The 60948-nt window shown below is 38.8% G+C and overlaps 1 protein-coding gene across 1 annotated transcript; it reads right to left on the bottom strand.

The window, feature by feature from the left end:
• Positions 1-4656: 4656 nt before the first annotated feature.
• Positions 4657-35509, bottom strand: mRpL20 (mitochondrial ribosomal protein L20). The gene is made up of 4 exons (XM_067150062.2): positions 35205-35509; positions 34990-35100; positions 34757-34900; positions 4657-4892 (listed from the first exon to the last, which is right to left on the bottom strand). The coding sequence occupies exons 1-4, from the start codon at positions 35289-35291 to the stop codon at positions 4785-4787; spliced, it is 450 nt and encodes a 149-aa protein (XP_067006163.2). The 5' UTR covers positions 35292-35509; the 3' UTR covers positions 4657-4784.
• Positions 35510-60948: the final 25439 nt, after the last annotated feature.

Below are 60948 nucleotides of genomic sequence, written 5' to 3'. Positions count from 1 at the left end.
CCACTCGACTCCGCCATGAGGTTCGGAGGGAGTTGAGAAATTAATACATATAGTTACTCACAAGACTCCCACACCGCTCCCAAGGAAGCGAAGAAACTTGAACACCTTACCAACACCAAACCTACTCGCACACTATACCGATTAATACGCTAGCACCGATAGTCACGTCCACTCGCCACCGGGAACCAGCGCGAACTCAAATAGCTTAATATGATAATAGTGGAAACTCTCCTCACTTAGCACGCAGAGCAGCGGCGACAGCACGTAGTGCTGCCATCTAGCGGCTCGCAGGCAACACTAACATAACGCGCCATTCAAACACTACACATTTCGACTTCCAACCCAACGAAATACTGATTTTAAGACGTTTGCGTCGTTCTTGTAACATAATATAGGGAAGGAAAAAGGTGGATGTTGATCTGAATGAACCAGTGATAAGAATAAAACAAATTAAAGCATTAGACCGTCATGTTATGACTAGGGCCTACAGTCTTCAAGAGCAAATCACACATGCAATATCTTTTTAAACTTGGTATTTTTACAGGCAATATTTTTCACTGTTGAATCATAGGTTATATTCACATATGCCTTTATAAGGACTTTGAAATACTTGTCAGTCAGTAATTTTACACAGCTGTTACATAAGCCTACACTACATTCATTCAATGACAAAAACCTGTCATTTAATTTTCTTCTAATCCCATCTTTGCTTTCTAACAAAAACTAAAAAGAAACTATCTTCAAATGTTCTTGATATTTTAGCATCTAACTTTCCCCCACAAATATTCGGAAACATAATTTTAGAATTGTCATACTTTTTCATTTCTATGTGCAAGTTTCCCATGCTATAATCATTATCATCATCATCATCATCATCATCATCATCTGTTTACCCTCCAGGTTCGGTTTTTCCCTCGGACTCAGCGAGGGAACCCACCTCTACCGCCTCAAGGGCAGTGTCCTGGAGCTTCAGACTCGTGGTCGGGGGATACAACTGGGGAGTATGACCAGTATCTCGCCCAGGCGGCCTCACCTGCTATGGTGAACAGGCTGAGGGAAGGAAGCGGCCGTGGCCTTAAGTTAGGTACCATCCCGGCATTCGCCTGGAGGTTAAGTGGGAAACCACGGAAAACCACTTCGAGGATGGAATCGAACCCACCTCTACTCAGTTGACCTCCCGAGGCTGAGTGGACCCCGTTCCAGCCCTCGTACCACTTTTCAAATTTCGTGGCAGAGCCGGGAATCGAACCCGGACCTCCGGGGGTGGCAGCTAATCACGCTAACCACTACACCACAGAGGCGGCTATCATTATCATAAGATGACAATACATCCCTACACTCAGCATGGAGAAATTTGCTACATACCCAGCCCATGACATAATTGTCTGCATTTTTCCTGTATTATATCATAGTCATAATCAGTGATCACTTAACTCACACTGTCGAGTGACATTAGCATCAAACTTGCACTTTATCACATCATTAGGAGTCAGTAGAAAGTCTGCAACATCAGATTCACAATTGCTGTCATCAGAAGCACAGATCAATTGATTTATCATAACACTTCTTATGGCACTGCGAAATTTTGTTGCATCTGGAGTTACATTGTTACCTCCTCTTGCTCTGATGATGGAAAAAATGTTTTCAATGCAGTTCTGTGTGAGCCTCCTTGTTAGCAAATAATGAAAACCATAATCACTATATAATTCAGACCACAATAGTTTCAGTGCAGAAATATTGTCTATCCAACCCTGAATACAGAGAGGGTTGCCTTTGCGGTTATTCAAAACTTTGAGTTGTTCATCCAGCTTTTTCATATGCCCTGAGTCATTGTTTAAGGGTCTCCTGTACTCTTTGGGGCTACTGAGACTTCAATAATTAAAAATATCACACATTTCTATAAACTCTGCAGTGTTTGCAGCACTTATTGCAAAGAATTGAATGGCACATGAACTAGCATTCCAGAAGCTACAGAATGGCTGAGGACCCTGGTGGCTAAACATACCCTCATACCTTTCATCTAAATCTGTCCTTCTGCTCTTCACCCACTGAGTACACCTAAAAATCGATAAAATTCATAGGTTTAATCATAACAATATTTTAAAGAAAGTATGTTCTCATAAATAGAAAAAAATACCGGCACGTAAACATTTAACAGGTAGGCCTATACTCACAGCACTTTGTTGTTAGGAAATCTGTAAAACGGCTTGCGATCACTTTGTCTTCTGTAATGAAAACACCCATACACAGCACAAATAACTCCTCTTCCTGCCATTTCCAAAATCGTGATACATAACAAGCACAAAACTATCTGAAGTACAAAGAATTCGCTTCTGGCGTACACAGCTGACAGCAGTAGCAAGAGTAGTTAGCCTCTCGAACCGCTAGATGGCACGCAGAAGCGGTGTCGCCAGTTTTTCGCTGGAGTTTCCACTATTATCATATTAAGCTATTTGGTGACATCTACTGATGCATGTTGATCGAAAAGATCGTAAATTCTCTAACTTAGACATATAATACTGCCATCTGCTTAAATACTCTCGTAACTAATACATGAAGAAACACGATGTAACCACCAGAATGCGTGCATAGCTCGTTCTCGATTTTTATTGAATTGTCAAACCTTACTACGGGCTATGCCCGCAACGCGGCCTGAGCGTAATTTTGGGGGCTAAAGCTCGCAGTTAGACCGGAGAGTTAAGTTGCCCGTTGTTTCCAATCCCTTCTCGTTTCTATTTTCTCTTGGCCTTGAGGTACGCGGTGGTGCATGGCTGGCTGTAGGGGTGGTGTGAAGGCTGGTGCACTCCTTGTGCTTGAGACCCATTAGGAAACACTTTCTCCTAATTATTAGATTTCTGTATGGTATTCCTGCACATATCTCGCAAATACATGATCCATATACATAAATACTTCCCTTAGCTTTTCTTAATGCCTTTGCTGGCAATATGTAGTGTTTACAGTGCACTATGTCATCTGGTATGGGCTAGAATAAATTTGTTACTTTCACTGACCTGTCTCAATTCTCATCCTTGGCTTTGACTGAGGTACGAGTGATGCTAGTAATGCCTTTCCTTATACAGCCAGTCTCTGTTATGAATGGTGTGAAAATATTGCTCATAGGGTCGGTTGGTGCACGCATTTCAGTGGGCTTGGCAGACTGATGTGTAATAGCAACTTCTGGCTCAGTCAGGTAAACAACAGGAAACTACCGCATTTTCCTAGTATGCCTCTTCAGTGACGCCTAGGTTATTTATGACAACTATTGGCGGAGCTGTGGAGGATCAAACCAGCCTTCGGGCTGAATACCCAACATACACACACCCTTTCTTAGTCACAAACAACTGTTGGTCAGTTTAGCTGGCATTGAAAGATTTTTAGCAACTTCAACCATATGTAAGAAAAAGCTTTTTTTTTTTTCCCTTTTGCTATTTGCTTTACGTCGCACCGACACAGATAGGTCTTTTGACGATGATGGGACAAGACAGGCCTAGGAATGGGAAGGAAGTTACTGTGGCCTTAATTAAGGTACAGCCCCAGCATTTGCCTGGTGCAAAAATGGGAAACCACAGAGAACCAGGACTACCGACAGTGGGATTCGAACCCACTATCTCCCGGATGCGAGCTCACAGCTGCGCGCCTCCAACCGCACGGCTGTATGTTATTTTAATATTGCTACTTGTGGAATTTTATCGTCTGAAAAAGAATACATGCATGAATTTAAAAAAAATTAATGATCAAAAAATTATCCAAAATACTGCAAGTTAAAGTGAACTAATATTTCTGAAAAGATAATGGCAGATCATCTCAAATTGGCAAAAAAACATGCAATTATCTTTCGTTATATTGTTGAATGAATTCTATTCTAATGAGCAACGATCTAATGCAAAGGTGAAAAAAGATGACATTTCAACAACATCCGGCATCTACTAATAACCCTGCAACATTAAAAAGAAATTACTTCAACTGCAGCGAGAACTGAAATAAACTTCTTACATATTGTACCTATCTAATGCTGCAAATGCGATGCAATTTACTTTTAACATATAAACTTGACATGTAAGTTAAGAGATTTCTTTTCTGAGATAAGTGTTTTGACCCCAACAAATTTTCATCTTTTTTTCCTCTTTCCAACACCACATATAACAGTATTACCAACTCCATGTCTGAAGGTTACTTCCTACAAAACTATAAAGATTAACATATTTTGCAACATGCAGAATATATTGAAATGGTTACAACACCCGACAACAGGATGAGACTAACAAACTACTTTTAAAACTTGTTTCAACCTTTAGAGAAATTATGTATAAAAAAAGGCATTTCCACTATCTTTGTCTATATCAGATGTATAAGCACATTTCTTAACTTGACAGTCTCTCTTTCCGTCAAGTCGGAATCTTCCTGTGGATCTAAGAGAGAAGGAGAGATCTTGGGGAATGTGGGTGGGGGAAGAAGGAACACGACACCACCTAATTATTTGCTTTACAAATTTGGATCTATTTTAAATTCCATTACAGGAAAAAAAGAAGAAAAAAAAGATATTTAGTATATAAAATATTTGCTACAAGGGTTCATTTTCATTACAAGTCAGATTTTCAAGGTTTCATTTTAAAAGCAGAGAAGCAGGAAGAAAGTGCATTCATTAAAAAACATAACCTGCATACAAATATTAACTTTATTATCGTTTTAAATATGCTAAACACAGTTACTATACTTTGATAAAAACCTTCTCAGAAGGCAAATCAAATCTTACAAACAGTCAAAGTTAACACCAATCATGAAATTCATGTCAACATTCCTCGAGTAATGACACCGTCTGGCACATCTCCAAGTTCACTGACACCTGCCAAACCATCCTTTGATGCCCTGCTCCAAGCTAGCTTTGTCAGAGCCTGTGAAAGAGATACATTAAGTTCATAAACAAATTTGCAACTCAAAAGAAAGAATCTACAAAGGTTGAAATGAATAAAAGACCTTAGATTTTTTTTGTTTTGCTAGTTGCGTTACGTCGCACCGACACAGATAGGTCTTATGGCGACGAGGCCTTAGATTGGGCGAGAAATATGAACAGTATGTGTGTGTAGTAAAAAATACTTTTCTTCAGTTTATCCCAGCTATTGCTGGGGTTACTGGACCCACCCAGACTCATTCTGGCTTGGGCTGGATGCCCTTCCAGAAATAACATAAAATTTTAGATGAAAATCTCGACCCAGAACTGACCACGATTCAAACATCAGCCCTCCGAGTGGCAAGCCAGCAGCTAAGCCACAGAGCTAATCACGCCCCTCCCCCCGTGTGTGTATATACATACTGTACCCGTCTAAATGGTACCTCAGTTAATTTGAGAAAGCTGGGAATATTTATTACGGAGCATTGCTTACGAGTGCGCGTGTACCAGCTGTGACACAGTTGTGCGAGAGCGAGCCGGCCGAAACTAGGTCAACAGCTGATCGAGGGCGACCAGAGCGCAGTTACGTCATGACACCGGCAGACGACAAAGGGGAGGAGAAATGTTCTCATAAAATCCACTCGTAGCGGTCAAGGACGAGCTATGGCGCAGGTCGATTACCAGCCAATAGAAATTGAGGAAAGTGCTGGAAATATTAGGATTGTTCTGGAACTAAGTCGAAGGAAGTTCTTGGGTAAGAACGTCAGAACAGTTCAAGAAAAATTTTACGAGACGACGGCCAGAACAGTTTTTCAAGAGCACGTCGGACAGTTGTTTCTTACGAGAAGTCGAACCGTGTATTCTCTACGGGAAAGAAGAATATGTTCAGACGACGTGAATACTAGTGTAATCCTTGTAGGGCACGATCATTACATTACTTGAATGCCAGTGTAATTCATTGTTAGCTCAACGCAGTATCCAGCGAGCTTATTACAGTTGTACATTCTCCCGGGTGGAAAATGTTAAACCGCAGACAGTCAGCGTGCTCATTAAAGCCGATTCTTGCCATAGAAGCTTTAGGAATGTTCCATTGGACATTATGAAAGGAAATCACGATCTCAAGTGGATAGGCGAGAGGAAATCTAACCTTTATTTAATCATCATAATAGTCAGCCCTATTATTTGTCAGCCTAAGGCGTATCGTAACTTAATGAATGTGTTCAGAAGACGAAGCTTATAGTAATAATGGACCTAAAGTACATCGTTGCGCCAAGTTAAGTGTTGTACATAACTTAGTGAGTTATAGCTAGTGTGGATCCCTGTGCTAATAGAATATTTTAGTTTCAGCTATCTCCGAGGAAACCAAGTTGTCGACATGCGGCGATCAAGAGGGAAATCGAGAGATTTTCTGGGACTCTGCTGGAGTAAAAAGAAGACGCTGAATATAGCTACAGTCATGAGGAACTAAATTCCAGAGTGCACGCCAACGCGATGACTTTGTACATCCGTAAACCACCATAGATGAGGCAAGAGACGTTGTCGCCTGAAGCAGCATCCCGACGCCAAGGATTTTCACCGGAAATATGAGTACCCTTGTAAAATTTCTTCTCTTTTAGTAGATGACTAGATTGTATTCTTGCGTAGAGTAAAGTAGTTTCCTTAGTAATTTTGTATGTAATGGTGATGGGAGAGCATTCCTTACTTCGTTGATTTGTAATTTCAATATTGTTCTATCTTTGCATTTTCTTGGAATAATGATAATTTTATTTTTGGACGTGATGATGAATAATCCCAGTTGTTCTCGAGTTGACAAGAGTGAATGATTATGATCTTCGAAAGTGATTTAAGGGAGTAAGGTCTACTAACAATCATAATAATAATAATAATAATAATAATAATAAGAGTAAATTAAACTCATAAAAATAGTAAATGAAGATATGATTAAATGTAGGAGTAAACTATAATTAAATCGTAGTTTTAAAACCCTGTTAGTCATGTGTAGTGATTGATGGTAGAAGGGAAAGTGAACGACGAATGTTAGAAATATTCTTCGAGAGAACGATCTAGGAGCCATTATAGGATAATAGTAATAATAATAATGATCAAAATAGTAAAGGTCGGATAATGTAAGAGTTGTTGAGATTCAACTTGTATGGTCATTGTGATAATGGAGTTCGCCATTAATGGACGACATGGGACTACTAGGGTGCATGTCGGGCCTAAACGGTATTATGAGTCACAATGATTGTAATGAATGATTATGGCGATAATGATTTATGAGGATGTACGGATTTAGGGACTATAATAGGTCTATTTCTGGCTCAACCACTGATATGAATAATACACGACTTAATCGTTATTAGATGTTTTCGAGGCTCTTGAGCTCTTATCACTGATGATGGTGATGGTTATTCTTCGAGAGAGAAATTTGGCTTTCTGTATCATCATAACTATAGTCATGAGCGAGTTTTATTCTGGTCAGATGATTATAAGGATCTTCAATAAAACCCAAGAGGAAGACGAGATAAATGACTGGATAATAATAATAATAATAAATATTACAGATTCATTGTGTGATAAAAATGTACTTATAACCAGTTGGTAGAATTGGGTTATTTGGTGTCATTTACTTTTATCATTCCAAGGAAACTTATCTTGTATATTTTTTTTTGTGACTGTGATGCATTGTTGTTGTTGTTGTTGATTCCGTGTAGGATCACATGATGCTCTATCCATCCATGAAATGCTAGGTAATTTAGAAAGGTTAAATAGAGTAAGGAAAGAATACAGTCAAGCGTAGTCTACGAGAGAGAGGGAGTTATGCCAAAGAAATTGTAAAAATATTTCCAAACGCTAAAATGAAATTGTAAAGGAATTTTATGATGACAAAATGAGTTAGAGGATTTTTCACAGGTAGAGTGAAATGAATGTTCAAGGAATTTTCTTGAACAAGTAAATGCTGAGTTAATAGTAATTGTTCTTCAAAATGTATGAAATTATTTCACCTGTAAATGACTAAACATGAGTTATAACGGGAAATGACAGCTTTGCTAATTTAGTGATTCATTCGATGTTACAGAGTAAAATCTTAGGTGGAGTTTCATTGGAGAAGCAATGGAACCTAACTCCAGAAGCATGCGAGGACTTACAGTCGTATTCATTTATTCACAAGCCATTAAAGATTGAGATATTCCTTTTATTGCAAAAATCACATTGTATTTAATAATTTTTTTTTTCTTTCATGCATTTGTCCAGACTGAGTTTCCATTATGTTTTTAATAAACGTTGTTGTTATTTTGCCCTGATTTTCATTTATATTGTGTCACCTATCCAGTCACCAAGGGTCCTGAAAATATAAATTCTATGAAGTTGTCCCTTAATAGCATAATCGGCCCTGCGAACGGTCCACCCTTTTGGGACTCTCGCTCCGCCGACTGAGCGACCCCGGAGAAGGGGACATATTTCTGTGGCGCCCAACTTTCAGGGCCAACCCAAACCCTCATTGCTTAGGCATTGATCGTTTTGGTGAGTTATTTCCAGGGCATATTTTTGTTGTTGTTATATTTACGATCTTGTTGTTTCGGCGAACACTATTGTGGCGCAAAAGCAAGGAGATGGTAATTTTTATTCAGTTAAATGGTGACAATTAAATGGGTAGAGATACCAAGGTTGGTAATGACATAATACAGCTGGACATTGCTTTGGTATAGGTCTATTTGTTACAGTACGGAGAGCATGCTTGTGGAGTTCATACTTTGTATTTTACAAATTCTTTGGCAATTTCCGGTGAAATTTAGGCAAATGGGGCAAAGATGTACAGGTTCATCGTTGTTGGCGAGCACAATGCTTATGAATTGTAATGAATTTGGATACTTTAGCTCGGATGATAGCGGAGATGAGAGCCAGCGCTGAGAAATTGGGAGCTGAGAATAAGGCTAGTATTGAAAGACTTGAACTTGCGCAATCTCAAATGTCGGTCGAGTGTAGGGCTAGTGCTGATTCTATGAAAGCCGAAACTAAAGCTAGTATTGAAAGACTTGAACGTAATCAATCAGAAATGAGAGCGGAAACTAAGGCTAGTGTTGATTCTATTAGGACTGAGTTTAAGGAGAGTCAAGCACAGATGTCACGTGAGTTCAAAGACAACCAGACTAGGTTAACCCAAGAAATTAAAGTGATGTCGCGTGATTTTAAAGATAGTCAGGCGAAGTTGAAACAAGAGATTGAACGAACAGTTACAAACTCGATAGCTAGCGTAGCGCAGGAGTTTACTGAGAGGCTAGGCACGCTCAAGAAATCAATTATGGATAATATGATCACACATAAGACTGAGGTGGAAAGGAAAATTTCTGAACTTAGCAACCAAATACAATCGCATAAAGAAAATACGACCGATGCGCAATTGAGGTGGACTAAACGATTTAAGGAAGTATGTGATAGTATAATTCAGGTCGACAAGGGGGTCAGACAGGAAGTTCGGATGAGCAAAGAACTCATTACTGATGAAGTAGAAGGTCTGAAAACAGCTGTAAATGACAATAAGAAAGCTATCGGAGAAGTTGTATCCAAGGTGGAACACGAACTTCTTGCGTCCCGTGGGTTAGTAGGACAAATGGAGGATAAAATAAAGGGGATGTCAGACGAAATATCAAATATGACAACGGAACTACAAACGTTGCGATTGCATAGTGACAGCACACGAGTTGTGACTGCGTCCGTAATTGAAAGGCAATCACAAATGGAGCAACAGTTTAAAGCAGGATTCATTTGTTCGACTCCTAATGCAGCACAGGAGATAAAAACTTCCGGTCGAGCTAAGAATAATACCGCATCTTTAAATCAAATGGACGATAAAGGGAACAGGCCGCAGATTGTGAATATTATACGTCTACAGGACAATCAACCCCGAAAGTTCAACAATCAAAACGGACCTACACCTAAAACCTTTATTAAGGACCTACAAGAATATTTTAAAGATAATGACATTCCTCCTGAACGACAATTACGAGTGACGGAAAAATACCTAGATTCGTCAGCTCACACGTGGTTTATGGCATTCCGGTACAGTTTCGATGATTTCGAAGGATTTAAAGTCGCATTTTTCGACAAATTTTGGAACACAGATATTCAGCACAATTTAAGGACGGAATGGTATGCTCGTCGATATGCTTCGACGCTGCCTACGAAATTTTCCGAGTTCGCCGCAAATCAGATCCGGAAAATTCGAGAATTGGACGACCCACTTCCAGAGGAAGAATTATGCCGAGTCATCATTCGACAGTTACCGCCGGACGTACAAAGAATATTAATAGCATCGAACATCCGAACAGCTATGGAGCTGGAAAGAGTATTAAGACAGCTAGATATGACGTCTAGGGATCATACCCGTAATACTCGAGCCTTGAGTCAGGAAATCAATTCGACTTATGTTGAGAAAGAAAGGACGGTGGTTCCACAGAAAAATAAAGAGGTACAAACTAAAGAGAGGTCCGAACGGAGTGAAACAAGGGATGAGCAGAGATTACAGAGGGGCTTCCATGGATTTCGACCGTATTCGATGGGATCAAGAGGAAGAGATCGATATTTTGGCCGAACTTCTCGAGGAGTAAAATATGCCGCCGAGAAAAGAAGAAATTATCATCGGTTTTATCAACCAAGGGGGACAGTTGATGAAAACAAAGAACATGTCCGGGAACTCAAGGAGAAAACAGACGGAGGTGAAATATGGAGAAGAGCTATTTTGAATCAAAATACAGATCCCGACGTAACAGGCGCAGAATCCCTCGCATTTCAGGAAGAGAAAAAAAGACGGAAAGGAGAGGAGGAGACCGTCTGCCAACCCGGAAGGAGTCAAGGGGTGAAAAAAAACGTCAATTTTTGAATGAAGAAATACCCGAAATATTGGCGAATGGTCAAGGGGACTGCTTTGAGATAATTCAGGTGGATTCATGGCTCACACGACCGCATGATTTATTGGAAGAAAGACGCCAGGGCAACAACCCGAATAAAGGTAAATTACCTGTCATTACAGCACGAGTGTTCGACAGGAAGGTATCCTGTTTAGTTGACACTGGAGCTACCATTAGCGTTATATCCAACAGTTTTTTACAGGAACTGCAGGGAAAAGGAGATATACCATCAATTCCGGTATCCAATATGAAGATTAAGGGTATCATACCGGATAAATCCGTAGAATGCAAAGTGCAGGTTTTCCTCATACTTCAGATAGGAAATTCAGAATTTCCTCACATTTTTGTAGTAATGTCGCGGATCCAATACAATATGATTTTGGGAGTCGACTTCTTAGAGTACTATCAAGCTCAAATTAAATTCAAAACTAATCAAGTTTTATTAAGGAAAAACGATTTTTCAGAGATCGTATCCCTGGAAGATGGGGGAAAAATCTCATATCAAGAATTGGTCACCAACCAATTGTCGTCGCGGGACCATCTTTGGAATCAAGAACAGAATGAAAATCCTGGCCGAATTCAGCACAACATAGTGGATCCTGAAGAAGAAGTTTCCCTAAAAGAGATAGAGATGAAAGCTCAAGAGATTGAAGGGACGGCTGAACAAAAATTGATAGTTACATCAGTACTGTTAAAACATAAGGTAGTATTTTCGGACAAACCTGGGGTAATTCCAGACTTTAAATACACACTGTTAATCAACGATTGGTCTCCATATAAGAGGAAAGTATACCCTATCCCAGATAAATATTATGATAGAGTGGGAAAGGTGATTGAGAGGATGGAGAAAGATGGTATTATTGAGAAAGCCCGAACTCCGTATTTAAATGCTATTGTTATCGTTCCTAAGCCTGACGGTTCCCTCAGATTGTGTTTGGACGCACGGGCTGTCAACGAAAGGCTAATTCCGGAGAATGATAGGATGCCTAATGTGAAGGATATACTCCGAAGATTTTCCGGCATGAATTTGTTGTCAATCATGGACGTAACGTCTTCATATTATCACATCGTGCTGGAAGAAAAGTCTAGGCTGTTTACAGGTTTCCTGTATGGACAACACACCTATGTGTTCGTTCGTCTCCCCTTCGGAATCAAAAATGCAGGGGCAGCTTTATTGAGGGCCTTAGATCGATGCCTGACGCCGGAGGTAAAGGAGTTCACCACTCGTTTTGTAGACGATATCGTCATCGCTTCTAAAACGTTTGAAGAGCACGTGATGAAGCTAGAAAAGCTACTCACAAATCTAGAAGAAGCAGGGTTGAGAATTAATTTAGGGAAATCCAAGTTTCTTCAGAAAGAAATCCAGTTTGTAGGCCATGTGATAGACGGAGGAAACATTAAGCCCAACCCCGTCAAGGTGACCGCTATTTGTGATTTTCCACGTCCACGAAGGATAAAACACGTACGTCAATTCCTAGGCATGTGTCAGTTTTACGCGAATTTTTGCCCGGGTTATACGAGAACGATCTCGCCATTGCAGGAATTATTGAAAAAGAACCAGAAGTGGAAATGGTCGGAAGTTGAAGAACAAGCTTTCATCCAGACCAAGGAAATGCTAAGGAATAATGTTAATCTTAGCTACCCCGACTTCGAACGACCGTTCATTATTCAGACGGACGCCTCAAAGGTTGGAGTGGGAGCAGTCCTATTTCAAGAAAATCCAGAGAAACCGGACGTGAAAGACTTTATTTCGTTTGCAAGCAGGAAATTACGACCTAATGAGAAAGGATACACTATAACGGAATTAGAAATGTTAGCAATTGTTTACGCTTTGACGCAATGGAAAAAAATAATTTATGGGTTCCCCATACTGATCCGAACAGATCACCATGCCTTGACGTTTATGACGCGCGCCACAATGAGTAGCGAAAGGGTAATGAGATGGACACTCTTTGTCCAGCAGTTTGATATCCAAGTCGAGCATTGCCCGGGAAAACAGAATGTGTTAGCAGACTATTTAAGCCGTAATCCGGAGGAAGATGTCGAGGTTTATCGGATCGAGCTAATTCCGGATGACCTGGAGCTCCTACGAAAATTACGATATTTTCCACAGATGCAGAAAAGAGATGCTACTTTAAGGCCTTTGATTGATTATTTGTCTGGAAAGATCGAACCAGGTGATCCCAGGTACAAAATGCTGAGGAGAAAGGCTAAACGATATCTCAACCAAGGGGGCATGTTATGTCAATTCGTGGACCCCATGAGGGTCAATTTAAAGGCCGTGGTGCCCATGAAAATTCGAGAAGACTTAGTATGGCATGTGCACAGAATTACGGGTCATGCAGGACTCGATAAAACTGTAGCAACTATCAAAGAAACCTTCACTTGGGATAAACTCCGCCAGAATGTACGTGAAATTATACGCACCTGTGATACGTGTCAGAGAACGAAAGCCAGCTCACACTTTGCTAAGCAAAAACCTATTCCTATTATTCCAGAGAGACCACTAAGCTTATTCGCAATGGACATATTTGGCCCGATTCCAGCCAGTAGATTTAAGCATAAATTCGTAATTGTGACCATAGATGTGTTTTCGAAATTTCTAACCCTTTTTCCAATTCAGAAGGCGAACACAAAATCGATCCTATGGAGATTAAAGAAAAGCATAATTCCTATGATGGGGAAACCCAAGGTCTTGCTGACTGACCACGGATCGCAATTCACGGCTGAAGAGTTCAGACGAGGCTTATCTGAAATGGGGATCAAGCACACCATGAGTTCGATCCGGAATCCAGCCAGTAATCCCGCTGAGCGGGTGATGCAAGAGATTTCAAAATTTTGCAGAATTTATTGTAAAAACAGACACGAAAGGTGGATCGCAGTGTTACCAATAATGATGGACGTGGTAAATAACACAGTGCATGAGGCGACGAAATTAATTCCCTCAGTCATTCATTTCAATCAATATCCCGTCCGAACTTGGGACAACGTAATTCCACACCTGGATCAAAGACGTCCTACTCATGCGGAAGTAATTCTCCAAGCGAGAGAAAACCTTGTAGATCACGCCAACAGAAGACGGAGGAGAGTACGTAAGAAACGATTTCATCGTCCCTTAAATGTTGGAGAGTACGTATTACTCCGTAAACCCGCTATTTCAAGTCCTGTTGAAAAATTCTACGCGAAGTTCGCACCTTTATATGTTGGACCTTACAGAGTAATTAAAGATTTGGGGAACAATGCATACCAGGTAGAGAGCTTTGATGGACACTTTAGAGCTATTTATAATGCTGGGAATTTACGCGTCTATCACCAGTTCCGGAGAAATCCTAGAAATTAATCTTGAAAAGGAGCTGTAATGGTGCACATTTTCCGTGTACATTTAGAAAGTAAACTGAGCTGTTATGATTTAATCTGCTAATTAAATCCTAAATCAACCAAGGGGGATTATGTACCCGTCTAAATGGTACCTCAGTTAATTTGAGAAAGCTGGGAATATTTATTACGGAGCATTGCTTACGAGTGCGCGTGTACCAGCTGTGACACAGTTGTGCGAGAGCGAGCCGGCCGAAACTAGGTCAACAGCTGATCGAGGGCGACCAGAGCGCAGTTACGTCATGACACCGGCAGACGACAAAGGGGAGGAGAAATGTTCTCATAAAATCCACTCGTAGCGGTCAAGGACGAGCTATGGCGCAGGTCGATTACCAGCCAATAGAAATTGAGGAAAGTGCTGGAAATATTAGGATTGTTCTGGAACTAAGTCGAAGGAAGTTCTTGGGTAAGAACGTCAGAACAGTTCAAGAAAAATTTTACGAGACGACGGCCAGAACAGTTTTTCAAGAGCACGTCGGACAGTTGTTTCTTACGAGAAGTCGAACCGTGTATTCTCTACGGGAAAGAAGAATATGTTCAGACGACGTGAATACTAGTGTAATCCTTGTAGGGCACGATCATTACATTACTTGAATGCCAGTGTAATTCATTGTTAGCTCAACGCAGTATCCAGCGAGCTTATTACAGTTGTACATTCTCCCGGGTGGAAAATGTTAAACCGCAGACAGTCAGCGTGCTCATTAAAGCCGATTCTTGCCATAGAAGCTTTAGGAATGTTCCATTGGACATTATGAAAGGAAATCACGATCTCAAGTGGATAGGCGAGAGGAAATCTAACCTTTATTTAATCATCATAATAGTCAGCCCTATTATTTGTCAGCCTAAGGCGTATCGTAACTTAATGAATGTGTTCAGAAGACGAAGCTTATAGTAATAATGGACCTAAAGTACATCGTTGCGCCAAGTTAAGTGTTGTACATAACTTAGTGAGTTATAGCTAGTGTGGATCCCTGTGCTAATAGAATATTTTAGTTTCAGCTATCTCCGAGGAAACCAAGTTGTCGACATGCGGCGATCAAGAGGGAAATCGAGAGATTTTCTGGGACTTTGCTGGAGTAAAAAGAAGACGCTGAATATAGCTACAGTCATGAGGAACTAAATTCCAGAGTGCACGCCAACGCGATGACTTTGTACATCCGTAAACCACCATAGATGAGGCAAGAGACGTTGTCGCCTGAAGCAGCATCCCGACGCCAAGGATTTTCACCGGAAATATGAGTACCCTTGTAAAATTTCTTCTCTTTTAGTAGATGACTAGATTGTATTCTTGCGTAGAGTAAAGTAGTTTCCTTAGTAATTTTGTATGTAATGGTGATGGGAGAGCATTCCTTACTTCGTTGATTTGTAATTTCAATATTGTTCTATCTTTGCATTTTCTTGGAATAATGATAATTTTATTTTTGGACGTGATGATGAATAATCCCAGTTGTTCTCGAGTTGACAAGAGTGAATGATTATGATCTTCGAAAGTGATTTAAGGGAGTAAGGTCTACTAACAATCATAATAATAATAATAATAATAATAAGAGTAAATTAAACTCATAAAAATAGTAAATGAAGATATGATTAAATGTAGGAGTAAACTATAATTAAATCGTAGTTTTAAAACCCTGTTAGTCATGTGTAGTGATTGATGGTAGAAGGGAAAGTGAACGACGAATGTTAGAAATATTCTTCGAGAGAACGATCTAGGAGCCATTATAGGATAATAGTAATAATAATAATGATCAAAATAGTAAAGGTCGGATAATGTAAGAGTTGTTGAGATTCAACTTGTATGGTCATTGTGATAATGGAGTTCGCCATTAATGGACGACATGGGACTACTAGGGTGCATGTCGGGCCTAAACGGTATTATGAGTCACAATGATTGTAATGAATGATTATGGCGATAATGATTTATGAGGATGTACGGATTTAGGGACTATAATAGGTCTATTTCTGGCTCAACCACTGATATGAATAATACACGACTTAATCGTTATTAGATGTTTTCGAGGCTCTTGAGCTCTTATCACTGATGATGGTGATGGTTATTCTTCGAGAGAGAAATTTGGCTTTCTGTATCATCATAACTATAGTCATGAGCGAGTTTTATTCTGGTCAGATGATTATAAGGATCTTCAATAAAACCCAAGAGGAAGACGAGATAAATGACTGGATAATAATAATAATAATAAATATTACAGATTCATTGTGTGATAAAAATGTACTTATAACCAGTTGGTAGAATTGGGTTATTTGGTGTCATTTACTTTTATCATTCCAAGGAAACTTATCTTGTATATTTTTTTTGTGACTGTGATGCATTGTTGTTGTTGTTGTTGATTCCGTGTAGGATCACATGATGCTCTATCCATCCATGAAATGCTAGGTAATTTAGAAAGGTTAAATAGAGTAAGGAAAGAATACAGTCAAGCGTAGTCTACGAGAGAGAGGGAGTTATGCCAAAGAAATTGTAAAAATATTTCCAAACGCTAAAATGAAATTGTAAAGGAATTTTATGATGACAAAATGAGTTAGAGGATTTTTCACAGGTAGAGTGAAATGAATGTTCAAGGAATTTTCTTGAACAAGTAAATGCTGAGTTAATAGTAATTGTTCTTCAAAATGTATGAAATTATTTCACCTGTAAATGACTAAACATGAGTTATAACGGGAAATGACAGCTTTGCTAATTTAGTGATTCATTCGATGTTACAGAGTAAAATCTTAGGTGGAGTTTCATTGGAGAAGCAATGGAACCTAACTCCAGAAGCATGCGAGGACTTACAGTCGTATTCATTTATTCACAAGCCATTAAAGATTGAGATATTCCTTTTATTGCAAAAATCACATTGTATTTAATAATTTTTTTTTTTTCTTTCATGCATTTGTCCAGACTGAGTTTCCATTATGTTTTTAATAAACGTTGTTGTTATTTTGCCCTGATTTTCATTTATATTGTGTCACCTATCCAGTCACCAAGGGTCCTGAAAATATAAATTCTATGAAGTTGTCCCTTAATAGCATAATCGGCCCTGCGAACGGTCCACCCTTTTGGGACTCTCGCTCCGCCGACTGAGCGACCCCGGAGAAGGGGACAATACAGACCCAGATAAATAAAGTGTTACAGGCGAATATCTAGTCAATGAATAGATAAAACCAAATGCTTTGTCTTCCAAATGTTATTGGTAGAAGAGGGCTTCCAAACTGTGATAAATATTTTCCCAAGGCACGAGGGGGGAAAGATGACAATTTAGAACTTTTAAAATGGACCATTAAAAGTATGATATTCTGGTTTTCCTCAATAAACCAAGCAACTCTTATTCAATTTTTTTTTGTACAATTATTTGTTGAGCAGTTATAGAGCATTTTCAGTGAAGTATACTGTAGCAGAAAAAAGTACTACCCAATAAATGAACAAGTAGATCAATACATACCACGTGATTACATTATTAAATGCTCCAAATAGCCTCCATTAACTTCAAAACACTTGGTGATTCTTTCGGAAAAATTTTCTCTAATATTTAACAATATTTCTTATCCTCATTGGTTGTAGGCGATTTAAACATACTTTGTTCTATGAATCCCCACAAAAAGTGGTCCAAGGATGTTATATCAGGTGAGCGATGTGGGCATGCAACAGGTCCAGCACGTCCAATCTACCTATCACCAAATTTTCTTGCTTAACAGTTGACATGTTCGTTGGGCAAAATGTGGTGGGTGCACTATGCTGCTGATAACACATTTATCTTCTCATAGGATTACCATATTCCAAAACCCCAAAATGAGGACATCCTCAATGGGATTGTTCAACACGCTCTTAGGAATGCCGAATCCCAAATTAAACATTAGTTGTCAGTTGGCTATATTTACATAAGAAACAAACAAAATAAAAATATTACACACATCGCACATACCAACACTTTAGCGCCCAGGTCCCATGGGTATTTCTTTCTGAACTGAATTTTTTTAACAGTTCATTTTGTTGACACAAATATTTAAAATCGTAATTCATATGTCTAAAATTAAATTTTACCATTGTAATCCCTTTTACAGAATCAAATGTTGGTCTATTTCTCTCCTTTATCCACTATGCTTGTATTAAAGAGAACAACCTATCAACACAAGAGTTATGAGCTGGCACTGCAAAGAAGAACTGCACAGTTTTTAATTCACTAAACTGTTGTTTAAAATTACCCAACAAGATGACTTATTGAGTGAGGAATATGTAATTTCATGAAGATGCAGCTGGATGAACAAAAGTAGTTTGCTGGGGTCTACACATGTATTGCACAAACATGAACTGCAAGTAAAAACCTCAAGGAAGGAGATCTATTGCAGTTATATCTAAGCTAGCTATAAAAAAGATCGATACATCGATTGCAAAGCAATGCAAATTGATATTTTTAGTTTTACTAGCATAAGAGATCGATTGTAAGCGAATAACAAGCGATGTAATTCAATAATCGGTATATATAATATATAACTTGTTGACGATATGAGATGAAAACAAAAATCAAATGATCTTACTTCCCAAAAATTAAAAATATGGATATTAGCAGAAATCGTAAAAATGTATGTGGACACTGCATTAAATGTCAAAAATACTGAGAGGGATGTTTCCCAAGATGCTGAAAAGGCACAATTCTCATCCTTCTACAGTGGTATGAATATTTATAGCATTTTTGTAATTTGTTTCTTATATCACCTTTAAGCAATTTCCTTCTCAAAGTGAGAAGAATGTTTTCCAAGAGGGTAGGCAATTGATGGTTGACAAAATCACAAGTCACAGCATTGATTTCATCTATTCATTTTAAAACATATTTGCTGCAACACTTTATCTGCGCTACCATGTTATATATACACACACGTAGGTCGATTCATGGCAACTATTTTTTATTTCCCGACAATGTGCCAACATGAAAATAACTATACAGTATACCTTGGAAAGTATGTTACACGACCTTTGTAATGTTGCCATCAGATGGGGTATGAGTGCACCAATCTGGAAATGATCATGATACCATTATCAGTGGTCTGTTGACAGCTGTGCGTAATGGACGTGACCAAAGGTGAACAGCGCTTGTACATCAAAATAGCCTTTCTCCACGGCTGCAATGCATGAGAATGTCATGCAGAGCTAAAGCAAGTATTGGGAAATTGTGCTATACCCTATCATACAACAGCAAGTTGGGTTGGCACCTTCGGACAGAGTAGAGAGTTAACTGGCAACCTGCTTCGCACTGAATATCTTGTGTCAGGTAACAAAGATGCATCAGTGGCTGTGATCGAGCAGTGCCTCCTAGAAGACACGCACTGGACTGTGATCAAATTGGCCCAGCATACTGGTATTACTGCTTCTTGAGAGTGCTGAATTCTACAGCAGGACCAAAATGTGCACAAGAATGTTTCCAAATGGAGGTAAAGAAGTGGACACGATACGAGATGTAAGGTATGATGAAATCCATCACACTGACAGAGCTGACAATAATTTTGGTAATGACAGTCAAGGTTTTTTAGTGTGTCATCCAGTTCCTCTAGTATGAACTGTAATTGCACTGTTTTACCTGTCATTTCTTTGGTATCAACTTTGTTGTGCAGTGTGAGAGAGATGTCGAGAACTGTTGGGTAACGCTATAATTATACATGACAAAACTAGACCACACACAGCAGACACAATTACCCGTTGTTTCCCACCCTCCCTATTCCCCTATCTTATTCCTAAACCGAAGAAGCCATTGTGTGGGAAATGCTTAGCCAACAAACAGGATACTGTAACGGCATTTTGGCGTGAAGTAGTGCACATTAATGAAATGAATGCAGCCAATGGTATTGTCCGTCGTCTTCAATGATGATAACTAACCGTGGACAACTTAGGCGACTAATTCAAACGATGTTAACCATCAATATGAATCAACCATCGTCAAGAAGTGATGCATCTACAAACACAGTAAAGAAGCCAACCATTGCCAGTACACTTATAGGCACTGTGAAATGTTATTAGATATAATCATTAAGGGACAAGGAACAAGTAGAGGTGCAAAAATACTGTGTTTTTGTACAATTACCTGATATATACAACACTGAACAGTACAAAATATATGGTTAGGAGAGGACATGGCAACTATGTTTAATGGATGACTGATGGGTGATAAGGTGGTGCTTTTTGATTTAAGAAGAAGTACAACTAGGTTATCATCCTCTCTGAACAAATTACATGGAAATAAAAATAAAATACATTTATTTCATCAGAGGAATTTGAAAGTGAATTAAAAGATAAAACAAAAAATAATTAATTTAACCGGAAATGTCACAAACATATCAAAAGGGAATGTAAGTTCCCCGAGTAATAGAACACTTAAAATTTATATACGCTTGATTAATCCACTCTCACACACAAAGTGAATGACGAGATCAGCAGTATTCACATTATTGGCTAGTATGAGTTTGAGTGTTTCCTGCAAGCAGAGGTTCCATCATAGGCCAGAGAGATCAGCACACACTGTGAGGATGTGGGCTACAGGGAAGTTGGCAACACAAGAACACACTGCGGGGGTCTTCGTTCTTTAGGAGGTAAATGTGTGTAGAACTTCAATGACCTATCCTGAGCCCACCCAAAATTACGGCCTCTCTCCGTGAAGGTCGGAAAGAGGACCGCCACAGGGTAGTTGTCTTCTTAACTGCTCTCAGGTTGTTGAGAGTTCGGATAGCTATCCACTATGATCCCCAGGATGCCGAGATGGTTTGATGTAGCTGAGAACGAATATCCCTAGCTGGTACATTCACAGGTCTAGGTGGTAAAAGTACCGTTTCTTTTGCAAATTCATCTGCAAGTTCATTCCTCACAATCCCAACGTGGCTAGAAAGCCAGACTAAAGTGATCCCGGTGCCACACAACCTGGTTAGAAGGTCATAAACCTGTTGTACTAGTGGGTGTTGTGGAAAAATGGTGTCTATAGGTTGCAGAGAACAACTTGGAACACACGTCATAGAGTGTTGGAGACAGGGAATATACAGAAATTAAGTCAAAATATTCACTATTCCGCATGCGCGACGAATGTAACGGGTAGTAGAAGGGAAAGTAGGGGAAATGTCATAGGGAGTGAGGCCGATGGGAGAGGAGCGTACGAGATGTCTACCTGGATTCTTTCTGATGACGTTCCTGCGTAAAACCAGAATAGAAACCTCTTCTAATAGTATATTTATGTTAACAGTTATCTTGTTTATATTAATAATAATAATAATGTTATTTGTTTTACATCCCACTAATTACTTTTATGGTCTTCGGAGACGCCGAGGTGCCGGAATTTAGTCCCACAGGATTTCTTTTCTGTGCCAGTAAATCTACCGACACGAGGCTGTCGTATTTGAGCACCCTCAAATACCACTGGACTGAGCCAAGATCGAACCTGCCAAGTTGGGGTTAGAAGGCCAGCGCCTTAACCATCTGAGCCACTCAGCCCGGCTTTGTTTATATTCAAACTGGGGTTTTGTTTTCGGGCAATCTCAGTATAAATGATTTCCAAGATATTCATTAATTTGCCTTTGTTCAAAGTGCATAGGATGGTCAAGGGATGGTCAAGTCTTTTTTTTTTTTATATTGTAATGAAACTATGTTTGGTCATGTGTAAGCTCATGGCTGAACTCTCTGCATTTACATGTTCTTGACATCTCACTAAGAAATTCCTTCCCATTTGCCCAATACAGAAAATATCATAATCTGCGCACTTCAGCTTATATACCTGTGAATTTGAAAATCGAATATTGCTCGTAACACTGTGGTAATTAAATACTAGTTGTTGGTTCTTACTACTGGTGCAAAAACTATGTTGAAAAGAAGTCTCTTGAAAATGTTAGTAATTTGATAAATATTACCGTTATTGTAGGTGAAGGTAGCAAAGTTTTTCCTTATATTTTGTTCTCTTTTCAGCTGTGTTTGAGGTTTACTTTTTATTTTGATTATTAACCTATCAATGTAGTTCTTCGTGTACCTATTACTTATTACATACTATTCTGTAAATACGATTGATTTCTTTCTGAAAATCGTACTTAGACGAGGGGTCAGAGGTAATAAAAAGACCTCTATTACAGACTCCCTACAACACCTCAAATTTTTTATTCAAGAATTAACTTCAACTTCGGTTTTTCTCAAGGAGTTTCCCCTGGTCACTGTATTTTAAATTTTAAAGTTCACTGTAATCTTAAGTTATTTAGAGTTTATATGGAACAACAATAGCAACATTTCCAGTATTTTGAAGAAAAGAAGACCACCTCTTATGATCACTCGTGTACACAGATTTTATTATGAATTTGAATATAGACTTATTGAGTGTTTTTTAATGTGAAGGAACATTTTTAATCTTACCATCACCTTAGTGCTTTTTTATATCTATATGTGCCAATTTTCATATCATACTATATGTTTTTAGCTGAAGATGTTCCAAACCAGAGGAACGAAAAGTGTACTAATCTTTTAACCAATCAACTAGACTTTAAGCTAAGAGTACGTCTGTAATCACATAAACTAGCTAATAAAAAAACAAAAAGTATTGGAAGGTGGGATTCTTCCTTTAACCTTAACTTTAGTTAAGTTTAATAACCGCAAATAATGTAAATAATAGCACCATTCAGTATTAATCAAATGAAGCTTGAGTAGGTGTATTTTTTTGCATTCACAAAGCGGACACAATACAACGTTGGTAGTCTAAAATGATTATAAATATATTTTGACAACAACAAAATGTACCGCAAGAACAAATAACCTCTTAGAACACATGACCGTATTTCAAACTATTCCCAGTACGAGAATACACAACTACGAAATCAATGTGGTTACTAAAAACTGAAAGAAAGAACAAAGAAATGTGTTTACTACTAACCACACTGAACAAATGTTCTACAAACAAATATTAATAATAAAAGATCTTGGGGTCTGGCAGTCCTTATATTCCCAGTATTCTCACTCAGATGTTCAAGATATCACCACATATACGTGTATATGGCAATGCAAAATGATGGTGAATAAACCATCCGATGACCTTTTACATAAATCCGATTATCGCAGATGAATATTATACTTGCTCATTCAGCAATACATGTGGCACAAATACCTGCCTCTCCTACATTAGCCTGTCACAACTAACCTTACTCAAGATATATTAGTAACAGATGATTCTACAAAATATATCATAATCCATCTCAACTTAACGAAGGCATGTTATGTCTCAAATTAAATATTCAGTAACCTCAAATCACCAAGTAACAACGCAAATTAATACCTCCGACTCCTCATAATCTCATTCTTGAAGATCTTTGGCATACATATATTGTAACCGTTCACGACATCGTCAGGAGCATGTCGTAACACCCCACAGACAGAATATGCCGTTTTCCGCGCGATTCTAGGACAAATAGTGTCCAAACCAGCACATTTTACCTGTCCCAGGACACAAGTGGCTCTCTGCTGGCTAGCGAGACTGAGGTCTCAGTGTGCGTAATTAGACAAAGGAGGGATTCTTGCGCCCGCTTGTACTTGAAAAACACTCTCTTTCTGTGGAACAGAGAACAGGCTAGGCACGTGGCACGTGACCAAAGATCAAGGTCACCAGGAGGGACTTAAGAAGTCATCTCAACACACGAAACAGTATATCTCTGTAAGTTTCCCTGCAGATCCACTGATACCAACATACAGTCTTCAGTTGTTTTTAATAATAATAATAATAATAATAATAATAATAATAATAATAATAATAATAATAATAATAATAATAACCAAAGTTCTAAAATACGTGATGGATATTTATGAGTCAGGATTCATATGAATCAGGGAATTTTATGCTGAATTATAATGCCAAGATGTATCTTTCATAATTAATATAACACTAACTACGCAGTGTACGAGGGTGCAGCCAAATTGGAAACCGATGCTGAGTTCTGACAGCGAGAGGGAAGTCTAGGATCCCCCACGGCTTAGCACCACCCACTGGAAAATATCTGATGACGCTTTGGAGATAGTAGACAAACCTACGATGCGATCAGATTGAAAATCGATCAGTAAAAAGAAGAATATTAAAACTTTAATTTGATACCTCAACCAATGCCGAGAACCCCTTATTAGCGGACCGATGTTTGGCAAATAGGCGTGGCCCGCCCCTGCTCCATGCTGCTCCATCTATAAAAAGACAAGAGCTTTGAGGCTGGTTATGGCATTCTTTCTTATTCTTTCGCAGTCGTAGATAGTCTCTCATAGTCGTGATTCGGTCTTTATATAGTGTGCAGTTGTGACTCAGTAATTAGTTGTGATTTGTTGTGAAATCAGTCATACTCTCAGTGAATTGATCATAATATGCAGTGTGCATATAATTTACTGCTAGTGAATTTATAAATATGGTAGTTACATTGATCTGTGCAGATTACGTATCGAAACGTCACACAGCTGTGAATTTAGTTACTCTTGTGAAGTGTAATGCTATGTACGAAAGCACATAAATGATTGATGTGAGTGCGGTTTGATTGTATTATAATACACACTTAATGTAACTGAGTGCATAGGTCGAATAAAGAGATGAAAGTGATACAGGAGAATTCTAACTTTGTGACAGCATATTCAGAGAGTAAACTTGATGAAAGAATGAGCAGCTTATTTACCTTATCAATAGAGCGGGCAGTGTCTGCTCTCTACCCTCAAATGCAGTGAGTGGCCTGTCTTACCATTAGCCAATGCCGTGATTTAGGCGGATTAAAACCACTAACACATAAAGTGTTGATATAATTAACATAATGTATCCCATGACTGTGACCAGACGAACGCGTGTAGCTTCAGGGCCTGGATACCTGTGAATAATTGAGATAAGCAAATGAGAGAGGTCGGTAACGGGCTACAGGACAATACCGTTTACTGGACTAGTGTACTCGAGTCCATGGGTAGCTCTAGTCGCAACGAGTTATAATGTGTAACATAAATTAACTCATTTATGACAAATCAGTTTCCTCATTTGCATAGTTGAACCAGCAAGATCGTCGGACATGAAAGGAGCCTTCGAGCAGTTTGCCTTGTGTTCATCTCTACGCAGCAGAGAACTTCCAGATTTCCAACACGGAACGAGGATCCAATCAACATGTAGGTGATCCACCAGCGGGTGAACCTAGGACTCCACACCATTGAAACCATCACGATGTCAGCCTAAACCCATCGTTGTACCTGCCTGATGACAGCTGGTCGCAATGCTGAAGTGATATGAGTACATTTCAAATTTTTTGCATGAAAGTTGTGATCACAGATATAACTGTAAATAATTAACTTTGCATGTAAATACTTCAGAATCCAGATAATTGTTACACTGTTTCGAAGGGATGGTAATATTTTTATTTATTGTATTTTTATAGAGAAATTTTCTTCATGGTTTGGATAACGGTTTATTTCATTCATGATTAGGAAAATATAGTGCATGACGTATTCATAAGACCTTAGCATTAATTACGTGTGAAATGCAGTAACGTAAAGGGGTTAATTATTCATTAGAATGTTTCCAGCCATCATCAATTTATAATAAGTCAATATGAGTCGTCAAAAAGTTCTCATGTTAGTTATTTTGTACTTCACACATAATGTAGAAAATCCCTCCAACCTTTAATTTTAAGACTGCTGAACCAATGATGGAGATATGGCAGCGGGGTGTGAATCGTGTGTTATTTAGATCGCAAGTGTTATAGTGAATTTTAGTCCCGAAGGGTAGAATCTTCTTTATAGGCGTGCACGTGTTTGAGATGTTGAGAAGGAGAGCGGAGCTTATCTTGCAGGTTATTTTCCTGAATGTTGAGAATGTAGATGAAAATGTGAATGTCCCCAAATTATTGTGTGTTAAGTGGGATGTGGAATGCCCCACCAGGAAAATTATATTGAGGCTAGATAAGGCCCAGAATATGATATTGATCCTGATAGCATCCGGTGAATTAAAGAAGCGAAATAATTTTCAGTGAGAATAATAATAATAATAATAATAATAATAATAATAATAATAATAATAATAATAATAATAATAATAATAATAGGAGTGGGGACTGCTCCGTTATGCTTTACTACTTCTCAGGACTATATGCAGGCTGTTCACTCTGCCTTTCTACGATATAACGATCACATGCAACAATTCAGTTCATTAAAGATTGTGTTTTAAAAGTATAACTAAGCACATGTCAAAAATCTATGTGAAAGATATGCCATGAAATTTACACATACGAGTATATATATAAATATGATGAGCGAGTTAATGTCTTTCAGTTTATTCCTTAGTTGCATTTTTCACTGCATAACTTATAATATCGAAAGGGCGGCCCCTTTCGGACTATTTAATACTCGAAGACACTCGTTATTTAACACACTATAACACTTTAAACAAATATAATTAAATAAGGGCATATCTCGCAACGGTTCATTATCTTTACATCATGAATTTATACATTCCAAATTATGAGTTATGATGCCGTAATTTCAAATTGATTGAGGTGTATAACAAAGCTATCCTGAGTGCATTTCAAGACATATGAAAGTCATATCACAGCATTACCTTAGCAAACCTGTCTGACTATTTTATGAAGTATTAAATCATACATGACGCTTGTTTCATCGGGATATCACTAAGCACTATATGACAAGACATTATTTCAAAGCAATGTTGCTTCCTGTAAAAACAACACATATAGCAAAACAACCAACACAATATACGACATAAATATTAACACTCTCTGAAAGAAAATACATGGAACAATACACTTCATATTTACAAGACGAATAATATGGCATAGTCCATTTATGGTCACCGACAATGAGCATAGCCCTCACTGCCGCCTGGGAGTAAACCCATGCTCCTCTGACATGCGGGGTGTATTACCTGCAATTCCCTATAGTGATTTAATTAAATACAAACAAGAATTGGGAGAAATTCTCTCATCTAATGAAATCTGGAGTTAAGAAAAAATGGCTACTCGCTCAATAACATCCGACGAGTCCTTAAAATATCAGAAGAGAACAAAGAAAAGGCCGCCGCAGAAGAAAACAATGGGAAAGAAGAAATGACCCACCAGAAAACAGCGATACTGCCATACATTAAAAACACTACAGACAGGATCGGCAAGATACTGGACAAATACAACATAAAAACCATCTATAAACCTCACCGTAAGCTAGCCCGTTATCTACCACCAGTAAAAGACACAATAGAATTACAGGCCCCTGGAGTGTATCACATTGAATGTAGCTGCGGAGCTTGTTATGTAGGTGAGACAAAATGTCTGATCTCCACCCGCCTTAAAGAACATATCCGTCACACCAAGAACCAAAACACAGATATTTCAGCAGTAGCCAAGTATTCCTATGAAACTAGGCACGGAATATCATTTGACAAGACCAAGATCCTAGCAGCTATCCCTTGGAATCTGGAAAGGAAAATCCGCGAGGCTATCAAAATCAAGAAACATCCGAACAACATAAATTTAGAAGAAGGATATAAAATCAGTAATTCTTGGATGCCTATCATTCATAGTTTAAGACATACAGACCAAAACATAAACACACGGGCTGCAACCCCATTACATAACAGCGCGGGCAAGTCCCCACTACCTGGCTGTGACGCATACTTTCCAGAATTCTCGCGAGACAGCCAGGGCTTACGTCAGCCAGAAAGGCTAGGATATAAAAGGCCAAGATCAAGGCCACTCTAGTAGTGTAATTTCTGCCTGGGAGACTGATTACCTCGGATCGAGTAGGGGTATTTCAGTCGCCTTGACAAAGAATATTGCAATGTATTCGAAACGTCGGCAAACTGTACGTGATGTGCGTACAACACGGTTCAACCCAGAAATTAAATTAAATAATACTTGAATTTTCCTTGTCTAGCTTCCTTATCACATTGGTTTGTAATACTCCTGATCACTTCTCTAGCTTCACTTCAGATTCTCCCCTTCTTGCGTACGACAGACATTACGCTGTCTTTACAAAACAGTTACACACAGAAATAACAAGAGAAATTAAGAGCAACAACAATAACAAGAGATAATTGGCAAACAACTGAGAAAGGAACACAAACGAACGCAGAACAACACAACAGCAATAAATGCAGACACAGCTGGATTACAACTAACAAGATCGAAGAGCTGCCAGTAGAAGATAATATAAATATAATATAAATATAAATAATATAAAGTCGCCTGGGTAGTAGCGGAGTTGCTATGGTAATCATTGCTCTGCTGGTGAAAACCCCTTCACCCCGTGCCTCAGCGGGCATGTGCATTCTTCTGATCTCCAAACAATACACACTCCAGTACTTCGCAGAGCTTCACACAGCCCAGCTGACGCAAGTGTGACAAACTGATATAACTTGAAAACAATATTCTCTCCCCCATGGGTAAATAATGCAAGTATCGAGCTCAAATTATTATTATTATTATTATTATTATTATTATTATTATTATTATTATTATTATGCCTTGTGATGTTCATCCACTTATTGGTATCATTATTAGTTTATGATCGCATTATTTGTGAGGTTATGTCATGAAACATTTGTTGTATATAGATATTTATATGAATTTAGTTAATGTAAGAACCTGCATATAATTTATTATTACCTGTATTAATGATTTGTAATCCACTATAGAATTGTGAAACACACTGTAACATCCAGAATGGTACTGGGTAGACACGAACTCAGTAGAATACTCTATACACTCTAGAATTTATGAGAAAATGTATCTTTCTAGAAGCCTGGCCAGCTGAAATGAGGTTCCTGAGGAGCATACAGGGAAAGACAAGAAGAGATAGAATACAAAATGAGGAAATAAGGAGAAGCGTGGGAGTGTGTAAACTTCAAGAAGAGATTGATACAGCAAAGCTAAAATGGTTTGGACACACGATGAGAATGCCACGAGAGAGAATACCAAAGAGAACATTCATGGAGTAAGAGTCATGGTTTCACAGGAGTTGTTCTGACCAGACGTGCGTCGTGCTAACGGGTGTTTGAAGTATGTGAATTGGCTTAGTAAAGTTGGTAGTTGACATGCAGTGGTTGCAGTCTCCATGTTGAAGTGATAGGCAGCTGTTAAAATGGCGGGTTTGTTGATGTTCTCGGAGTGAAGTGTTTAGTTTGTGATACAGTGATTAAGGTTATGTACATGGATACAGAAACTGGAAAGAGGCCTAGGGGACATCCTAGAATGAGATGGAGGAGCTCTGTTGTGGACTGTATTGCAAATAGAGGAGTCGATAGCAATTAAGTACTAGAAGAGGAATGGTGGAAAGATCAAGTAAGATGGAGGGCTTTGGTACACTACCGTACCCAGAGAGAATCTGGAAAAGGAAATAGATGAAGAAGAAATTAAAGATTTTAAGATTCTGGAGGGGTACTGAATTTTGGTGGAAGCATAATAAATTCCTTTCAAGGTTATTGTATGGAGGGGATTTGACGATCACTTGACACAGTCAAATCATGTATACAAGCATACAAGTGTGTATGGAATCACTTTTCAGCCAGCGGACACCTATGTCTGAGGAGCCAAGCAGGAACATTCAAAAAGGACACTAGTGTCTACTGTAGTACTCAACGGGTAAAGTTAATCCTAACTGGACTGAACATGTACTGGACCGAAGTTGTGACCTAAGTTTATCCTGACTAGCTTTAAGTTCATCCTGACCGGACTGATGTCATGAAGACATTGCACAAAGCTTGTCTACGGTCTGGACACTAGAATCCATCTCATCAATTTTTTCTTCAAGTCCAAGTACTGAAATATGCTACCAATTAAATCCTCCTCCTGACACCAGTTGTCACATGTTATTAGGGTCCTTAAAACTTAACTCACTACACATAGAGGAAGCGTGTTTTAATATGCACTAAATTAATAATAATAATAATAATAATAATAATACAAATTTTAAGTTCCACTAACTATATTTACGAATTTTACACGTGCTGAGTGCTGGAATTTTGTCCGACAGCAGTTCTTCTCTAAAATCTACTGATATGAGGCTGATATATTTAAGCACCTTCAAATTCCACTGGACTGAACCTGCCAACTTGAACTCAGAAGGGCAGCACTCTACTGTCTAAGCTACTCAGACCAACATAAAATAAGACAGTACATTTCAAAAAGTCACTTTCAAAAAACAATAATCTTTTCTTGTTTACCCATCTGTACCGATTTTTAGTTGCTTCTCAAAATTAAAGGGGAAAAAATAAAAGGGATCAGTTTTATGGGAACCCTAAGCACTGAGTTCTATGTTGCATGTGCCATGGAAAAATCTCAACTTACTTTTCTTACAATGTTGAAATACGATAACTCTGTAAATTAAAAAAAAAAAAAATCATTGTAATGCCTACTAAGGCACTATGAGCATTAAACCATTATCATATCACACTGCTCATTTTATACAATGGTGTTCATCCACTTAGTGGAGATTCAAGTGCTGTTAACATGAGCGTAAGCCTTTGCTTTCATTTATGGTACTATAATTCTGCTTTATTTCTATTAAGCAAAAATGGGTAAAACTTCTGTACCCTGTGTGCAAAAGTGTTGTTAGAGATCCAACATGGCGCGGCTCGGGCGACGTCACATAACACTTGGCAGGCTTGCCCACTAATGCATTCTTAGTGACAAGACCATTGGGCTGGATTGGTTAGGTCTGGAGAGTGACAAGACCATTGGGCTGGATACGTCAGGTCCGGGGAATGACAAAACTATTGGTCTGGATTGGTTAGGTCCGGCTAGTGACTAGATCATTGGCCTGGGGGCAAGCAAAAGGGCTTATGCCGCCAGGTTAGAGCCGCGAAGCAGCTCTTAGGCCTCTAGTATCCCACGTGACACCACCATTGGTTTGCATAGGTTAGGGTAGGTTAGTGACAAAAGAGTTGGTCTGGATAGGTTAGTGACAAAACCATTGGACTGGATAGGTTAGTGCCAAAACCATTGGACTGGGTATGGTTCTCTTACTTTTAGCAAATATGGCAGCCCTCTACTGGCACACGATGCGAGCTCTGTCTGAGACAATACCAAGCTTGTCACGCAAATAGGAACACATCACATGGTCGCATTCAGCTGATTTACACAGTCTTGGTTTTAATTCTGTTATATAAGTAAGAATACTTCTTGGGGCGGGATGGTGGGTTTCTAGTAAGCGTAAAGGAAGAATCTCTCCTTTCTGTTACTTAAGGTATCATTGCACATCATTTTTATATGATTTTTATCACCCCTAACTTTGCACACTGGGTACGGAAGCAGCACCAAAAAATGTATCTCTTTTACAAGATTTCTCACTGGCCAAGCTGTATGCAATACTGGATATAGGCCTACCAGCAGTGGATGGCAGGAAGGTGTTAAAATGATGCAGCACCCATACTTCCTTTCCAGAAGCATAAGTTTCACAAGGGGTATTATAAGGCATTTACTTTCCTGTCTTGGCTGAGTAGCTCAGACAGTAGAGTGCAGGACTTCTGAACCCAACTTGGCAGCTTCAATCCTGGCTTAGTAAGGTGGTATTTGAAGGTGCTCAAATACATCAGCCTAGTGTCAGTAATTTACTGGGATGTAAAATCAATATTATTATTATTACTTTGCTGACTGCATCCAGTGCTAGAGTACGACACTAGGGATAGGTGCCACACTCCCTTTGAGAGACTCTTTACTACTGCCGAAGGAAAAAATTTGCCATATCAAACCAACAACCAACAGTTGGTAGTGCTATTCTACTTACCTCAGCACTACTGGTGGAAACCTAAGTATTAAACAGAGGACAGTAACTTCCCGTGCGCCACATAGTGGTGCCAATATAAATGGTCCGTTAATGGACATTATCATTTTCCAGCTAACTCATTCCTGGTTGCCAGTGTTTCATCCCAGTGTGCTAAGTTGGGCTCATCAGTTGGTAAATAACACACCCACCAAAACGCATGGCTAGTGCATACCGTGGAAGCCACTGTGTAGGCTACTTAGAGTCACTGGCAGTGCCAATGCACTATGAGGGACTTTGTCTCATTACCAAAAATTGATGCCTACCTGGCCATCAGATGATACAGATGTTGATTCCCATAGAGAACCTGAAATATTTGTCCCAAATGAGTAAATTTATAATACCAATATAAATGGCCCGTTATTGGACATTAGAAATTTTCCAGCCAACTCATTCCTGGTTGCCAGCATTTTGCCCCAGTGTGCTAAGTTGGGCTCATGAGTTGGTAAATAGCACACCCATCAAGATGCATGGCTAGTGCATACCGTGGAGGCCACTGTGTAGGGTACTTGGAGCCACTGGCAGTGCCAATGCAATATGAGCGACTTTGTTTCATTATCACGGTATGCACTAGTCATGCGTCTTGGTGGGTGTGCTATTTACCAACTGATGAGCCCAACTTAGCACACTAGGGCAAAACGCTGGCAACCAGGAATGAGTTAGCTGGAAAATGTATAATGTCCAATAATGGACCATTTATATTGGTATTATAAATTTACTCATTCACGACAAATATTTCAGGTTCCCTATGGGAACCAACATCTACATCACATAGTGGTGCGTCATATTACTAACAATGCGAGGCGGACTCTATAGTTTTGCCTTTCTTAGATCTGACGTACTATGTTCTTCTGATCATCTGAATGAGGGAATTTTACCTTCCACAGCCCAGAGTTTATAACATTAAGCAAAAATAATGCAAGGAATAAGGAATGTTGTAGTTGCGTACAAACACAAGTTGGCAGGACAAGTTGGTTCAAAATAACTAGTGGGCTGAGACAGGGAAGTGTTCTGTCACCAATCCTGTTTACAATAATAATGGATGACATCATGAGAACAGCAAAAGCAGCATATGGAGGAAGAGAAATGAACATGATGTTATTTGCAGATGATATTGTGATTTGGGGAGAAGACGACAGGAAGGTTCAAGAACAGTTGAATGTGGTGAATGGGAAGATTGAAGAATGTGGATTGAAAATAAGTGTAGAAAAGAGTAAAACTCTTGTTATGACTGGAGGGGAGAAAGAAGGGAAAGGTCAGATTAGACTTACAGACAAGCCCCTGGAAGTAGTGGAAACGTTTAAATACCTGGGGAGTGAATTAATGGAGAATGCTCGACTGGATGCTGAGATTAGTAAAAGGATTCAAGCTGGAAGTTGTTTCTGTCATAGTGTAAGAAACATGTTATGGGACAAAGATGTGCCAACGGAAGCAAAGGATACTATGTTCAAGATGTATTACGTACCCATAACAACTTACGGAGCAGAAACTTGGACAATGACAAAGAAGGACGAAAGTCGAATACAGGCAGCCGAAATGAAGTTCTTGAGGAGTATGATACAGAAGAGTAGAAGAGACAAAATAAGGAATGAGAAAATCTGGGAAGAAATTGGAGTGGAAAAAATGAATGATAGAATAGAGAAGAGCCGACTAAGATTGTTTGGGCACATAAAGCGAATGAGCGACGAAAGAATGCCAAAAAAGGTGATGGAAATGCAAATCCAAGGAAGGAGAGGCCGTGGACGACCACAATTGAGATGGAAGAATACCATCCAACGCAGCATTATAGAAAGAAACCTGGACTGGGACACAGAGTTGGAGGAGGAGTGGTGGAAAGACCGAAGAAAGTGGAGAGGAACCATATTTGACCCTACCCGGCTACAGCTGGATAAAGGGAAATGATGATGATGATGATGATGATGAATTCAAATCTTACCTGGAATTCCTTTTAGAGGAGAAATGTGTTCATTGCAATGTCTAGGAACCCACCATCCGGCCCCCAGAGTACATTTACTTTCATAACCTAATAACGAGCAGCACCTGCCATCAGCCATGGCTAAAGTAGCTACTTGCATTCTCTTGATCAACGTGAACAGAATGCGACATCATTGCCATCAATGCTGATAAATACACTGCATTACCAACACTGGCTGAATAAAAGCACAAACAAAAAACATCATGTAAAAGAAAAAATATGAAATACACAACAGCAGTAATTTAATTTAATACCGTACTTATGTTAATGTAGAGGCAGATACAGATCAATTGTGTTTCCACACAAAACTAGAGGCCTCGGGCCGCTTTGCAGCTTCTAACCGCCCAGAACAATGGTCTTGTCCAGATCCTATCCTAACCATCCGCACGGCAAGAACCAGTCCAGACCAATGGTCTCGTCCAGGTCCTATCCAACTGTCCGCACGGCAAGAACCAGTCCAGACCAATCTTGTTTCCACACAAAAGAAGAGGTCTAGGGCCACTTCGCAGCTTCAAACCGTCCAGACCAAGGGTCTTGTCCAGGTCCTATCCTAACCATACGCACGGCAAGAACCAGTCCAGATCCTATGCTAAAGTCCACAGGGCAAGAACCAGTCGACCAACTGTGTAACAATAATCACCACCACCAGCTATCGAAGGCACCACTCACTCATTAGTTCCTAAGTACAGACGTTGGCAGCACTGAGCAATGCTTGACAACATCCTTCCCGAGCGTGTAAACAAAAGACAGTCGTTCCGCTCACAGATGAATGTAGCGAGTACTGGGCTGCGGAAGGTAAAATTATAATGATTATAATAAATTCATACCTTGAAAGAGCGTGGCTCCCAGATAGAAAGATCAGATAGAGTCCTCCTGTTTAACAGAATATTACTCCTGACAAGACTTTCGTGCATTAAATTGTATCTGAAGTTGTGTTGTTCACATGCAGCATTCAGTCTTGCAACCCATAACTGAAATACAAAATTAAGATATATAAATGGATATGTATTCTATTCAGAAGCACATTTCCAAGAAATCAAATTATAACAAGTCACCATACATTCTTCATATCTTCCTTCTTCAGTTTTCTCCCCTTAGTAGCATAAACCAATGCCCTGTGGACATATCTTACTGCAATGGAATAGCAGTTCCTCCTCCTCCCAATGAAATGCTAAAAAGTGAACAAAGATTCTATTATAATACGTACAAACAAATCTTGCAAGAAGGTTTACAACATAAATACAACAAGCTACTTCAAGTGAGACTGTCTACTACCGCTGCTAGCTTGAATATCTTCCTCTTTCTCCAAAATTCATCTGGGCCTCGACTTCTAATGAGAGAAATCGGTGATAAAATTACCATATTCACAACAGTGTACTACAGACGGTAGTTATACACCGACCCCTTTCCCTGGTTGAGCTTATGTCTTATGTTCAGGTCCACGATTCAGATTCCCTGTACGACGAAAATTCGCTTAAATTCTAGGTTTTTTTATTGTTTCTTTTGATCGCAGCACTGAAGTACTGGACGCACGGCACGCACTGTCTTAGAAAATACAGTATTATTTCATTCATTCTTCTTCTTCTTCTTGAAAGGTGTGGTTGGACTCATGTGTTATCGTCCAGTCACGATATTTCATTCATTCATTCATTCTATTCTATCCTCTTTGGTATTCTTCTTCTTTTTTTTTGGAAGAGGTAGGTTCGGATTCAGACCACTATTTCCCAGTCACAAGTCCTAGTATTTCTTCTTCTTCTTCCTCCCCAATTCTTCTACTGCTGCTTCAACCTTATGGGCTCTTTATACTTTCTACCCAGTCGCTATACAATTAATATTGAGAAACACGCGAGAAATTATACGATGCCATAAAGTCTCACATGTGATAAAGCTGATACTCACGTAAAAAGCAGAAAAACTATTATGTAATTAGCAGTATTACAATGCGATACAGAAGTCACTTAGAGCATCAATCAGTCACTACTGATCTGCATTTAGGACACTCGCCCAGGTGGCAAATTCACTTTCTGTTGTTTTCCTAGCCTTTTCTTAAATGATTGCAAAGAAATTGGAAATTTATTGACATCTCCCTCGGTAAGTTATTCCAATCCCTAAATCCACTCCCTATAAACGAATATTTTCCCCAAATGTCCTCTTGAATTCTTGAGGTCTCACCAGAGACAAATATGCTTTCTCCTTTACATCCTTACTACAATCCCTAAATACTCTCATAACCATGTGCAGAGATCTGTGCCCTTTATTTACAATTCAAATTGTGATCTTTCCTACTTTTAAAGACACCATCCAAACTTATTCGTATACTGATGTCCTCCCACGCCATCTCTCCACTGACAGCTCGGAACATACCACTTAGTCGAGCAGCTCGTCTCCTTTCTACCAAGTCTTCACAGCCCAAACTTTGCAACATTTTTGTAACGCTACCGGTACTCTTTTGTCGGAAATCGCCCAGAACAAATCGAGCTGCTTTTCCTTGGATTTTTTTCCAGTTCCTGAATCAAGTAATCCTGGTAAAGGTCCCATACACTGGAACCATACTCAAGTTGAGGTCTCACCAGAGACAAATATGTTTTCTCTTTTACATCCTTACTACAACCCCTAAATACTCTCATAACCCTGTGCAGAGATCTGTACCCTTTATTTACAATCATATTTATGTGATTACCCCAATGAAGATCATTCCTTATATTTATACCTAGGTATTTACAATGATCCCCAGAGAGAACTTTCACCCCATCAACGCAGTAATTAAAACTGAGAGGACTTTTCCTATTTGTGAAACTCACAATCTGACATTTATCCCCGTTTATCATCATACGACTGCCTACTGTCCATCTCACAACATTATCCAGGTCATTTTGCAGTTGCTCACAATCTTGTAACTTATTTATTACTCTGTACAGAATAGCATCATCTGCGAAAAGCCTTATCTCTGATTCCACTTCTTCACACATATCATTGATATATATAAGAAAACATAAAGGTCCAATAATACTGCCTTGAGGAATTCTCCTCTTAATTTTTTCAGGGACAGATAAAGCTTGACCTACTGTAATTCTCTGAGTTCTATTTTCTAGAAACAGAGCCACCCATTCAGTCACTCTTTTGTCAAGTCCAATTGCACTCAGTTTTGCCAGTAGTCTCCAATGATCTACCCTATCAAATGCCTTAGATAAGTCAATCGCAATACAGTCCAATTGACCTCCTGAATCCAGGATATCTGCTATATCTTGCTGGAATCCTACAAGTTGGGCTTCAGTGGAATAACCTTTCCAAACCCAAAAAGCCTTCTGTCAAACCATTTATTAATTTTGCAAACATGTCTTATATAATCAGAAAGAATGCTTTCCCAAAGCTTACATACAATCCATGTCAAACTGACTGGCCTGTAATTTTCAGCTTTATGCCTATCACCCTTTCCTTTATATACAGGGGCTACTATAGCAACTATCCATTCATTTGGTAAAGTTCCTTCATGCAAACAAAAATCAGACAAGTACTTCAGATATGGTACTATATCCCAACCCATTGTCTTTAGCATATCCCCCGAAACCTTATCAATTCCAGCTGCTTTTCTATTTTTCAACTTTTGTATCTTACGGTAAATGTCATTGCTGTCATAGGTAAATTTTAATACTTCTTTAGTATTAGTCACCTCCTCTATCTGGACATTATCCTTGTACCCAACAATCTTTACAAACTGCTGACTGAATACTTCTGCATTTTGAAGATCCTCGCATTCGCACTCCCCTTGTTCATTAATGATTCCTGGAATGTCCTTCTTGGAACCTGTTTCTGCCTTAAAGGACCTATACATACTCTTCCATTGTTCACTAAAATTAGTGTGGCCACCAATTATGCTTGCCACCATGTTATCCTTAGCTGACTTCTTTGATAGATTCAATTTCCTAGTAAGTTCCTTCAATTTCTCCTTACTTCAACAGCCATTTCTAACTATATTTCTTTCCAACCTGCACCTTCTTCTTAGTCTCTTTACTTCCCTGTTATAATATTGGGGATCTTTACCATTCCTTACCACCTTTAAAGGAACAAACCTATTTTCACATTCCTCAACAATTGCTTTAAACCCATCCCAGAGTCCGTTTACATTTTTATTTACCGTTTTCCACCGATCATAGTTGCTTATTAAAAACTCCCTCATGCCTGTTTTATCAGCCATATGGTACTGCCTAACAGTCCTAATTTTAATATCTTCCTTTCTTTCACATTTATTTTTAATTACCACAAAAACAGCTTCATGATCACTAATACCATCTATTACTTCGGTTTCTCTACAGAGTTCATCTGGTTTTACCAGCACCACATCCAGAATATTCTTCCCTCTAGTTGGTTCCATCACTTTCTGAATCATGTGCCCTTCCCATTTAACTTATTTGCCATATGTTGGTCATGCTTCCTGTCGTTCGCATTACCTTCCCAATTGACGTTTGGTAAATTGAGATCACCCGCTATGATCACGTTCCTTTCCTTATCGTTTCCCACATAGCTGATTATCTTATCAAATAATTCTGAATCAGCATCTGCGCTACACTTTCCTGGTCTGTACACTCCAAAGACATCTAGTTGCCTATTTTCTTTAGAAATGAGCCTTACCCCTAGAATTTCGTGTTAGTCATCTTTAACTTTTTCGTAGCTTACAAATTCTGCTTTCACGAGAATGAATACTCCCCCTCCTACCTTTCCTATCCTATCTCTACGATACACTCTCCAGTTCCGTGAGAAAATTTCTGCATCCATTATATTTCTCAGCCATGATTCAACTCCTATTACAATATCTGGTAAGTATATATCTATTCCTTTCTTTACAATACTTCTACAGTTGAGCACTAACAGTGTTATGTCATCCCTACTTGATTTACAGTTCCCTGTTCCCTTAACACCGCTGCCTAGCGCACCCTGTTTCCCTGAATACACCTCCCTATACACCTTCTAAACAAATTTCCTAACTTATATGTACCACTGCGGTTTAAGTGAAGGCCATCTGAGCGCAGATCCCTATCTCCTACCCACCCATTAGGATCTAGAAATTTCACTCCCAGTTTCCCACATACCCACTCCATAGTCTCATTTAAATCCCCAATCATCTTCCAGTCAGTATCCCTCATACACAGTATTCCACTGGTAACAATCTCCGCTTCCTTAAACATCCGTGCTGCATTTACCAGATCCCACACATCGCCAACTATGTTGGTACTTATACCTGCTTGTCTTACGTTGTTAGTACCAACATGAAACACTACCACCTTCTCCTTTCCCTCCTCCTTCTCTTCTACTTTCTTCAACATCTGCCTTAATCTAATTCCTGGATAACACTCTACCCTGGTACCCTTTCCTCCACACACTTTCTCGACATGTCTAACGATAGAATCCCCCAAGACCAGAGCCTCAACCCTACCCACCTATTTGATCCCCTCCCCTCCTGGTCAGTCCTATCTTTCCTGACTGCTGCACAAGCTATTAACTCCTCCCTTTTCTCCATCCCATAACCCTGTTCCACCTGCCTTTTCCTATCCACTACTGCACATTTCCCTTTCCTACCTCTTCCCTTTCTCCTACTTCCAAACTTCTCGGCAACAGTTCCCTGGTCCTCACCTTCCCTCGGCTGTTCTACCTGCAGTGACTCGTACCGATTTCTCACCGACACCTGTACTGAATTTTGATCCTGAATGGAGCCCTTAGCCTTCAATTTCCTTCCCCTTAAAACATTAGACCACCTGTCTTCCACAATTCCCCCATTTCCTTCCAATCCCTCTATTTCACCTACTGTATCCTGTACATTATTTGGAGGCCTACTTTCCGTCCTGTCCACTGAGAGTATCCTAATTATCTCCCTCAAGTTCTCCAACACCTCCCTCATACACCTTAATGTCTGGCCACACCCACAGTTCCAACACTCGCACAGCTTAGGCATTTTTTACTAAATAATGAAAAGAAAAGGAAAAATAAGACAACATTGTGTGCACAATAAAAATGAAAGGAAAGAAATATCGTCTACGTTAGTTCACAAAGAACACACGACAGTAAGTTATTTAATATAGGCTGCTACTACACTACAATACTACTTAATTATACTATTCTATTCCTACAACACGCTAACACGATGAACATTGCTGTTAATTACTGGAAACAGAGAATAATACACAAGAATTACACAATGTTTAACTGCAGTTTAGTCTACACTAATTACAACAGAATTTTAGTAAGAAAGTTTCTGCAGATACCACAGAAACGGTACTATACTATACAAATATTTCACAGTAATAGAATAAACACACTACTTTCTAATAAGATGCTATAATACACTACAATAATTTTAAACTACGTTCAGACGTATTGTAATTACAACAGGTTATTACCAAGCAAAAACAGAAAAGAAAATTACCATTAAAGTTCGAAATTCGCAAAACTACTCAAAATTATAGAATAGGCACTCTAATTTCTAATAAGTTACTATACTACACTACAATAATGTTAAAACTACGTTCGAACGTATCCTAGCTTCTTACTAAGCACAAATAGAAATGAAAAATTCCATTTAGGCCCAAATTAAATATTCGCAAGAACTACCGATAGGTGCGGTACTCAAAGATTACCAATAAAGTTAAACACGTATATAGATTAATATTAGTACTACTTTGTCCTACTATGCTGTAATAGAAATGAAACCTGCCGTTTGCACAAAAATACACACGAATTTAACAGGCAAGATACTATCTAAAATATATTGTATCTACACTACAATTCTCAACTGAAATGCGGTTATGGTGATCTTTACAGACGGTGGATTACTAATATTTTCCCTACTCCGCTGGACGGAGAATAAAAGTGTCGTTAAATGTTGAAAAATATGAGGTTGTTTACAATAATTTCTCAGAAGTATTTCTGTCTAAACTATGCCAGGGACTTTAATTGCAGTTATTGGAATGTAGGAACTTCATTATTAGCTAACCGCTCATAAATACTGAAATGTTCAGGGTGTGAAATATAAATTACGGATACTTTAACTGCCTATTCAAAACAACAAATGATCGGAATACAAGAATCAGCTGAGTTTTATTTATATTTCCTTGATACACTACACCCTTTGTTCACAGACTGTAGCCAACAATGCCAATATTTGAATAAGAACGACAATAATCAGTAACAATTACGACTGTTAACTATTTTGCCAGTGAAATACTGTGTATTCTGTTGAAATACTTTCTTTAAACAAAATTTACAACAGTATCGCGTTATTAAAAGAAGTTATTACCTTCGTGATAGGTGGGACCGCTGAACTGCTATTTGAAAAACCCTGTCAAATGCCTGCACTAATAGATATAACCGCTGCCGAAGTTATGACTCTTTTTAATATCCCGTCTTTGTAAGTACCGTATGTTTATCAACAAACCTATTGATATTTTAATAATACTATTTAAAAAAAAGGTAGATTTCTTCTTTCACGCAGACCTAAATTGTCGGTTGTAATCTAGCGAACGGCTACGGAGCTACTCAGTGTGAAAACTGTAAATAAATGCCACTAATCGCAGATTACTACAAATAAACACTAAACACAATTATTTGTGGAGCTAAATGTATCACACACACACAAAATTTGGTTAATTTCTACAATTATTAACTACTTTATCACTGAGATAACACAGAGCTCTTGGAACAGTCAACCATTCGCTAGCGCATCCATGGATCGTACACACAGTTCGAATGGAAGCAGGAGCGAGAACACGGGGGTGACACTTATTAGGGAGCGTCTCAAGCAATTACGAGATGGGTCCCTCAACCTCCGCTAACTATGGAAAACTAAAATTCGCTTTTGGAGGGTTAATTTAGAACGCAGTGGTTGGCATTACACATGCAGTTGCGCGGTACAGCAAATTCAAAACACAACACCGTTACCGTTGCGCGCGAAGTAGAGTTGGGCATTACGATTCTTTTTCAAGAATCGATTCGAACGATTTATTCGTACATTACGAATCGATTCTCACGATACGTTCACGATTCGTTCACGATTCTTTTCCAGTCCTTTCAGGAATCGTTCAATCCTGACGGAGAACGATTCCAAAGATTCATAGATGCGTGAAAGGTTATTTCACTAGTGACTACTTTGTGTAAATACAAAATATCACGAGCAACATTAAAGTATACTGAATCTCTAATTGAAATTCAATTATTGTATTTTGTCAAACAAAGTCATTCGATCGTAATACTAGATTTCATCAAAAATTATAAATGGTTAGGATATACAAAATACGGTACGGTAATTATAAATGAGTAGTTCACGTATTTTGAAGTTTCGTGAGCATACGATATTAAATAGGCCTAAAACTGAGAGATGGGATGAAATCATCGACACGTGCCGTAATGTTACATCATCAAAGTATATTCCAGTATTTCCGCCGTCATCCGCCCCCCGTCTCCACATTGATTGTAGAATAACTGGGTTACTTCAGAACGCAAGGCAAGGGCTATCACGTGTGGATGCGTGGTTGTCTATCATAGGAACTGTCATTACCTCGCCTGATGGCAGCCAGACTGTTGCCGGATACCACTGATATCAACACGCAGATGAAATGCCGTACTGATGTGGATTACGAAACAAATTGTATTCACTGTCTGCGAGGAATAAACAACAAGCGAATGACTTATTACATCTGGATTATTTTACATCTCATAAATTTAAATAAATTACGGAAGATTGATTGATTTGAGGTTATGTTCAAAAGTTAAATACGTAATAAATCATTCACAGCAGCACATAAAAGGAAAATTCACACTTTCTGTATTTCAGTGAAAATTAAATTCTAGATGGGAAAAATCATATTGAAAAGCCAATATTTAAGAAAGTAAAAAACTGATAAAGGAGCACTACTTCCTAGTAGGATTCCCCCCTCCCTCTCTCTCTTCTTTTTCACTGCTTATCGTATCATTCTGACTAATGGTGAGACTGTCGACAGTGATACCGCACATACCAACCGAGCCGCCACCACGTGATGAACAAATGCGTGCTACATTTCAGCTGTTACACTCATCAGAGCTTTATTCATGTCCTGACGTCTACGAGTTTTATTATTACGTCCAACATACCAGGCTCCACACAATCTCAATTGATGTACAGCCTCCATTGAGCCTTCGCGAAGAATGGTGTCTAAGAGGTTAGAGATACAAAATGGCGGGTTAAGCATGAGGCCATGTGTCCCTGGTATTCTTCAATTTGAATAATTACTTATATTAATTACAATGGATACAAATATGTTCTTGCACATTTTTGACATTTTGCATGTAAGATTGCATTATGCTATGAATTGATTAACGAACTACTTTGATACCTCCGCGTAGGTGTTCTGCAGCAGCATTAACCAACAAACGTTAACATGAGCGCGTTGCTCATTATTACAACACGACTGGTTTTCTCGAGGTTTTATTGACCTGGATCGACATACTATCTTCTCTATTTTCTAAATCCTAGAATCTCTCTAAGTGGGATTGTTTTTTCTTGCCGCTAAACGTAGAATTAAAATAAGCTACATTTAGCGAGAAAAAGCTATGTTGGCAACACTGGTCACGTGATATCTTGAGCAACTCAGTCCTCGGTGCTTTGCCTAGCTTTTGTGCGTGTTGTGTATGTGAGCAAAATGGATCGGAGTAATAGGAAAACAAGTTTTATCTGGAAATACTTTCTAGAGATAAGTCTCGGTCGTGCTAATTGCGAAATATGTTCCGGTGTTTATTCTTTTAAGGCTGGAACCACCTCAAATTTAACTAGACATTTAAAAACAAAGCATCCTACTGCTGCTATTAGGCCGGAAATGTCGCAACCCAATACCGAAGAAGGAGGTGTTGTTGAATATAGGCCATCTGTGCCTTCAACATCTGCTGTGGTGGCCTAAACATCTGCCATTGGACCTATACCCTCAACATCTACCGAAGATCATCGCAGCCACCAGCCAAAAGGCAAAAAACCGGACAGAGCAAAATGAGCGACTTTATTTCCAGACCTCTTCCAGTGTTGAAAAGCAAAATATTGTGTTAAAACTTATTGTGAAACAATATCATTCGTTCAGAATATTTGAACAGCCAGAGTTTAGGGAATTGCTGCATAATTTAAATCCAAATTTTGTATTGCCTTCTCGAAAAAAATTATCGAATGCACTTCTCAATTCGACATATAAGGTTAAAGACAAAATAAAGGCCAGCTTATCCCAGACTACAGCATGCTGCGTGACCACGGAGAGTTGGATCTCAGGAGCGTCTGAAAGTTATGTTGCCTTATCTGTTCATTATTTGGATGGAAACTCCAAATTGTGTAGTGCCTTACTGGACTGTTTCGTGTACAGCGAAAGCCACAGTGCAGAAAACATTGCCAATGAAATAAAGCGGGTATGTCAGGAATGGGAAATTGACAGTAAAATTGTTGCTGTTGTGTCTGACAGCGCACCAAATATGATTACAGCAGCAAGAAATCTAGGATATCAACACATTCCGTGTTTTAAGCACACTTTAAATCTTATAGTGCAGAACGCTATAGGGGAAATTAAAGATCTCAAAAGCAAAGTGAAAGATGTGGTAGAATATTTTAAACGGAGTCCACGTGCTCTTTCTAAACTAAAAGGGATCCAGAAAGAAATGGGACTTTCAGAGCAAACTCTTAAGAAAGAGGTGCCTACCAGATGGAATTCCACCTATGCTATGTTTCAAAGTGTGGTGAAAAATAGAGAAGCTGTTGTGTCAACTTTGGCGCTAGTGAATCCCGGGATCATTCTCTCCAGTGAAGAGTTTGATATATTGGATGAAATGAGTAAAATTCTCAAACCGTTTTTACAGATCACCGAGGATGTAAGTTCTGAGAAACAAGTGACTGTTTCCAAACTGATTTTATTTGCTCGGTGCTTAAATAAATATTTTGAGAAAATTGAAAATGCAAATAAGCCAAAAGAAATATCATCAGCGGTTGCAAAAATTCAAACCGAACTTGATAAACGGTTCAAAGACATTCAAGACCGAACCATTTTAGCTGAAGCCACCTTGCTCGATCCCAGACTCAAGAAGAAAGCTTTTCTGTCTACTGCAGCGTACAATAAGGAGAAACAATCGCTTATCCAAAAAGCTGCATCTGTGAGAATTTCCTGCGATGTGGTAGTAAGGGAATCAGAGGAGCAACAACATGGAGAGGACTCAGATGAATATTTATTATGGGGAGAATTCGACTCCAGTGTTAAACATTTCACAAACCCCGTTACGCCGCTGGCCATCACGATAATAGAATATGATAATGCGCCGTTCCCGCGTCCAGGTCGAGACGCACAAGATCCAGGCTAGCTCAAATATGATCACATTTGTCGCTGTTCACAGTTTACGGGCTATGGGTTCCGCACCAGAGGCAAGACTACCGATTTATGGTAGTAGTAACACCTAACTTACGCAGAAGACGTCTCCTACTCGTATTCATAGTTAGTTTCCACCTGCGGCTTACGAAATTACCAAGTTGTTAGTACTTACATCTAAGCAGCTGTTCTAAAGGTCATTAAAAGAATGGTTAACATTTACTATGAGACATTTATTATAAATCAAGAAAGGTTAGATGCAAAAGATTCCTCTTTGAAATCGTAAGTAAGTAATGAGTATTGATATATGTCTCAAAATTCATCTTGAAATATTAAGTTAGAGACACGGAAACGAAACAAAATATCAAATTAGAACAATTAAAAATTAAAAACATTACAATAAAAGATATTAATTGAAAAATACGTGATTGAATATATCGAATTGAAAAGAAAATAATTTAAGACAAAGACACTAGGAGTGATTCGGATTTTCTAGTGCCGGTCCCAAGCCCGGTAAAGGAGGAGGGTCAATGGCTGGTTGTTGAGTCTTGGGGGTTGCACTGATGTCGAGTAAGTGCTGCCATTAAAACTCAAGAAATGCTTTAGTTGACAGTCCATCTGTCCATGTAACCAGCAAATCCTACCCCTCATGGGGATGGGTGAGGGCGAGTACCTGGCGCCTTAAAACTGGGTCCCTCGGCTAAGGTATGGTAACCCCTACAGAAGGGTCCCTGGTCCTCCAGGTTGGGGGTTGTGCGAAGGGCTGGTAACTCTTCCACTTAAAAACTTACCTCACTCATAAATCTCAGATGAATAACCGGACGGATTCTATGATGACGACAAAGACAAGATCAAAGGCCAAACGATTTGGAATTAGAGATACATTAAAGTTGGGAACTTGGAACGTGAGAGGCATAAAAGGAAAAGAAGAAGAACTGGATAGAGAGCTGGCTAGGAAAGAAATCAATGTTGCTGTAATTACTGAGACAAAAAAAGAAATTACAAGGAACAAAAGAAATTGATAAATACACTATGATTTATAGCGGAGTTACACAGGATAAAAGAGCTGCAGCAGGAGTCGCAATATTAATAGACAGGAAGTGGAAAAACAAAATAGAAAGCTACACCATTATAAATGAAAGGATTTTGGTGCTGAGGTTGAAGGCAGAGAGAGGGAAATTAACCTTGGTAGCCGTGTATGCTCCTGAAGAAAACAAACAGGAAGAATCTGAACAGTTTTATGAAGTTCTTCAATCAGTGTTGGAGAACATATGTAAAAGTGACTTTGTTGTTCTGGCTGGTGATCTCAATGCTCGAGTAGGAAACAAACCAATTGCAGAAATAGTGGGAAATAAAGGTGAACCAACTTTGAATGAAAATGGTAAATTATTGATAGAATTTTCATCCTATAATCAATTAAAAATTACTAACACCTTCTTTGAGAAGAAAGATATACATAAATTCACATGGACTGCAAGAGGACAGCGATCAATTATTGACTATATAATGGTCAATAAAAAGTTAGGCCCAGATGTAACAGATGTCCGAGTACATAGAGGCAGCGATTTATATACAGATCATTATCTGGTCATTGCAAAAATCAGAATTCTTGCCAAATGGAGGAAAAGGCTGAATAGAAATATACACAGAAACCAAGAGATCTATAAGGTATATTTACTACAGGATTATGGAATAAAATACTTATATCAAAATCGGCTGCAACAGTATTTAGGTCAGATTCCGACAAGTACTGATATTAACAAAGAATGGGGAAATCCTAACCTCAGCAATTCAGAGGGCAGCAGATGTAGCCATTGGAATGAAGAAGAAATTTAGGAGAAAAACTGGGCTTAAAATATGGAATAAAGAAATTTCAGAAGCTGTCAAGCAAAAACAAATATTATACCTGAAAATGATACAGCATCGCACCCCACAAAATGAGAAAGAATATAAAAACAGGAGGAACAAGGTCAAGTCAGTAACGAGAAAACTGAAGCAAGAATCATGGGATAGGTTAATAAACTCAATAGAGGATGATATCCATGGTAGGCAAGAGACGGCATATAAGTTAATGAAGCACCTCAACAGTGATGGAAGAGAAATTGCTAATATAAATGTAATCGAAGAAGAATCGTGGATACAACACTACAAAGAATTGTGGTATAACGGAGAGTATGGAGAGAGTCAGGAAGATCAAGATATAGATATCGACATTGAAGGAATTGACCTAATAGATATAGAAGAACTTAATACTGTTCTGAAATCTTTCAAAAATAGAAAAGCACCAGGGTTAGACAACATAAATATGGAGTTGTTAAAATATGGTGGGATCATTCTTAAATTTAGAATGTTACATGTAATTAATCTTTGTTGGAAAAGAAGAAATATACCCGAAGAATGGAGAAAAGCTACAATAATATCACTTTTCAAGAAAGGAAATCGAAGTTTTTGCAGTAACTATCGAGGAATAAGTTTATTAAATGTTGGCTATAAAATATATGCTAAAATTATACATAATAGACTTCAAATCATTGCACACAATCTCTTATTGGAAGAAAAATGTGGATTTAGGAAAGGCAGATCCTGTACAGATAATACATTTAGCCTCAAAGAGATACTGGAGAAGAGAATTTAACTTGAATACTTATGTCGCTTTTGTCGACTATGAAAAGGCTTTTGATAGGGTAGATAGGGAACAGTTATGGAATATAATGGTAAAAATGGATACCCTAATCATCTTATTCAAGTTAACCAAAGTCTGTACAAAACGACGAGAATTGTGTTAGATTTAGGATACAAATTAACGGAAGAAATATTAATTAATCAAGGTGTACGTCAGGGATGCAGCCTCTCTCCAACACTATTCAATATATATATAGATGAAGTAATCAGAAATTGGAAACGAATTGTGCACTCTGGAATAAAATTGAACACAAACACATACATAAATACTATGCTCTTTGCAGATGATCAATATATCCTGCAAGATGATGAAGATAAACTCCAGAAATCAATACATCAGTTAAACACCATTTGTAAAAGTTATAATCTTCGGCTATCCCGAACAAAAACCAAAGTTATGGCGTGGCAAGGGAAATATCCTATCAGAGCGAAGATAGTAATCGACAATCAACCAGTAGAACAAGTCACAAATTTTAAATACCTTGGTTGTGAAATATCTTTTAACGATGATGACGAGGTGAAGAAGAAGCTTCATCGATTTCAATATATGTGTGGGACAATTCGCCGAACACTGAAAGGAAAAGTAAGAGAAGATACTCAACTTAAATTCTATAAGACTATGGCTGTACCAACTTTGCTATATCGAAGTGAGACTTGGGTAGATAAAATAAGCTATAGGAATAAAATACAATCATCTGAAATGAGATTCCTAAGATCAGTGAAAGGGTACTCCCTTAAAGATAAAATACGAAATGAAGAGATAAGACAAAAATTAAATATATTCTCAATGAATGAAAGAATATTCCAAAACAGGATAAATTGGAAAAACCACGTTCTGAGGATGGATAACGACAGAATCCCAAAACTTGCCCTGGAATACCATCCTACAGGAAGAAGAGATATTGGTCGTCCTATGAAGAGATGGAATGAAATCTGAGGTCGGAACAGGGTATTAGCCTAATCCATGAAGAGGAAGTAAGTAGATGCATCTAATTAAATGAATAAAAATTACATTGAAACACACTATATACACTGTCGTAGATTGAGAGTCTTTAAATGTTGGACGCAGTTTCCATACATGGTAATGAATAAATCAACCATTGGAATCACATTTCATCATGTAAATTCTTGAAAAATTATTCTGAAAATTCTACTTGTTTTCATCTCATTTTCGTTAATTCATTGCAATAAGTTAACTTTGCTTGACTGAAACTATTTGTGTCCAAATACACAATCAGATTGACATGGGAAATATCTTCGGAAATATTTAAAACTGTTCATATGAATCACGTCTTTCAAACATGTTCTCATATTTTTTGGCATTTCCTCTTACATAAACAAAGACAACTCCCTTTAAGTCAATATGTTCCTTAAAATATTATGGTTAAACATCATATTTAGAAATTATGCAAGCCATTCTCTTATTTGAGTCATTAATTAATTCAAGTGCACATCTATGTCATAACATTGTGCTATCATGTGTATCTGACCATCACACCCTCAAATCAAACCGTAATCGGGTGATCTACCTTGTGCGATGATTTCACTTACTACCAACAACTCTTATTTGTGAAGCTAAGTCACCAGTGATATCGGGTAATGCATTGGAATAAACTTCAAAAATTCCCTAATATGTGAGAAAATTCTTACGTTTAGAAGAAGTACATGGATGTAGGCTAATTTAATGTAATTTTCCTCTTCAAGAATCATATGATGATCTACTATAAAAATATCAACATACGGACGTCATTGAGATCGTATCCTGCTTTGCCTATGGCTTATTCAAGGATAAACGGTCGACTGAAGACACATTATATTCATTAACTACCTCAAAAATACGTAACTTGGAATACTATCTTCCTTAAAACAAACTATGACCATACTCACGAAAAATAATAATCACCAACATTAATCACCATGACCTCATTCGCATTTAAAACCATCACTTCACATTTCATATCAATATAGCATTTCGCTTCACCGTAACAGCATTAACTCATTCCAACTCGACGTATTTCTAACTGTCATCATGGACCGTGTTCCTAACTACTCTGTCATAGTCTCAATCTTTTAATAATTCCGTAAAATATTACCATATCCTTCTATTTAGTAAACATATCCTATATACGATCTCATTTCCTCTATTACTTGATGTCGTAAGTTCTCACATAAGCCTAATATTATCGCGATGTCGTATGAAATTCTCCAAGAGATAAAAAGTTAACCTCCTCTCATATTACATTGACAGCATTACGAACGCATGCTGTATAATCACTGGTTGACTATGTCCTACACATGGATTTGACATTTAGGTCCGATGAATACCTGTCAACCTTTAACCTAATTATGGTATTCGTATTCTCGTATATAATCATTTCACTGACATTAATTAGAATAGCACTTGGAAAAATAAATAAATTCTTACTTGTACGGTTGACTTAAAGAAACCTATCTTTGCTCTGCGTTCCCCCGTAGTCGTCTCATGTCCGGGTGGATGGACATGCGGGCACAGCTCCTGATATTTCCCTCATCTGTTTGGGAACATCTGGGCCTGTCTCGTCTGGTTACGGGTCCTTATGGGCTGGAAACGTCATCCTGTGCAGCCTTCATCTAGGTAGCCTCGCCTCCATTTTCTTAACGCATGCTGCTGGTCTCTCGAGCAATTGGAACAAAAATAGACGTCAGTTTGGTTAATGTCGACATCTTATGGATATGTTTTTCTACCATCTGCATGTGATAAATGAATATTGATCTTAGATAAGTTACTCTTGGAAGTATTCTAAGATTTTGAATATGTAAAAGTGAATGTTCCAATCAAATTATGGCGATTTATGTGTCTTTATAATTTTCTTCTCTCTCTCCTTGTCGATATTACAGGCCTTTAGCCTCTCAGAATTGTTGGTATCGGCTAATACGTCATCTCGGGTGTGTATCGTGACGTAGCAATGTGGAACTCTTTATATTTTAAAATACGATTTAATTTCGCGGGGTGAAATATTCTGTAGCGCTAATACTCCATAAAATAGTTGTGAACAATAGTTTCACTCTCTTTTGTAGCTAGTATTCTGGTGTAATGATACTTTTCTTCCTTTTACGTATGACCGTGACGTACTCCTTCTATGCGAATTGAATGTTAATTTTTTAATAATAATTCTTAACAATCTTCATACGTCATTCCTTACCACCGCCTTCTATATTTCTTTTTCGCCGAGCGCTTGACGGAAACATAGTAGTATTCTGACGATTTAATATCGACGTTCTGATGACTTAAACTCTATTTTTGTTCCGATTGGATCCTGTTGTGAACAGTGAAATGGCACAATATATATATTGATGAACCATTCCTGGCAAGGAAGGCGGATCCCTTTATGTGGTGGCAAGAAAAAAATAATTTATTATCCAAGGCTGTACCAGCTGATGTTAAGACGACTGTGTGTTGTTGGTAGGTCTATTCCGTGTGAGCGTGTTTTTTTTCAGAGCTGGAAATACTTTAACTGAGCTGAGACGACGCCTTACGTCCACAAAATTATCGAAGATATTGTTCCTCAATTATAATATATGAAGTGAAATTCCAAGTATACGTTTTGCATCGTGTATGTACTAAATCCCCCAACATAAGGTATGAACTCATTGTCTTCATACATCATTGTTTCGATCTACTGTTATCCCCTTCTACCTGTTCTTTGCTGTACCCTCTAACAGGCGATTCGTCCATCTCGGTCAAACATTATGTAGTTACATCAATATTTCATTTCTTTTACAATGCAGTACGTTGTAGCCGTACAAAATATTAGGAAATCGTACTTATTACCAGCTGTATTTATTAATGCTCATGATTAAGTCATGTGGAACGATGACGAATAGTCGGCTGTGAAACAGTAAATGTAAAGTTGGTGTTTCATCTCTGTGTTATAGATACTGTAGGTGACTTGTATTGTAGGCCGTAAATGCCTTTCTTACAACAGCGTGAAAGCCAGGTCATAGGTGTTATAAACATACGTCGTTACCATTATCCTCATCTCACGCATCGCGAACTTCGGGACGGATCGGTAATAGTCGCTGCCAGCTTCGTGCGGAGTTGGCTACAACAACAGTCACCAAATTCAACGATTCATAACAGATCATTTGAAAGACGATTCATTCTTATTCGGGCGACTCCAGATTCAACGATTCATTTGAACGACTACTCATTCATACCGCGCATCGATTCACACGATTCTTTATTTTGAGTCGTTCAAATGAACGATTCGTTCACGAATCGACCCAACTCTGGCGCGAAGGAAACTTGGTCGTACGGCAAGAAATAGTGTTTGTTAAACGAAAATTTGTTGAGATTCTTTCGCATTGAACGATTTTTTCGCTCCAGTTTCTTGAAAGTATAGAGTGAAATTAGAATTATACGCGTTTTTAGTGAGAAGCAATAGTATTATGATCACGAACTTACTTCACGTTGAGCTACCTACCTAGCTGTTGCGAGTAAACGTGTGTGTGTGTGTGTGCTTCTTACCAGTTATTTGGAATAAATAAATTCAAAATATAAAATTCACAGCATTATGCTGTGTTTTACTTCTTCTTTTCCTTCTCCTGTTTTCCATTCCCATACATAAAAATCGTGGGATGGGTTCAACGAACGAACGAGCGAAAGAATGAGGTTATGTTTGATCGTGATTTCGGTACGTATGCGCGTTTGGGGTTTTATATGAATTGCATTAACATTTTCAGTGATCAGTGTTGCATTTATTGTTTAATAGATGTAAATTTACATTAAAATGCGAACGGTGAAACAACGAAATAATTTAACGTAATAACAGGATTGCCAACATACAAATACGGCAATTGTAATTTACTTTTCAAGTTAAAGACACGAGAGAAGCTTGTGATAGAACTTTCCTACCGAAATGCAATCATTATCTCTATCACAATTAAAATTTTAACAAAATAACTACTGCCATTATCAAGTTTATTACGAAGTACTATCGTGGTATTTATTTCCTTATGTTGGTGGAGTAAAAGTGGCCACTATAGCTTCCTTGACCTGTTTACCCACTGAACTTTATTATATAGGAAAGACGGATCTATTTCTCTTATATGATCCTTGAGCGAGAATGATATTCACAAAGTCAACTGAGCGTCATCGAGAAATTGATTAAGAACCTGTATCGTGCCAGGGGAAGGATCAGATAACAAACAAGGAATACTTGTAGGAAAAGGAATTTTCATCCGTATGAGAGAATGACGAAATTTACTGCGAGGATGTAAATAGACAGGACATTGGAAAAAAACATGATTAGAGTCGCCATCGGAATCACCACACACACACAATAAGGCAAAGTAGCGAGCCGAAAACGGTATTTATATTGAGGGGCAAGAGCATGATTGAACCGGAGGCGTATAATATTTGTGATATGTCGTCGTGAATATGTTCCCTTATAAAACCAAGGTTGTGAGGGGATGGATGTTTGAAGCTGATAATAGTAATGGCCTTTGGAACGTGCTGATTGACACCACTGATCTTGCCAAGCCCGATAGGCAGTCTCTTGCAAACACGGGAAGTAATTTAGGGGCGGTGTAGTTATTGGGAGGGTAGCGGTACAAAGTCGACTGGCTTCTTTAGCAGCTGAATCGGCGTGTTCATTACCTGCAATGTGAGAATGCCCTGGGATCCAAACAAGAGTTAAGTATACTCCATCACGCTCAAGTTGGAGAAGTAAAGATTTAACATGATATACATACCAATTTAGAGAGGGGGAAAAATATGTTAGAGCATGTAAAGCACTTTGAGCATCAGTATAAATTGTGACTTTGGGAAAGGAATGTTGTTGGGCATAAAGTGAGGCTTGTTGGATAGCAAATAATTCGGCCGAGAAAATGGAAAATGTTGCTGGGAGGTGAAAACGTTCTATTGTGTGGGAATGAGGAATGTAAAAAGCAGCACCAACGCCGTGGGAATGTTTAGAACCGTCAGTATATATGTTTACACCACCGACGAAAGGGGTTAGGCACGGTTTTTTCAAGGAGGGACAAGGGAGACTGGAATTGGTCGTGGATACGGAGAATGAAGTCTTATTAGAATAAGTGACAGTAGGCATATAGTGAAAGAGATTAAATGGGAAGGAATACATAGGGAGCGTAGATAGTTTAAGAAGCGAAGATCGAAATTGATTCAAGAAAATATAAGCTGTGTATATAGGGAGAAATCGTCCATTACGGGGAGGGCGTGTTTGATAATATTAATATAACAGCTGTAACTTCGGAAATAAGGGGAAGGATGAACAGGCAAGGCGTTTTAGCAAGTATTTCTGAGCAAGTTTGTGCCGTCTAAGTACCAGGGGAAATTCGCCTGCCTCTACTAATAATTCATTGGTAGGGGTAGTCCTGAGAGCTCCAATGCAAAGTCGTAGAGCACGAAAGTGGATGGTATCAAGTATCTTAATGGTTGTAGGTGATGCTGTATCTATGATATGAGAACAGTAGTCAAAATATGAGCGAATAGTCGCTTTATATAATGAGAGGGCAGTAATGGGATCAGCACCCCATAGGCGCCGTATAACAGTTTGTAAAACTTGAAGATATCTATTAGCTTTTTGACTTAACGATGTAAGATGCCGTTGCCAAGTAAGCTTTTGGTCAAATATTATCCCAAGGTATATGTAATGGGTGGTAAATGAGATATAATGTCCTTGGAAAGAAAGAGGGGAGCGAACATATGAGCGCTTGTGTGTAAAGAGCATTGCAGCGCATTTATCAAGAGATAACTGAAGTCCATTATCATGAAACCACATGTATACCTCACTCATGACGTTACTCATAAGTGTACGGGATTCATCAATACAAGTATGGGAAGTGTATAAAACTATGCCATCTGCATAAATGAGAACACGAACATGCTGCGAAACATTAGGTGTTCAAGATCACTAATATATAATGCAAAAAGAAGTCCGCTTAATATATCTCCTTGAGGCAAGCCACTACAGGAAGTTCGACTAGTTAAGTGATGGTATGACGATTTAATTGTTAATGAGCGAAAGGTATATAAGTTTTGTAAGATAATTAGGAAGGCGGCAGGTAGCCGTTTCGCAGCGAGTTTAGCCCAAAGCACATGTAATAAGACTGAGTCATAAGCTTTATGTATGTCCAAAAAAGTGGCAAGAGTACTTTCTTTACGATGTTGGGCAAGAAGGTCTATGGTCAAAATATTAATAGGGTCATGAGTACTACGGCCTTTAAGAAAAGCATATTGATATTTAGGGAGTAAATGATAATATTCCAGTGTCCATATCAAACGTTGTAAGAGTAGTTTTAAAAATGTTTTTCGCACGCAAGATCCTAGGACGATACCACGATAATTCTCGGGATTTGTAGGATTTTTTGGGGTTTGAAAATAGGAATGGGAAAAAATCATTCCGCTGAGGAGGGGTGTGAGTGGTAAGCGAGAAGTCATTACAAAAGTGCAGGAGTATCGACTGCGCGTGCAAGGGTAATAATAGAAGCATTTTACAGGTAATGTAATCTGGACCAGGAGAGGATGTAGATGCGGAATGGAGAACAGCTTGCAATTCACATAATTGTAGGGGTTGAAGGAGGGTGGAATATTGATAGTTTGCGGTATACTGAGGAATTGAAAAAAGAGGTAATGTATAATCCGGAGTCAGTGAATGGGAAAAGGTAAGGAGAATATCTTGTGGTATCGATCGGGGGCCATTATGTGAGAAGGAATTTGACAACGTCCGGATGGCGCTCCATAATTGGACGGGAGGTATATGCAAAGTGAGAGAAGATATAAATGTTTTCCACGTGGCACGACGTTTTTGATTGAAAATTAATTTAGTTTTAGCAATATGATTTTTCAATCTAAGATAATTCAGACGTGTAAGGGATTGGCGATACGTACGAAATAAAAGTTTACGCTGTTTAATGAGTTGATGGCACTCATTATCCCACCAGTCAATATATTGAAAGGGACGGGGGGCGGAGGTAACAAATGGTTGACAAGGATTGTAAGTATAAGAGATTGATACGTTAAGGGGCGTGTCGAGGAATGTTGAAAGTGATATTCTAGGTATGAGGAAAAGTTTGACCATCAAAATTCCGTAAAGATCGGATATTACTGGCAGGGACGTGAGGATGAACAGAGGGGCAGGTCGTCCAAAACCGTATGTAACCCAAATGGGATAATGATCGCTTGTGAAAGTATCCGAAAGTGTTGCCCAAGTAAGCAGGGGTGTCAGATGTGAGTGGCAAAATGTAAGATCGACTGCACTAGGTTGAGATTCAGGAGAATGAATTCTTGTTGGAAAACCATCATTAAGAAGAGTCAAATTAGACCGTTGTAAAGATAAAAATGATAAGAACCACGGGGGGTATCGTTAGCACCATCCCAGGCGGTATGGTGTAAACTGAAGTCACTTAAGAATAGAATATTGGGTAAATGCTCAAATTGCTGAAAAATTGCGCCCATTGTGTGCTTGTAATATGAACATCAGGAGGACAATAAAGATTGATGAGGTGTAACCGGCGATAAATAATACCAACCATAAAGGTGTGAGGTATAGGGTTTTGAATAGGTAAGGATTGGTAGGCGAGGGAACGATGGATAAAGAAGGCAGCTCCACCATACCCTGGGCCATCGTGACGCACATGATTATATCCCGGTAACGAAAAGGTTGTTTGATCTGAAAACCCTGTTTCTTGCAACGCGAGAATATGAGCACAGGATTCGTTAATAATGAATTGAATTCCACTCGTTTTATTGAGTACACTCCTAGCGTTCCATTGAACTATGTTGATCATACAGAGTAAAAATGTCGCATAATCGGTCTCGTAGTTGGTAGATGGCACACTTGTTGGAGGGTTGATCACCTGAAGCTTGGAGTAAAAGGAAAATTATGTTATGGATATTTCCTGAAGGTGGGCCTTTTTTGCGATAAGCGGGATGTTCCGTATAGTCGGAGGGGGGAAACGGGAAATGACACTAACTGTAGAAGTCGCGGGTTGTGACTGCAGGGGTGTTGGGAGGGAGCATTGATACTCACAGGCGAGTTAATTGAAATAGATGGATCTGTAAGGATAGCCATATGTGCAGCTCTATCGTATCTCGGAAGGGGTTGAGTTCTTGGCGATTGCATAATAACCTGAGTACACTAACGTTTTCTCGTGTTTTCAACAGGGGTGAGTAGGGTTCACTAGTGAGGTGTAGGAATTGTTGCGGATGTTGAGTAGGGCACTATATCGGGGGTGTAACCTTTGATTTTGCTTCTGGGAAAGATATGTTCTCAGTGCTCATTATTTTTTTAACAAGCTGTTGATGTTTATATTCGGGGCATGTAACATGCCCTGTTGGATGGTCCCCTTTACAGTGTGTACATTTTATAATCCGTTCGGTACACTTATCTGTAGCATGCTGCAGGGAGCATTTGCCGCATCGGAGGGCATGTGCCCGACACTGTCGGACGGTATGACCGTAGCGTTGGCATTTTTTTTTGCAAATAATTGGTTTGAAAATAAATACAGTATTTGATCTTAGTCTTGCACAGTCCTGGTCCTTCTTCTTCTTTTTGATATTTGGTTGGGCTTGGTATTTGCACGGCCGACTAGATCCCTCGCTGCGCTCCTTATACCGGCCTTGAATATCGCTTGTGAAGCCCAGCATAAAGCTGTAATTGGAAAGTTTCACCGTCATGCCGCTGGAGCGCTGACCTACTACCCACTGAAAGGAAGTTGTATACCGCATATTGCCGCATTTCCAGTTTTATTTATATGGTTTTGCTGTCGCAAATGTTGGCAATGTGTTCGCAATGAGGTGCTTGTTGGCTTGATATTGATATTTGATAGTTATGCGCTAGTGAGTTTATTTTTTATTGTGTAGTGTGGTGAGTATATTTTTAAAATTGTGTTTACAAATCTTGGAATTTGTGACATTCTTGTGCACCTTTTCGTACTTCGAGCAGAAATTTTATGGAAACAAAACAAAGTGATTTCTCGCCGTATCTTCGTCCTGAACAAGGATTTTAATTTATGCGCTAATTCGTTTTTAATGGTGTGGTGATTTGCTTTTCTTTAACTGTGTTAGGAATTATTCGAATATATATTGTTGTGTGCCTTTTTTGTATTCCGAACAGGAAAAAAGAGCAAAGGGACACTATCATTTCACGAATTCTCTGTAGACCAGGAAAAAACTGCGCAGTGGCTAAAAGCAGTTTTCCGTTTCCATTTCGGGTATTTACCTTCGTTCTTTCTTACTCTGTTTGCCCCTCCAGGGTTGGTTTTTCTCTCGGACTCAGTGAGGGATCCCACCTCTACCACCTCAAAAGTAGTGTCCTGAAGCGTGAGACTGCGGTCGGGGGATACAACTGGGAAGGGTGACCAATATCTCGCCCAGGCAGCCGCAACTTCTATGATGAACAGGAGCCTTGTGTTGGGGATGAGAAGATTGGAAGGCATAGCCAAGGAAGAGGGATGGAAGCAGCCGTGGCCTTAAGTTAGTTACCATCCCGGCATTTGCATGGAGGAGAAGTGGGAAACTATGGAAAACTACTTCGAGGATATCTGAGGTGGGAATCGATACCCCCTTCTACACAGTTGACACCCCAAGTCTGAGTGGACCCCGTTCTAGCCTTCGTACCACTTTTGAATTTTCGTAGCCAGGCCAGGAATCGAACCCGGGCTTCCGGGAGTGACAGCTAATCACGCTAATCAGGTAGTTTAACCCATGTATTTTCTTTCATAGAATAATCCTATAGGCGGTGTCGTATTTGCCATATGGCAGCAACACGCCACATTTTAATCCAAGATAATCTGAACGTTAACATTTAAACCTTGACAAGTAAGAATCACTACTGCTATGAGGGCAAGGCCAACGTATGAAGTGTTGTTACCTGAGCAATGGAGCCGATGACCTAGATGTTATGCCCCTTTAGACAACTAGCATCATCATCATCATCGAGCAGAGAACAGTTTACAATTTATTTACTCAAAATACTTTTCTCTCACTGAATTTTTATTTTAAATTTTCTTCTTCTTTTTCGCTATTTGTTATACGTCGCACCGACACACATAGGTCTTATGACGCCGGTGGAATAGGAAAGAGCTTGCAGTGTGAAGGAACCGGCCGTGGCCTTAATTAAGGTACAGCATGTTGTGAAAATAGGAAACCACGGAAAACCATATCCTGAGCTGCCGACAATGGGGTTCGAACCCACTATCTCCCGGATGGAAGCTCACAGCTCACAGCTGCATGCAGCGCGGCCAACTTGTTAAATCATAGTGCATTTCAAGTAAAATTATTGTCTGAATATAGCACGGCCAACTTGCCCGTTATTTAATATTCTATTGAAAGGCATGAATGAAATGTAATCTGAGACTATATATATTGAAGTTAAAATTTAAACATGTTTGAGTCAAAATATTTATGTTATGCATACAACGAATATGCAAAAAGTACGACTTTTATGTTTTGTTCAGCCCCCTTCCCGAGAGCAGCACTTGAAGAATTTTAAAACTCTAACTGAATAATGACTCCTAATCTCAATATTAACATCAGAAGACAAAGGTTTTGTGGAAAGTTCTGCTATTATCTAAATGCCGTGATAATAAAAACGATTACTATTATTCCTCACAATTAAGGAACGTCAATTGGACTAATCCATCCTCCGCAGTCATTTCACGACGTTGTTTTGGCACATATCAATGGAAGTAGCCTTTAGGATCAATCATTTTAACAATATTAGTCAATGTAACATACTATTTTATCCCTAAATTAAGATACATCGGCAATCAGAGTCAATATCAGAACGTCAGCTGGACTAAGTCATCTCCCCGCAGTTTCATTGCACATCATTTTGGCAAATATCAACGAAAGTTACCTTTAGGATTAATCATTTTAACATATGCAACATTCTCTACAACTCTAAATTACGATAAATCGCCAAACAAAGTCAATATATTTTCCATAAAGAAGCATGAATTTCTACCGCAAATATGTCGGCCGCCAGCGCCACGTGTCGAGCTGTGTAACTACTCCGATTACAGTGCGTGGACCCGATTGTCAAGGCCGGTAAGGAGCTAGCTAGTGTGACGCATCAAGTCGGCCGTGGTACTTGACTAACACCCAGTTCCAATTAGTTGCGGGGACGAAGCGGTTCGGTTCGGAGCAAATACTGTGTCGTCATTACTCGGTAGAACCGAGTACAGGACCGAGTACAACTTTATAGCTGTAAATTTAAACTTTATATTGATCTTCTAAGCTACAGTTTACATTCATAAAGAAGATTATCAATTATTGTCGGTGGTACAATGCTCCGTACTATCTATTATTGGTTATTAGCACAATTTTTATAATGTAATATAAATTTAACACATAACGTAACAAACAGTGTAATTACAAATCTGTGCTTACTATGAGGCATATCAAGTAGACGTAAATAAAGAAATAAACATACAAATGAATAAATAAATACAAAATGCATATGGATAAACGTACCGTATTCCATAATGTGATAATTGACGAAACGAAATCTAGTGCTTTGAAATGTGCTTAAACTCATATACGTATTTGTACCTTTCCCTTACGATGCGCCCGTTTTATGTGATTCCATAAATTTGACGTTCCTCCACCTTTACAATAGATTTTATTGCAAATTTTACAAGTAGCGGATTTTCTACCTGGACTGCTAGTAAAATACTGCCATGCTTGGGAGGACTTTCATGACATTATTGCTTTATTGCTTCTTTCTTATTACAAATATCGGCAGAAAATGTAGCACAACAACTTTAAACAAAGGTATATGTAGTATAAGCTAACACAAATAGAGCAAACGTCTCAGTCCGGGGTCTGAACAACAGCACAGTGGTGTTGCGAGTGTAGCCTGGCTGGAAGGTTTACTGAAGCACCCGCAGCGCTATACGGAGTATTCGAGTTGAATCGGTGCTCCGCTGTGACGTCACGTAAACCTGAAGAACCGAGTTACTCTACAGTTCTACTCACT

Source organism: Anabrus simplex, chromosome 6 (assembly GCF_040414725.1).
Source record: "Anabrus simplex isolate iqAnaSimp1 chromosome 6, ASM4041472v1, whole genome shotgun sequence".
NCBI classification, from domain to species: Eukaryota; Metazoa; Arthropoda; class Insecta; order Orthoptera; family Tettigoniidae; genus Anabrus; species Anabrus simplex.
The sequence above is the reverse complement of the archived record's forward strand: the minus strand, read 5'-3'. Positions and strand labels throughout refer to the sequence as shown.

Coding starts and splice junctions, on each gene's coding strand:
- mRpL20 (XM_067150062.2), bottom strand. CDS start 35,291: ATGGTAATTTTATCACCGATTTCTCTCATTAGAAGTCGAGGCCCAGAT. Junction 34,901..34,989: donor AGAAGGAAGATATGAAGAAT/GTATGGTGACTT, acceptor TTTGTATTTCAG/TTATGGGTTGCAAGACTGAA. Junction 4,893..34,756: donor GGGAGCCACGCTCTTTCAAG/GTATGAATTTAT, acceptor TCTCTTTCACAG/GCTCTGACAAAGCTAGCTTG.